The 72,089-nt window shown below is 36.5% G+C and overlaps 3 protein-coding genes and 1 pseudogene across 3 annotated transcripts; 1 reads left to right on the top strand and 3 right to left on the bottom strand.

Annotated features, from left to right (window-relative positions):
• Positions 1-14,506: 14,506 nt before the first annotated feature.
• On the bottom strand, positions 14,507-18,064 carry SNF4 (sucrose nonfermenting-like protein). Its single transcript, XM_079052473.1, has 13 exons — positions 17,343-18,064; positions 17,144-17,231; positions 16,886-17,068; positions 16,605-16,739; positions 16,453-16,512; positions 16,282-16,371; positions 15,987-16,121; positions 15,757-15,901; positions 15,516-15,689; positions 15,365-15,428; positions 15,213-15,282; positions 15,027-15,141; positions 14,507-14,929 (listed from the first exon to the last, which is right to left on the bottom strand). The coding sequence occupies exons 1-13, from the start codon at positions 17,462-17,464 to the stop codon at positions 14,838-14,840; spliced, it is 1,473 nt and encodes a 490-aa protein (XP_078908599.1). The 5' UTR covers positions 17,465-18,064; the 3' UTR covers positions 14,507-14,837.
• A 23,605-nt stretch (positions 18,065-41,669) lies between these two features.
• LOC145112032 (uncharacterized) lies at positions 41,670-42,853 on the bottom strand. The gene is made up of 2 exons (XM_079048245.1): positions 42,829-42,853; positions 41,670-42,070 (listed from the first exon to the last, which is right to left on the bottom strand). Exons 1-2 carry the CDS (start codon positions 42,851-42,853, stop codon positions 41,670-41,672), a joined length of 426 nt encoding a protein of 141 aa, XP_078904371.1.
• Positions 42,854-46,889: 4,036 nt separating this feature from the next.
• Positions 46,890-50,274, top strand: LOC145112031 (uncharacterized; annotated as a pseudogene).
• A 1,256-nt stretch (positions 50,275-51,530) lies between these two features.
• Positions 51,531-57,933, bottom strand: LOC145117008 (sodium/hydrogen exchanger 1-like). Its single transcript, XM_079053310.1, has 15 exons — positions 57,583-57,933; positions 57,183-57,437; positions 56,905-57,023; positions 56,265-56,362; positions 55,612-55,671; positions 55,465-55,511; positions 54,835-55,029; positions 54,676-54,722; positions 54,471-54,537; positions 54,160-54,260; positions 53,963-54,064; positions 53,730-53,868; positions 53,581-53,643; positions 53,379-53,462; positions 51,531-52,133 (listed from the first exon to the last, which is right to left on the bottom strand). Exons 2-15 carry the CDS (start codon positions 57,360-57,362, stop codon positions 51,792-51,794), a joined length of 1,644 nt encoding a protein of 547 aa, XP_078909436.1. The 5' UTR covers positions 57,363-57,437; positions 57,583-57,933; the 3' UTR covers positions 51,531-51,791.
• Positions 57,934-72,089: the final 14,156 nt, after the last annotated feature.

Here is a 72,089-nt window from a genome sequence, read left to right as displayed (position 1 = left end):
ATCTAATATTTATTTTCGACGCTCATTTTTATTCTTAATTAATTAACTCCTAGTAATTAAGTATAAAACACATAAAACACATAGAATTCACATAATTACTTTTCATTTGTTCAAAATGAGTCACAAATGTTAACCTATACTATTATATCAACATTAATGCCTAGCCTAGAAACACGGGCATCACATTATCAGGTTGGGTGTTGGTACTTTGGGGGAACTCACTAAGCTTCGTGCTTACAGTTTTGGTTTATGGTTTCACGTACTTCAGTGGATCGTGGCAAGGTGAAGACGTGACCGTACACATCCTCGCGTTTTGCACTTATGATTTGAGGGAAACACTAATAATGTGAATGTTTTGAAAACTATGTTGAAAGCGATTCTGATTTTTAAATAATGTTTTGGGAACAACGGTTTTTGTAAACAATTCTATAGAAAATGGTTGTTTTGGAAAGTTTAAAATTTTATGAAATTTTATGAAAATGTATGGATGTTACAGCCCTATAGTCCGATTTTGTGATGAAGAATTCATAGACACGCGTTTTGTTAAAAAAAATATAAAACAACATGATGTACATGACACACGTTTTATCATGGCCGCCCTCGGTTTTTTGCGACACTAATTTTAGGACACGTAAAAATGTGTGTGCTAAATCCTTCAAATTTTGGGAGAGATGACATTATTTTTAGGACACACACTTTTGCATATCATAAATCACTGTGTGTCGTGGTCCATGTGTCATTAAAGACATATATTCTAGTAGTGATAGAGTTCTCCTAGCACAAAGCATGCAACATTTAAGCACCCTGTCTAACAAGCAATTATATCATACCCAATCTATACTGGCATTCGCTTTATTTTCCTAGATCAGCCTGGATCACATTCACTCAGCTACTCTAAATCACATGGAGTCTCCACCTGTTCTGACGTGTCGTCTTGTAAATACACAGTCGTATACACTGCAAAACTAAATAATCAATCGAATAAAAGATTTCGCATGAAAACGATTGGACTCAAATAAGAGTTGCACACTAGACTAAAGCAAACATTCTAAGTCTATTTAGTTCCTATTACATACCACCTAAAGCATTCATTTAACAACCTATCATACTAGCACGAAATTTAAATAGCACACATAACAGACATCCAACATAACATGTAAAAAATCCAGGCTATCAAGCACACATACAACCTATGTCATACAAAGCAATAAACCACATCAAACAATTTAATTTTTTTCCTTCAACTTTGGCTGACTGTACACATTGGGTATTCGATCCTTGTTTCTAAACTGTCCCTTTTCTTCGTCTTTTTTTTTTAACTTTTTAAGAAAACTTTTTTCGAGTCGCAAACTTGAGTTCAAACACGCTTATACGTGTCTGATTTACCCAAGTCGTGCTCTGATACCAACTTGTAACATCCCAAAAATTAGAATAAATTTGAACATTTAAAAAAATCATTTATTTAATATAAAATCCCAATCGTTTTCATTACTTAACTAAAAACCATTAAGTTTAATTAAATACATCCATAATAATGACTTCTATTATGTTTCATAAATCAACAATTAAAATGGCGGAAATAAAGTCTATACAAATCCCATGTTTATGAATAATCATCAAGTTGCGTCATGTGTACAGTCAAGCTATGCCCTTCCCCTTTAATAGAACCTGCAAATCCTGAAACAATAGTTTTAAGAGGAAAAGGGTAATAACGAAGCTTAGTGAATTCCAACACAACATCACATCAAGGTAATATATTTTACTCCTACCATACATATACATCTAGAATGCCATCAAGTAATAAGCTAGACATATGTATTAGATAAACAAACATTACCACACAATACATGCAAGTTTAAGAACACATCAATAAACTATCATCTAATAAGGACTTGACATTACTGCCTTCAGTCCATGGACTTGGCGTCTCCGTGTTCGGTCCCCACGGACTCTGCGTCTCTGCCTTCGGTCCTCTGATTCGGCACGATGGCCATCGGTCAGCCTGACTCAGCATGATGGCCTTCATTTAGTTGGCTTGGACTTTTAGCCTTCAACCCAAACACATCATATACAATCAATACAAACTATATCATCCAGTGTTAATCATACATTTCCTAATACTCACACGATCTAAAGAAAGCATGTAAAACATCAATGCCATGCAGTGAGGAACTCACCTAAATTCCCACGTGAGTCACCCCGAATAAGCATCCAAGATCCAAGAATCAAGGTACTTCCTTCTTTCCTATATAAGTTTTTTAAAGTGCTAATAAACATTCCTTAACCCTTGAATCCACTAAGAAATTTCTAAGTTTATTTATAGTTTTTTACACTAAAATTGTAGTCTATTCAACTTTAACATCCCAAAAATCATGACAAAATTTTCATTTTTAAATCATTTAATAATTCATAAATCATTCAAGTCGTTGTTTCCAAAAAGACATAGTCATAAATCAGAGTCTCCCAAAATCATTTATCAACAAAATATCCAAGGATGATGTGCACAATCACGTATTCGCCTTGCCCCGATCATCTGATATACCTGAAACCATGAAATCAAATTGTAACCCAAAGCTTGGTGAATTCCCCCAAAGTACTCTACACAAAAATACAATAACAATTGTAATACATGCATATAGGGTTGTTAGCCCCTGGCCTCAACCCAACCATCCAGGGTTTGTTGGCATATTGCATCAACCCAACCATCCAGAGTTTGTTGGCTTATAACCTCAACTCAACCATCCCGAGTTTATTGGTCTACCACATGAATCAATACCACCTCAACCCACCCACCTTGGGTTTGTTGGCCTCCCGCCTCAACCCAACCACCAACATGTTGACGTATGCAACAAATAAACAAAATCAGCAAGTACATGTAATTATAGAGATCTACCAATATAACAGGTTACTACAACATAGCAACATCCTATATACCAGGATACATAACACGACCGAGTGGGCCAACATTGGTGCCTTCGACCCACGAGTATAGTGAGGAAAACTCACCTCAATCAGCTATCAGGGAAAACACGAACTAAAGTTGTTGATACCGAAACTCCTCGCACTATCAATTCACTAAAAGCCTTAATAAAAAACCAAGGTAAAAACTCAAAACGACAAGTCCTTAGACTAAGACTAATTCCTATAAGGACAAAAGACCATTATGCCTGTCCAAGTTCCCGACACAATCGCAGCCGACGCCGAAACGGTCCAAGACCGCTGATTCTAGGTTTGGAGGTCAGTGCGGTCACACTTGTGGGAAGTACGGGAAGGGTCATTCGGGAGTTTGTCGATCTAGTGGTTTGTGTTGCAAGTGTGGAAAGGAGGGGCACTTTGGGAGGGATTGCCGCCAGTTAGCCCCGGTTCAGGATATGAGGATTTGTTACCACTCCAATCAGATTGGTCATGTGAAGACCAACTGTCTGTTGCTTTCCGCTAAGCCAACGCAGGCTCCCGTACAGCTACATTGAGGATCAACGATGGGAGCCAGGGCAGGGTAGAGCCCCTGAGGGCTCGGGTACACGCCTTCCAGCTCACAGCCGAGAAGGCCAGGACAACACCAGATGTGGTGGCTGGTATGTTTCTATTCCTTATCTTGTTGATTATATTTATTTTATGCTCATATCTGTTATACCTATGTTAGGTACGTTCTTAGTGAACTCCTTACCTACTCTGGTATTGTTTGACTCGGGGGCGAGTCGGTCTTTTGTCTCGCGATCTTTTAGTAGGGAGTTCGGTTTGCCCCTAGGAGAGTTAGAGTGTCCGTTGCGAGTCTCCATCGCCAAAGAACACGGGATTTCTGCTTCTTAAGTCTATCGAGGCTGCGTTCTGGAGATCTTCGGGGTATCCTTCCCGATTGACTTGATTTCGATTCCCATGGGGGATGTTTGCGTTATAGTGGGTATAGACTGGCTGAGTCATTTCGATGCCATGATCGACTGCGAAGGTCAGCATGTGGTAGTTCGAACCCCAAGTGGGGGAGAACTGGTTATCTACGACGAGGGAACCAGGTTGGGTTTCAGGTTCTGTTCAGCCGCCAGGGCTTGACAGTATATTCAACACATGTGTGCAGGTTATCTGGCGTATGTGGTGGATACGCGGGTTGGGGATCAAGTCTCGGTTTCAGAGGTTCCAATCGTCAGAGAATTCGCTGATGTGTTTCTGAAGGAGTTACCCGGAGTGCCTCCTGAGAGGTAGGTCGAGTTCAGGATCGACCTTGTGTCAGGTGCTGCCCCTATTGCTAAGGCGTCGTACCGATTGGCACCACCAGAGATACAGGAGTTGTCATCTCAGCTGCAGGAACTGCTAGGCAAGCAGTTCATCCGTCCGAGCAGTTCTCTGTGGGGAGCGTCGATGCACTTCATCAAGAATAAGGATGGTTCACACCGGATGTGCATTGATTATCAGGAGTTGAACAAACTGACAGTGAAAAACCGTTATCCACTTCCACGAATTGATGATCTATTTGATCAGCTACAAGAAGCATAATCGTACTCCAAGATAAACTTGAGGACCGAGTACCATCAGGTCAGAGTGAGGGAGGAGGATGTGGAGAAGACCGCATTCCGGACTCGTTATGGACATTACGATTTCATGGTGATGTCGTTTGGGCTCACTAACGCGCCGGCTGTATTCATGGACCTGATGAATCGGGTATGCAGACCGATGCTCGATCGCTCGGTTATCGTATTCATAGATGACATTTTGGTGTAGTCCAAGACCAGAGAGCAGCATGAGGAGCATCTCCACGAGATACAGGGAGTTTTAAGGCGAAAAGGGTTTTATGCCAAGTTCTCGAAATGTGAGTTTTGGTTGCGAGTGGTTCAGTTCCTTGGACATATTGTTAACCAGGAGGGGATTTTGGTTGATCCGACCAAGATCGAGGCGGTTATGCAGTGGGAGGTTCCAAAATCCCCCTCGGATATCAGGAGTTTTCTAGGATTGGCAGGGTACTACCAGAGATTCATTCAGGATTTATCCAAGATTGCAGTACCCCTCACTCGTCTAACAAGGAAGGGGGTGGATTTCTGGTGGGGCCCTGAGCAACAGATAGCCTTTGAGACCCTCCAACAATGACTTTGCGAGGCTCCAATCTTGACTCTCCTAGAGGGAGTTGAGGAATTTGTGGTTTTCTGTGATGCATCTATCACAGGAATGGGAGCGGTCCTCATGTAGAGAGGACGAGTGATAGCCTATGCGTCACGGCAGTTGAAGCCGCATGAGACGAGATATCCCACGCACGATCTTGAGTCAGGAGCGATGATGTTCGCCCTCAAGATCTGGAGACATTACCTCTACGGGGTCCGTTGTACCATATACACGGACCACAAGAGCTTGAGGCATATCACGGATCAGCCAAACCTAAACATGAGGTAGCACAGGTGGCTGGACGTAGTAAAGGATTATGACTGCGAGACCATTTACCATCCTGGTAAAGCGAACGTGGTGACAGACGCCCTGCGCCGTAAGTCGGCTGGATCTTCAGTTTCGGCGTCGTATATGAGGATATCAGTGGATTCTCCACTTGTGGGCTTGATCAGGGAAGCTCAGGCTAAGGGTGTACTGCAGGACAGGAAGCTTGAGAGGATTAGAGGTGAGATCACCCGATTTGTGCAAGACAGCCGTGGGTTGTTGACCTGTTGCGGTCGGGTGTGGGTTCCAATGTCTGGTGGGGTCAGACAGATTGTACTAGAGGAGGCTCATAAGTCTCACTTCTCTATTCACCCGGTGGCCACCAAGATGTACCGGGATCTAAGTTTGAGCTACTAGTAGCCATGCATGAAGAGAGAGAGATCGTTTGGTACGTCGAGAGGTGACTGACATGCAGGATGGTCAAGGCCGAGCACCAAGGGCCGCATGGAAAGCTGCAGAGGTTCCCATGTGGAAATGGGAGCAGATCACGATGGACTTTATCACCAAGTTGCCAAAGACGGCGAAGGGATATGATGCTATATGGGTCGTCGTGGATCGATTGACCAAGAGCGCCCAATTCCTGGCCATTCGGGAGAGTTCATCGGCCGAAAAGTTGGCCAATGTATATATCCGCGAGATCGTTGCTCACCATACGGTGCCGGTCTCTATTGTCTCAGACCGTGATGTTCGATTTACCTCCCGTTTCTGGCATAAGTTCCATGAGGAACTGGGCACAAAAGTGCATTTTAGCACCGCTTACCATCCGCAGACAGTCGTCCAGAGCGAGCAGACCATTCAGACCCTCGAGGATATGTTTAGGGCCTACGTCACTAATTTTGGTGGGAGCTGGGACTCCTACCTACCCCTTGCAGAGTTCTCCTACAACAACAGTTTTCACTCCAGCATTGGTGCTCCACTTTTTGAGCTGTTGTATGGACGGAGATGTTGTACCCCTGTCTGTTGGGGCGAGGTTGGTCACATGGTGATGGGTCATACCGAGGTAGTCCTGCAGACTACCGAGATGATACAGTAGATCATGCAGCGGTTGCAGACTGCTCAGAGTCGGCAGAAGAGTGACGCCGCCGATCGGCGATCTGAGTTGGAGTTTCAGGTCGATGACATGGTGTTACTGAATGTCTCACCCTGGAAGGGTGTGATCCGTTTCAGGAATAGGGGAAATTTGGGTCCCCGATACATTGGGCCATTCCAGATTATTGCCAGGGTTGGCAAGGTGGCGTATAGACTGGATCTTCCGGAGGAGCTCAGTCAGATTCACAACACTTTCCACGTCTCACAGTTACGGAAGTGCATATTCGACGAGGATGCAGTAGTGCCATTGTATGACATTTAGGTTGACGAACACCTGGATTATGTTGATCAGTCGGTGGCTGTCTTGGAAAGGAAGATAAAGGTTCTGCGTAACAAGGAGATACCTTTAGTAAAGGTACAGTGGCAACATCGGAGATGATCCGAGTGGACTTGGGAGCCGGAGGCCGAGATGCGGGAGCATTATCCAGATCTGTTTACTGCAGCAGACTTCGAGGACTAAGTCTAGGTCAGGTGGGGGAGAGTTGTAACATCCCGGAATCTGCAGGTATTTCCGAATCCTCCCTTGATTATTATCCTTGTTGTTTTTGTCATTGGGGATGGAAGGGTGGAGCCATGTGTCACACCCCCAAACTTGCATGGCGGAAACGTCTGGGGGTGGATGACTTTCATGTATTATATCATAACATAGAGTATAATAGTGACCAAAGCAAACACAACCATCATAACTATAATTGAAATAGTTACATTGTTGTATGATTTACATGTTTTGAAATCAACTACAATATGATGATAAAATATTTGACTGACGCCTTAGCGTCTCATCCTCAAAAGCTTGTTGTTACCTATTTTAGTGGTTTCCTGATAATACAAGTGGTTTGAAAAAAAGTGTCAACAATTAAGTTGGTGAGTTCATAAGAGTTTGTATGAGAAATTGTAAACCTTTCCTTGTAAAATGATAGTGTTTAGTTCCAGAAAATCCAATATTTTCCTTAAAAACAAAATGTAGTCTTAGAAATCTAAAACCGAAATGTACAAGTATTTCCATACTTAAAATAGTAACATCCAGTTTTATTATTATACAAAACCGTTTGAATGAAAGTTTTCCATAGACTAAATGTGTCGTTGTTTCCCATGGGAGTTTCTGATAACCGTGTTATGACCTAGATGGCCTGCTGCGACATTCTTCAAGCATCATAATGTTAATGACATTTGTCACCCCAAACCTGTCGGTCTAACCGTAGCTAACAACTAGGGTGCGAGATTGTCAATCCCATATAAATCTATACACAAGTGTCACACTCTCTCTATTGGAGATTCTGGTTATAATTCAGGACTTTAGTAGGTACTCTGCTAGGTACGGTGAAGACAAATGTCTCACAAAAATTGATTCAACGAGTTTACGTATTATTGTAATGAAAAACCTTTGTATGTGTAATTATCCCTTTTTCCCGGATGATAAAATAGTATAAATTATTTATATATGTATTTTTATATAATTATACCCTTTGCTCAGCATGTTACAACAATGTTAAAGGTTCATAAACTATACTTATATAGTTTATTATGGTAATTAAATTTTTCGTACCCATATATACATATATTTACACATATAGGGGCTAGTATACTTAGATATTCATAAGTAACAAATATTTTGTATCTAGCACTAATAAATGGGTTTTTAGTATAAAAATGTCCATTTTTTCTAGTTTTTGACATTGGCAATACGAACCTAATGGTTAGCTTTTGATGCCACCATACCATAGGGGCTCTAGCTTACGACTATCAAAAAGAAGGCGATAGGAGTGATAGCATACGAACATAGACTTTGTAACTGACTTCCCCGTATAACCATATCTTCACTGAAAGTCATTAGGGCTGTTTTTGCCCATGCCATGAATGAGAGTGAGTCCAGTCCATCTTCCTTCCCTGGATATGTTGTGTCCTCTACATTCGCTTCGTCCTCCGCCTCTACTGCGCAAAGATTTTGATCCCCCGTTTAGTGAGTCGTGAAAGCACCTACCTTATGTTTAGACATATTGCTTTCAGTGAAAAGCCAAATAGAGAGTTTTGCGTGTGTCTGCTTTAGTAAGAGTAAGGAAAAAGCTTGAAAAGCGTACTTGCTTTAACAACAGAAAGAGGTTCCTTCAGCGGTTCAGCTTTAGGTCTCGGTTCAGGTGCTTTTCATGATTGTGGTGTTTGATTGGGCACGGGCGTTCCTGTCCTTACTTAGAGGTCAAGTTGCCACCTGTCTATCGAAGGGGAATTTCCCAGCCTATCTCGGTATATGTTACCGAAAGAAGGAAAAAGAATCTAATGATTTCCCTAATTCTGTGAGAAAGAAAAACCAGTTTGTTAGAGCTGGGGCAGAGAAGCAATCAACAGAATGGGTCCATGTTGTTCACAAGTGAAGGCACTGAACGGATCAAGATCTCGTAAATTCATTGTCTTTCTTGATTTAAACCAGAAAGAACTTCTTTCGCTATTGAAGCCATGCCTAAGCTGTCAACTTATTAGCATCCCTCTTATGCGTTAGGAATTGTCCGATTAGGGAATAGCGCAGATGGATCAATCACGCGGTTCTGCAGCGTCCTCCAACTCACTGTCTGCGCCCCTTCACTTTCTTTGCTGGACGGGAAGATATGAATCGTGAAGGCCTTCCCACCACGCGAAGTTCAAACCTCGCCGGAGAGGAATTGAAAACCGGAAAAAAGCCCTTCGCAATCGAAAGTGAAAGCGGGAAAAAGATGACGATTCCCCCTAGGGTTTTATTTTCAGGGTGGTAACGTGCTACTACTTAAACTACTTATGTTAATTCTACTTACGCTAAATAAAAAAAAAAAGAAATGTAGCTCCATGTTAGGATTGACAATTGAGAGAAGGGCCCCATTGGAGGATGGGTCCCGAGCGGTTTTGCATTGAGTTTTCTTTTAGTGGGATTGAGGGAACAGACTCATCGCTCTCTTGTCGTGAGTCCTTAAAGGTGGGAGAGAGTAGAGCATACTAGGTAGTTACCGAATGCCCCAAAGCATCTTCCTTTTAGGACCGACGCTAGACTTCCTCTCTTTTCTATAAGATATAAAAGGCGAAATTGATGCTCTTAACTACCCCTTTTTCTTTGAAAAAACGGAACGAATCGTCGATTTCAAACTGAACTAACCCTTTTTTGCCCGCTCAATTTTAGCGTCACAAACGGCGGATAGTGAAGTATAGTTGTGTAAAAACTTATTTTTACCTTTTTGTGATTTTTAGGTCAAACTAACCTTATATGTTTAAAATAATGTATTTTAAATCAAATCTCACAAAAATAATGAAATAGCCTTATTTCATGTAAATAATACTTTTGCACAATTTGAAGAAGAAGTTTGTATAATAACTTAGATTATTAAACAAATTTTACTTGTATCCCCCCCCCCTAAAACTTGGAAAATTTCGAAAAATAAAGGGGTGTGAACTCACCTTATGCGTTTTCTTGACGAGTGGGAGGTTGTTGATGAGGAGTTTCAAGTTAAGAACACTTGAAAAATACTTGAAGATTTGATGGTCCTATGGACATTAATACATGAATATGTGGGTAAGAGTTTTAAGATTAGTATAGAGATATTAGGAGTTGAAGGAAAATGCTTACCAAAAAGATTCAAGAACAATCTTGGAAAAAGTCCTTGCTAGAGAGAGAGTGAGAGTTATTCTTGGAGAGAAATGTGAATTTATGGAAGAAATGGTGAAAATGAAGAATAAACTTGTGAATCGTGGGTTATAAGGAAGAAGTGAAGCAAGTGGATGGGAGGAGTTATGATGGGGACAATGAATTGACCAATGGAGGATAGGAGAAGTGACATAAAGGTGCCTTGAGAAAAGATGGGAGAACCACTTGTGCTAATACTTTATGATTAAGATAATATAATATCTTTATAATCTTAGATATTATTTTATGCAAATGTGTTTTATATATAATAAAGCTTCAAGATGGGCATTAAATATGAGTTTATAGGGTCTAAGATGTGGAAAATATGAGTTTGATGAAAATCCCAACGTCAAATCCCTTAAAATGAAGGAAAGTCCGAAATGATAAAAAATCCAGAGTAAGGTCCGAAGTTGCGAGGGGTCCGGAGTCAATCAGGAGTTTCGTAGTGGGTGTGTGCAAAGTCAGCAGCCTTCCGAGTTGTTTCGGTTCCGAAGTGCACAACCTTCCGAGATGCGAAGGTCTGAGATGCGAGATTGTCCGATGTGGCTAATTATTTCGAAGTTGTGGAATATTCCGGAGTGAGAGGGTTCTGAAGCCAATCAGAAGTTTCGAAGTCAGAAGATGTTCCGGAGTCAGAAGGTTTCGGGCTCAGAAGGTGCTCCAGAGTCAGAAGGTTCCGAAGTGAGAAGTGTTCCGGGGTGAGAAGTGTTATTTTTGTTATCAAGGGAGATTTGTGAGAGATTTGATATATATATATATATATATATATATATATATATATATATATATATATATATATATATATATATATATATATATATATATAGAGAGAGAGAGAGAGAGAGAGATTTGTGAGAGATTTGAGATATAGAGAGAGGTTTGGGAGAGATTTGAGATAAAGATAGTTTATATATATATATATATATATATATATATATATATATATATATATATATATATATATATATATATATATATATATATATATATACTTTGTATTATAATTGCAAGTCGTACATTAGGAAACCTAGCCTTTGTCTTGAAATCTTAATGCTAGTTGTGTTGACTTGGTTGACTTTGTTTGACTTTGCTTGACCAAAATTGACGGTTGTCACACCATGAGATGCCCTAATGGCAAAAGTTGCAACTTTGGATCAGGGGGAGTACGCTAAGCGTACGGAAGGGTACACTGAGCGTACTAGGCGCACCCTAGTACGCTGGGCGTACACTTGTGTACGTTGGGCGTACTCACGTCTATATAAGTATCCTTATGAGTTCATAACCCTCTACCATTCCAGCCTCCATAGTTTTTAGCTGTTTTCTCCAATCCCTAACCTCTCTCTTGAGCGTATGAGCTAAAAGTATGTGTTTTGAGTAGTTGAAGAAGAAGAAGTTGCATCAAAGTGTTGGAGAAGTGAGGCAAGCTTGAAGATCTGAGGTTATCTTGTCCTCTAGAAGCTCCAGGAGGTAAAAAGCCTCTGCCTTTATGCTTATATGATGTAGATCTTGCCTTGATAGCTTTATGACACCTTTCTTGTCCCAAAAAAGTCCCAATATTGTGCATGTTATGTTTTGGACGTGTTAAGCTGTCCTTTCAGACCCTAGGAAGGGTTCTAAGTGATAAAAATGAGGTCCCAATGGCTAGAAGTGTTCCATGCAAGTGGTAGAAAAGGTCTTAATGGATTAAGACATTGCATTAAGGACTTTCTAGACGTTAAAAGTCTTAAAGTTCGAGACTTTATGGTGCTAAGACACATTTGGTCGATGGATCTAGAAATTGGGCTTAAGTGCTTAAGCCATTAAGCACTTATTTGAGTTTTGAGAACAGAGAGGGTACGCCCCGCGTACGCAGTCAACATCCCCGTTTTCCAGTCAACGCGAGGCTCACATACGCCCTCTGATGGGTTTTTGCGAATTGGGCTTCGGATTTGGGCCACCTTTAGGCCGAGTGACTTAGACTCTTATTGGGCTTTCTGAGTAGAAGTGTTTTGGGCCAATTTTGGAAGTGGATATTAGGATGAGGCCCAATTAGAGAGTTGGGCCCAATTTGGAAAATTGGGCCAATTATGGGCCTTGTATATTGGGCTCTTGGATTAAGGAATTGGAGTTGGGCCTTGGCCCAACTTAAGGAAATGATAAAATGAACTATTACCCTATGTTTGGGCCCTTAGCCAAGATTGATATTCCAACTGTTGATTAGTGTTCGTTTATCGTGATAGTTCAGGATTTTCAGTGAGTCAGCAGTCAGAGGTTTTCAGTTCAGTTCGACATTGTGAGGTGAGTTCTTCTCACTATATCAACAAGGTCTAAGGCACCAAGGCCGACCCTTTTTGGATTGTATACTGGTTATAGGATGATGTTATATTTAGTGATTTGTTAGATATGTATCCTGGTATATAGGATGATGTTATGATTAGTGATCTGCTAGATCTGTATGACTGTCTGTACATGCTAGCTAGCGTTTGATATATATGTGTTGATTGTGTTTGTGAGTGGGTTGAGGCGGTCCTGCTTTGTGCTCTAGGCCAACAGACCCAGGGCGGCCCGGATAGACTGAAGGCCTATCAGGGCGTACCAGTCAGACCGAAGTCCCGGAGAACGGTCCAGACAGGATGAAGGCCCGGTAGGGCCGGACCAGACATGTTGAAGGTTCTGAGAGTGGGCCAGATAGACTGAAGGCTCGGCGACGGCGGTCCAGTCATACCGAAGACTCTGTTTGCATACTGTTCGTTATGATATTGTTCTGGTTTGTATGGCGTTGGTATTTTGGGGGAACTCACTAAGCTTCTGGCTTACAGTTGTGGATTTTGTTTCAGGTACATCGGATGATCGTGGGAAGGCGAAGGCTTGATCGTGCACCTTCTCACATTTTATGACTTTGATTTCTTGGATTCTATGATATGAAACTATTTTGAAAACATTTTGTAATAACTAATGGCTTTTGGATGTTTGAAAAAGTTTTAAACTTTTATGAATTTTATGGATGTTACACTTTCTCAGTTCGTTTTCTCTCACAATGAACAACCACCACTGACACCACCATTTTGACCGGAGATCGTATCAACCGGTGGATTGATGGAGGTTTGGTGACACCACCATTTAGGGGTTTCGATGGATCTTCACGAAATCATCGCCACGTACCGGCGATATCCGTTTTTTACACCATAGCTCTGACGGAGGTTTTGTGACACACTGTCCGTCTCTCTCCTTCTCCGGCGGGGTGCCAACGTTTGCAAAAACCCTAGCGTCGTCGCCCTTATAGTTTTTCGAAACCCTCGCTTTTCAAATCCTGTCACCCTATTTCTCTATCTTATTCTCGCTGAATGACGACCAAAGCTATCACCCTAAATCCTCACGACAAACATATGAAAAACGAAGGATGGCAACTACAAAGGGTTTTCGAAGACGAGAGGTTTCTCGTCGGACAACCTTTTTCCTTTTCTTCTGCAAATAAGATATTAAACAATGAGGTTTTGAGGATTTGGAAAGTTGAGTTTTCATATTAGAAAATTGAGTTTTTAGAGTTTTTGTTTAAAGATCTGGATAATTTTAGGGTTTTTGATTTTGCAAATTTGGAAAATGTATTTTTGTTCTCGAGATCTAAAAAAACCAAGTTTGCTGAAATATCTTGTTCTTGAGTAATTTTGTTGTTGTTTGAGTGTTTTGGAAAACTTGAGTTTGCAGAAAAATCGTTTGTTCATGTTTGAGCTTGCAGATCTGAAAAAAATGACTGTTTTGTGGTGTCCGATGGTGGAGGTGATGTCCGACGATGGTGTTGGTATCTAGTGAGGGTGTTCCGATACCTAATTAAATGGAAGAGAATATAAGGTGTTGATAGGGAATGAGTACGTGGGGTAAGTGAGGTGTTTCTTTTTGTCTTGTTTTTTTTTAATTAGAAAAATGTAAAATAATTTAAAAAATTATAAAAGAAAAATATCAAGGCCAAGTCCACCATTATAAAAAGTTTCAAAAATTTTAGACTAGACTCGCAACAAAATAAACTTTTTAGAGCTTTGATACAACTCCAAAACATTTTAAACCAAAATCTCAATTTTTGACAAACCATATCCACAAAATTATACAATTTTGTCTTTTAGAAACCTCCACTTTAAAACATATCAAAAAGTCACTTTAAAAACACTTATCAATAGCCAAACAGTTTTTTAGACTTATTGATTGATTTTTTTAAAGCCAATAAGTTATTTTGTAAAACAGTCCTAATCACCCCCTAAATCTTTTAATTAATTTTTAATTATAAGTTTGAATTATTTTGCTAAAAAGACTTACCGACTGAAATAAGTTTCACAAAAGTAAAATAAAATAAAAACTACAAAAATGAACACATAATAAAAAAGCCACATATTTTAGAACACCAATCTTTCTTTTTATTATTTATACCTAAAATTAACCATTGCAAAACTGTTATAAATACTACAATAATTAAAATACAAACACCATTCAAAAACCACAATTAAAAAAAAAATGTCAAATAAAACTAGTTGCCACGTGGCAAAACAACAAGAGCACATAGGCTTGAGTCGAGTCACATATAAAACACAATCAAGATTTACATGCCTTTGCTCTTTACACTGATACACTTTATCAAAACGCGAGGCCAAATCGCAATCATATGCTTCAAAGAATTGTGAAACAATTACTGTTACTCTTGCTGATACTGATACTGTTGTATCCATTAGCTTAGCAGGAACCTGAATATGTCGCCTAGCGAAATGATTCCTTCTACCCGCTTGCTTCCAGCCTCCACAATCACAACCCGTCTTACCCCTGACCCGAAAAAACTCACAATGTCAATTTTGCCCTCTCATGTATTTTCCTTATAATTTATCCACATAAAAAACTTTATATAATATTTACTATTTACCTGGTTTTGCTAATCTTTCCATGACTTTATGCAGAGAATCTGAGCGTAGACACATGTGGCATCTTTGTGGGGTCCCACCATGAGAAGCATAAGGTTCTTGTCCCAGCTGCAAAGCCTGAGATTACCGAATTTAATTTTAGTTTAATTTTTTATTTTTATAAACAAAATTGAAATATGTTTACTTGCCTGATGAATAGTCATTTCTTCAAGGTTAATATGCGTATAAATTTTATCTTTTGCCAAAGCAGTAATATCACTGTAAAAAAAAATTAATTCGATAAAAACAATTTTAAAGTTTAAACTCAAAAAAAAAAAAAAAGTAAATATTAATGTTTTACCTTCGAGAGTATACATCCAACAACGAGTCATTATCATCAACAATAGGAATTGAGCTAACTTCAGCTGCAAAAAAGAAGATAGAAAATGTATAAAACCTGAACATAGTTAAAATGACGAATATACCCTCAACCCTATAACTAAAACACACACCTTGCACAAACAAATTTAGTGCTGAACTTAGAGAAGAATTCGGTTTCAAAATTGCTAATGGTTGTCTATTTGTTTCTCCAATTTTTGGAACCCATGTTCCTAAAGGAAGTGTACAAATTGGAAGTTGCAATATAGGCAATGAGCTTGTAGAATGTCTAAAGTATCTGCAAACAACTGAATTAGCAAGATGCAATTAGTAACATAACCCAAAAAATAAATAAATAAACAAATAAAATCTTACGTTTTAATATTTCAGAAAGCGAAGCAAGATATAATAGTTGTGGATATGAACCATCATCTGAGAATGAATGAGTTACAGGAACTGTAGCTACACGATTTTGCAGTATCTTCAATGTCACATCTTTTAAGTTTTCATCGGGTCCCACCTGAATTGATTGATATGTACAAATACATAAGGAACAGCTCTTGTTATCACAAACAAGGGTAAAAATGTCCAAAAGAAATACTCACCCGAACTAGTTTTTTAGAAAATATTTTACCCTGATCAATAGTTTGTTTGCTTAGATATAACTTTGCTTCTTTCCAAGCAGATATTGTATGTGTCTCAAGTTCTTCCTCTGTTAGATTGGATCCATGATTACCAAGCTGCAAAAGAATTAAATCAGAAATCAGCCATTTTTTTAATCAAGAATACCATAAATTAAAATTATATATAGTCATCTTGATAAGTTATATTTCTGATTGAAAAAGATCCAATTCCAGACCTCAAAACAAATAAATAGTCTTGGATTCGCCTTCAACTTACCTCTCGCATAATTAAAATAAAATCCAGTGCACTTAAAACACCAACAAACTGACCCTTGCTGAAGTCCCAAAGAGGAGCTGTTGAAATTCCCTGAAAAAAATCGTACATATAAAAGAATAATTATGATGAAAATTCTATATAAAGATTCAAGTATACAAGGGTCATACATACCTGCTCAAAAAGGATATGAAATGCTTGCTTTACAGGCAATTCAACATCTAAGGCAATAACCTGAGAACAAGACAAATAAGAAAAAGAATGTAAAAAAAATAAATCTTCAAAATGATATAAACTTTATAGAATACCAAGATTCTTAATCAGACCTTGCCAGACTCAGGGAGCAGTTCATATGCCATATGTGTAGACAGGAATACAGAAATCCTTTGACGGGATACTGCCAGGTCAGCATCTGATATCCTTGTCAACGGGTCATGTGATGTACAATCTGAAACCCTAACCTGCAATAAAACAATTTCCTTGCTTTAAGATAACAAATCAAAAGACTCCTATAGAAAATAAGTGGAAATAATTATGTGATGAAAGATTTTATAGTTGACAAAGAGAATGATGAAAGGTTTCAGCAACTATTTATGCTATTTCTTACCACTCTCTGAAAGACCTCATTGTCAACATCCATGCTTGAACCAGAAGTTGTATGTGGGGTCAAGACTGAAGGAGTGAAGTCTGGCTCCCTAGCTAAGAGTATGGTATTCACAACACCATAATTACCAGTTACAAAAGGTTGGTGTTCATCATGCCTCCATTCACCATCAACAATGAATTTATACTATGAAGTATGAAGATTAAGTTATTAATCTTGAGAACAAAGAACCCTAAATGTTTCAAGTATGGAAGAGCTAACCTGATGGTAACCAGGTGGTAAGCTGCATATGGTTTGAAACACAGTAGGGCATCCCTCAACGGGGGTCATTGGCCAGTGCTCAGACCACCTTCAGGAAATGCAGATGACACCGATCAAAGAAAGTTTGGGGGTATTCAACTATTCAATGAGGCAATATCACAAACACTTGGTGTGCAAAAAAGTAGGATTGAAATCTTACCCTGTAAAAGAACCGCTTAAGTATACACTTCTTCCCCCGTAAGGCCATACAAACCTCGCTGGTGTAAGAATTGTTCCTGCACCACCACCTTCCCGGCCATAATCCATTCCTGAAGCAGCCATTCTCTTTTCCGCTTGTAATCAAATTAAGCTAAATTTCCGACTTTTACCCCAGGAATGGGAGATTAAAATTAAATACAGATACAAAAAAACTCAGATCGAACAGCTTTCGTAGGACCCTCAGCTCTAAATTACAACAAAAAGTTATGTCTGACCGAAGATGGAAAGATCGGTAGCAAAACTCTATTAGAGCTCAGGCTGGACTTCTCTCCAAGAGCAAATGTTTTACATCAAAAGCCCGAAAGCATTCTCATGCACATAAGAAATTCGAAACCAATAAAAGAATTCGAATGGAATGCAATGAACCCTAATGTGAATCAAATCGAACAAAAATACTGAGGAATTCGATCTCGATAAAAATTCGAAAGCGATGACGATACAACCCTAGAGCGAAAAAGATCGAAGCTTTTTATTTGTGTAAATTCGCAAAACCCTTTTATGTTTTCCAATGAAAAAGCTGAATCTTTTTGTGTATAAACCTTTTCCCCGTCGGATGTATGCGTAGGGTGAAGTAATTTGAAGATTTGGGGAAATTGTATTGAAGTTGCGTTGCGTAGTCACGTACTCAACCGTTCATTGGACAACAACGGACCCAAACCAACAAAGATGGTGAAAATCTCAAAGTGAATACTTTTTGTTAAATTTTATTTAAAGAAATGTCTTTTTTATATGAATAGTAAGATAAGATATTTTAATTGTTAATTAATTTATCCTCGAATTTTATCCATTTTCATTAAGTCACATATATTACAACTAACTTAACCATATAGAAACAACAATAATTTACGAATTTTATAAGTCGCATTGTTTAAAATGGATAAAAGTTAATGTGCGTTGATATTGTAAATAACAAAATAGATTTGTGTGGTTTGTAATGTTTTTTCCAAAATAAATTTATTTTACAAAAATGATCCTTACTAGGACATGCCATAAATAAACTACAAGATAGTGGATAGTGGATAACAGCCGTAAAGATTGATGGCGTGATCTTCAAACTGCTAATGGCTAAATGACTTCAGATTGTATCTCATCAATCCACATTCTGCTAGGAACACTTGTGTTTCAACAATCTCGTCCTAAGTGACACGTAACTGAAGATCTCTTCATTCTATATCCACAAACGACAAACACTTTTGCCATAACTTTCTAACACCAGGAAGTCATTTTAGCTCGAGAAGGAATTGATCTTTGACTTTGGATGTGCCGGAGCGATTTCCAGCATAATAAAACCAAAGACTAAGTAGTTTGAGAAGAGATGCTTTTCACGAAGTCTTGAAGAAGCATTTTCTAAACCCTTCTGTCGAAAACCAATCCAATTTTTGGATTGTTGGTCAATCTGTAACTTATCTTTTCAATGTTGTCAAGAGAGATATCTGGATCGGGAATAAGGGAAATTTGTTTCCATTTGTCATAAAACTCCCCATCAATCCTGCTAAAATCAGCAACTAACCATATTCTCTAATTACCAAGTATGGTTCCTGGAACTTGTTATTAGTGGATCTATTGTTCTCGTACCATTTCCCAAGAGACAATACATCAGCATGGTTCATGAATGGAAAGTTTGTTTGGGTAACATTGCCTTTTTCACCATTAGCTCTCTTGAAGAAGTATTGAACGTGTTGAAAGATCAGACTTTGATTTCATTGAATATGTTGATTTGTTTAGATGACCAAACAACGTTCACTCCTTGATACCATTGGTGTTGGTAATCTATCAACCTTTGTCTTTCTCTACCAAGGAGCTCAGTAATAGGACAATCAAAAGGATGTGTATCAAGTGGTTGTATCCATAGACCATTTGGAGAGTTAGGAATATCCTAATTTTCAATAATATCAGCAAGGGGTTTGAATGAGAACCGAGGAGCATAACTTTCACCAGTGAGAAGGATGATGTCATCCATCCACATTTCGATTCATCAATGACTTAAGGATTCCCTTTATTGAGAATTAAGGAAATTGGTTTATCATCATCTTCTTCGTCTTCATCTTCATCAACTATGATTTTGTCATCCTCATCAATAGACAAATCTTTCAACAAATCTTCTTCAATTGGGCTTGACCCAACTGTTGGATTAGGTGTCTAAGCCCATAACTATAATTGATATATACTTGAATTGATAGCAACATAGTCCTTTTTGGTTGCCCTCAAACCTAGCAATTGGACATGATGACTTTTAGAGAGAGAGAGAGATTAATATATTATGTGATTAATAAGTTAATATAAAAAGTTTATTAATGTATTATGAAAATAATATATTAATTATAAAAGCTATTATATAATTAATAATTGATAAGAAATTAATTGGAACTAATTTTGAGAATAATAAAATTAATTAAAAGTGTAGGGTCTAAAGTGCAGTTGTTCAATAGTTGAACAAAAGGCTCCATAACCTTCTAACCCTAGGGGTGGACGGTTTTGAGGGGATATTCTAGGGTTAGGGATGTCAACAGGACCAAACGGGGGCGGAAATAGATGCCCCCGCCCCGCCCCCGAAATCAACTGTTGTCCCCGCTCCCGCCCCCGGACACCTCTATTGCCCCCGATCCCGCCCCCGTTTATGGGCTTAAAATTGATTTTTTTCTAAAAAATGGTAATTGTGGGTTTTAAAAAAAAACTACTTTTCATAAATTAATTCTCAACAAACATCAAAATTTAAATCACACCAACATCATAGCAAACATCAAGATAGCTAAACTGAAAATTATCACAACAATCTTTCACAGCAACTTAAATACAATAACAATTCAGAAATCAATTTACAGCAAGTTAAATCCAATATCAATTCAGTATAAATCAATTCAGAAATTAACTCACTACAACTAAAATCTAATTTCAATTCAAAAATCATAAAAGAAATCAGAATCGAAATAAGCAAACTATCAATAGAAATCAATCCAGAAATCATAGTCTTAATTTAGAAAAGAAACCATAAAATCGACAATCATACAAATTAGAAAACTGAACTGGAAAAGAAATCATTGTCTCGTTTGAATTGGACCAAATAAGAAATTACCAAAACCGTCACAGAAAAAAGAGTGCTTGATGTCAGAGACAAGAAGAACTATTCACTGGCGCTGGCGGAGGAAGGTATGTCGTCGGCAAGTAGACGGCGACTGGCAGGCGGCGATAGGTGAAGTCGAGCGGTACTATGTCAACGTTCCGTTCGTGGTCTTGTACTCTTGTCGCCGACTCGTTCGATTGCAATAGAGGGGATGTGAGTCAGTGACTCAGAGAGTGTAATTTGTGAACCGTGAAGAGTTAAGACGGAGAAGAAGACGTGATTACTAGAGAGTACAGTCAAGAAATTGGGAATTTTCTATAGAGGGGAAGAGAGAAGTCGACTTGAAGGATGAAGCCGTATGCGTGAAGTAGGATTGCGGAAGGAAAAGGAAAGTAGGAAACCCTAAAACTAGATAATCTATTTTCTATATATATATATATATATATATATATATATATATATATATATATATATATATATATATTATATTAAATATTTTTTATATCAATATACAAACGGGCCCCCGCGGGAGTACGGGACGGAAATGCCTACTCCCGACCCCGATCCCGAAAATAAACGGGGTTTAATCCCGCCCCCGCTCCCGCTCCCGAATTTTTTTTAAAAATTAGTCCCATACGGTATCGGGGTCCCACGGGAACGAGATCCCACAAGGGTTTTTGACATCCCTATCTAGGGTTTCTAAAATATACCATATGGATAAATAAGAAATGAGATAAATACCAGATTTGAAATATTAATTTAATATTCCAATCAGGGTTATCTAGGGTTTTCTTGTACCACTATATAAAGACCCTAAGGCCTCCTAATTTCAGCCACTCCTTCTCCCAAAGGGATAGCCGAAATTCTTACTTTCCCCTTCTCATCTCTCTTAAGCCTCCAACTTGCTAGTTTGAGTGTGAGCTATTAGATGCACGACAATGGTGGTGCTTGTTTCCAAGAGATCTACAAGTGAAGGATTCTTATTATATGCTACAATAACAATAAGGTATGTAAACCTAAACCCTATTACGATTTTCGAAATATACCCATGGTTTCTTCTTTGATGTTCTTAGTTATAGGTTCAATAGTGAAAACATAGATCTTTAGGTTGCATGTAAATTAAGGGTTTTAGTTTATTTGTTTTACTTAAATCATATCAGTGGTATCAGAGCGTTTGGTTTGTTTTTAATTGAATTGCTATAATTGTTGAATTTGATCAATTAGGGTTTATAGAAATTAAACCCTAAAAGCCAAGAATTCCGACTAGGGTTAGGGTTTTTCGTAACCCTAGTCCCTTCCCCTTGATTTCAAAATTTAGGGTTATGGTTTTGAAACCCTAGCCTTCCTCCACAAGTTTTCGAAAATGGCTAGGTTGTTAGGGTTTCCCATCTTACATAATTGTTAATTTAATTTGATTAAAAATGATTATTATAAAATTGGATAACTCTTACACCATAATTTTTCGAAAATTAGAGGGTTAGAATTAAGATTAAATTATTTGATTAATTAGTTAATCCTTATTTGATTTAATTTAATTAATTGTTAAATTAATAGATAAATATTAAATCATTTGGTTTGTTTTTAAATTTAAATTAACTGTTTATTAATTTTCAAAATTTAAATTATAACCTAGTGTTTTGAAAAGTTTTAAAATACACTTTATATATAATATTAAATGTTAATTACTATATGTATAAGATCAAGTCAATCAAGTCGCTAGTATGCCTCATTCACGAAGCCGGTATATAAGGGGAGTATAAGGAAACTGCCTATAAAATGGTAGTTGAATGGATGTCAACTATCACCAACTGCTTCCTTGATTGGTGGAGGGTCGTTAGCAGAACGGACTTGATAGGACAACTAAATCTCATTAAAAGTATAATGTTATTAAAATACTAGAACATTTTATTTAAAATCCCAAATCTAGTTACTTTAAAAAAATGTGAATTAGTATGGTAACCCATGAAATTACACATTACACTTTATAAGTCGTTAGTGAAGCAACAAACTAATAGGGACCAATAAAAAGTTGTAATGGGTATCTCATAAATTATCATTGTTGATGGAGTGTGTGTGGTTTACCCGCGCATCAATTGGGATGATAAATGACAGTGAGGTTACCAAGCACATTTGCATGGTTATTCATATCTTGTTTGTGATCCTCGGTATCCCAGTCACAAATAGAAGAGCATAATCTGAGATTAAACATGTCATTGAATAGTTTCAATGAATCTAAAAAAAGACCTAGGAATTTCACTTAATATCATTTCTTATCTGATGGAATTGGTAAATCGTCATTTACCAACCTTTATAAAATTTACAATTAGGATTCTCCGTTCCTGAATGCTGCTTGCTTTGTGCTTTGTGGGACTCTTAGTGATGTGAATTGACTGCTATGTGAATATGCTAAGTCACATGTGACACATGTTAAATAATCATAGAGTGACGGATTTGACCCTATTGTGCAGCTCTTGTTTGAGTTCAACCGTTATAGGGTTGAGTCTTTTACTCAAAGGATTATCTGATCTCTTTTTCATGTGACTATATTCATGAGGAAGCTAGTTGACATTGGTGGGAGTCCTTCAACATCTGAGGGCTAGGTGAGGTCGGGAACCTAGGAGAGCCTAGGATATGTTTCAACGAGTTTATAGGTGCGGTTTAGTGAGTTTTGTTGCATTGGTTTGAGAATGTGACTTAGAGGATTCGGGATGATCCTTGAGGAAGGTGTGGATAGGTGTGGAAGGTAGTATTGGGCCCGTACTACTAAAAGCACAGGATCCATACTTGAATTAGGGAGAGTCTTGGAGAATCTAAGAAGCTTATGGGAGGAGGATTCTTGGGTATGTTTTGATCTTTGGCATGTTGTATTTAAGTTTGGATATGAGCACTCTGATGGGTTTTGAGCATTATAACACTCCTATGGTGTACATGCAACCCTAGAAACCTTGGATCTATGTTTTACTAAGAATAAGATACATGCAAATTTGCTTTTCCAAGGTTCATAACCTAACTAGCATGGCATGGGGAACTTTGAAACATAATAAACTAGTAGAGTTACATACCTTTTAGTAGTGGTTGATTGCTTTGAGTTTGAGAGCCTAGCACCAATAATGTGAATGCCTCAAATGGAATTCACAAATCACCACAAACCTTGGAAACTTGAGAGAATAGTATAACACTTCTAGAAATCGGCCACCCTTAGTTCTCACACAAAAACTAGTATCATTTCAAGTGCCAAGGAATCATTTATATAGTGTGGTGGATTAGGGTTACATCCGTGTAAACCCTAATACCCATGACTTTTCATTTCCATGAGATCCATGGGTTAAAGCTCCATGGACTTACCATGCAAGCCTAGCCCGTTCTAAATAAGCATTAGCCCACACTATGTAAATACAAGAGTCCATATTTAATTAGTCACACTTTTGATCACCAAATTAATTCTAAATTAATTTTAGATCAATACTAATTAAATAATATGATTTCATATTAATATATTAGAACTTATAATAAATCATAACTTACACTATTCTCAAAAGATTATCCATATAAATTGTTCGGGTGAAGTGCAGCCCAAATGGACCATGCCGGGCCGGGTCAAGTACATCTCAAATATAGTTATGGAATTAGACACCTTATCCAACAGTCTCCCACTTGGATAAGTCTAATAACTATAGTTGCAATTATGACTTCAGGAACCGACCGACAATTGTAGCTCTTAAAACTTTGTTGAACTATGAAGCACCATTTTAGATAAGGGATCATATAATCCTCTGTTCTAGATATCAGCCGGACAAATACATGGAACAATGTCTTACTTATTGTCCAACAGTTTATTTCCCGATTTCCGATTTGTTTGACATAGAACTTAATTGAACACATCAATTTAGTTCTGACCGGGCCCGGTACATAGGTCACAACAAAATCATCGAGGGGCCCAGATATCGCTTCTAATACAAGAAGGAACAGATAAACTTCGACTCATATGCTTGTTCTACTACTTGTTGAATCATACACAAAGGCACGTTTTATAACATCGAGTTACCAATGCGTTTTCGTACAATCAATGCATAACCAACTCATAGGCAACAACTCATATCTCTAGGTTTGAAGATTTATATGATATTACCGTCTCACGATCACTCGATATAAATTCCATGAAGTGATACAAGTGAGCGTGGGTTGAATCCAATACTCAGAACTTATGAGCACTCATGAGTGTTGTAGCAACTCTTTGCTATGTCCAACATCTTAGACATCTACAACCAACTTCATGACAGTCTTGATTCATATCTACTTCCAACATATGACCGACTGTGGAGATTTGAATAATATGAAAAACCATAACATAATTATTCTGGAAGTCAAAACATGCAAAATGAAATGATAGTAAACGATTGACAAAAGATAGCAACACATTACTCATAAATAAACAACAACTTTTATTCATCATCAAATGTCAATTACACTTTACAAATTTCAAAGCTATCTAACTACTAAAACTAATATCATTCTTCAGCCCTATGCGCCTCGCATGTTGGAGATGCTTAACCCTACTCAGTCCCTTCGTGAGGGGATCTGCTGGGTTCTCATCTGATGATACCCTCTTTGCCATGAGGAGTCCTTCTTCTATTCGATGTCTGATGAAGTGATATTTTCTGTCAATGTGTATGGATCTGCCATGATCTCTCGGTTCCTTGGCTAAGGCAACCGCACTATTGTTGTCACATAAAATATCCATAGGCTCCTTTATAGCTGGTACAACTCCAATGTCTCCAATGAAGTTCTTTAGCCATATAGCCTCCTTTGCTGCCTCGCTTGCCGCTATATACTCTGATTCGCAAGTTGAATCAGCCACTGTCTCCTGCTTGGAACTTTTCCAAGAAATTGCTCCTCCGTTTAAGGTAAAGACCCAACCTGACTGAGAGCGGAAATTATCCCTATCAGTCTGGAAGCTAGCATTACTATACCCTACTACTCTCAAGTCATCACTCCCACCGAGTGTAAGGACCCAGTCCTTAGTCCTCCGTAGGTACTTGAGAATGTTCTTTACCGCAGTCCAGTGATCCTTGCCAGGATTCCCCTGATATCTGCTGACCATGCTCAATGAAAATGCCACATCAAGTAATAGCATACATGATCGAGCCTACAGCGGAAGCATACGGAACTCGACTCATCTCTGCTATCTCAGCCTCAGTACTTGGTCTCTGAGTCTTACTCAGTCCGGCGTTACGCTGGATCGGTAACTCATCTTTCTTGGAGTTCTGCATGTTGAACCTTTTCAACACTTTATCCACATAGGTGCTCTGACTAAGTCCAATTAGTCTTTTACTCCTGTCTCTCAAAATCCTTATCCCTAGGATATAGGCGGCTTCACCAAGGTCCTTCATAGCGAAACACTTCCCAAGCCAGGACTTCACTTACTGCAGAGTTGGGATGTCATTTCCTATGAGTAGTATGTCATCCACATACAATACCAAAAAGCTAACTATACTCCCACTAGCCTTGACATATACACAAGACTCATCTTCGCTCCTCGAAAAGCCAAACTCTTTGTCTTTCTCATCGAAACAAAGATTTCATCTGCGAGGTACTTGTTTCAATCCATAGATGGATTTCTCAAGCTTACACACTCTATTAGGGTACTCTGCGCTGACAAAACCCTCTGGCTGACTCATGTAAACATCCTCAGCCGACTTTCCATTAAGGAACGCAGTTTTGACATCCATTTTCCATATTTCATCGTCATGAAATGCAGCAATGGCTAACATAACCCTAATAGACTTAATCTTTGCTACTGGTGAAAAGGTCTCATCATAATCCACTCCTGGAGTTTGAGAAGAGCCCTTTGCAACCAGTCGCGCCTTATAAGTGTGTACATTACCATCTATGTCGGTCTTCTTCTTGAAGATCCATTTGCACCCGACTGTCTTACGACCTGGTACATTGTCAACCAAGTTCCAAACTTGATTGTCAAACATGGACTGTATCTCGCTGTCCATAGCCTCTTTCCATTTAGCAGCCTCAGGGCCTGCCATGGCTTCCGTGTAGTTGTTAGGCTCATCCAGACTTACCAGTGTGCTATCACTGATAAGTGTATCATCTTCTGCAGTAATATAGAAACCATAGTAATGCTCAGGTGCATTCCTAACTCTCGTGAAACACCTCAGAGGTATAGACTCATCTGCTGGATCAACAGGAGTTTCCTCATCAGGTTGATTGCTAGGGTTTGAGGTTCCTTCACCACTTGACTCTTGAATTTCTTCAAGGTCAAATTGCCTTCCACTGTTTCCTTGGCTTATGAATTCTCTCTCGCGAAAGACTCCTCTCCTTCCTACAAAGACCACATTATCATTGGGTCTGTAGAAGAGGTAACCAAATGATTTATGTGGGTAGCCGATGAAAATACACCTCTCACTTCGAGGTTCGAGCTTATCGTGAGTCTCGCGCCTCATGAAAGCCTCGCAACCCCAAATCTTGATGTGGTCCAGATTGAGAACTTTTCCAGTGCACATCTCGTGAGGTGTTTTGGCAACCTTTTTGGTAGGGACTAGATTAAGGATATGGGTGGCTGTCTCTAAGGCATACCCCCAAAATGAGATTGGTAGCGAAGCTCAAATCCTCATGGAACGAACCATATCCAACAAGGTTCGATTGCGCCTCTCAGCTACACCATTCAACTGCGGTGTCCTGGGAGGTGTCAATTGTGAGACAATCCCACATACCTTAAGATAGTCAAGGAACTCTGTACTAATATACTCACCACCTCGATCGGATCGAAGCATCTTAATGTTCCTGTCCAACTGATTCTCAACTTCCTGTTTAAACTCTTTGAATTTTTCAAAGGTTTCTGACTTATGCTTGATTAAGTAGACATATCCATATCTACTAAAATCATCAGTAAAAGTCACATGGAAGCGGTTAGCATCTCTTGTGGCGGTTCTGAAGGGTCCACACACATCTGTGTGTACGAGATCCAACCAACCTTCACCCCTAGCACAAGTACCAGTGAAGGGTGGCTTTGTCATTTTCCCAAGCAAACAAGATTCACAACTATCATCCGACTTTAGGTCAAATGACTCCAATACTCCATTCTTTTGGAGTTGGCCTATGCGTTTCTTGCTTACATGTCCAAGACGACAATGCCATAATGATGCTTTATCCAAGCTAATGGAAGAATCGATACACAATACATTATTTCCCAGGTTATCAACAACCGACACAGTTTCATACACACCATCACAAGGTAATGCTTAAAAATAAAGAACATTATTAAAGAAATCATTAATACCACCACATTCATTATCAAACGAAAAGGTAAAACTTTGTTTGTACAAGCCATGAAAGGAAATAATATTTCTCGCCATTTCAGACGAGTAACAACATTTATTCAAATCTAATGTTAACCCACTACTTAGCAACAAAGAATAAACTCCAATCTTGGTGACAGGTGTAACTTTCCTATTCCCCATGATCAAGTTTGTCTTCCCATGCTCCACATTCTCACTTCTTCTTAGTCCCTGCAAATCAGAACATATGTGAATACCACAAACTGTATCAAGGACCCAAGAATTAGAACAGGGTGAGTTATTAGAAAATATAGTGTAAATACTTGCATGGTTGGGTTTCACTTTCCCATCCTTAACATCTTGCAGGTACTTCGGGCAGTTTCGCTTTCAGTGCGACTTTTCATGGCAATAGAAGAATTCAGCCTCTTTAGGGTTAGCAGCAGGAGTGAAGAAACCTTTCTTGGTTCCACTTGAAGAGGAGCCATCAAGGGACTTTCCCTTGGTACCCTTCGAAGGGCTCTTCCTCTTATTTCCTTTGCCTTGCCCGCTTGCCAAGACAGGGGCCGCGGTAGGAGTAAGAGTAGTAACAACCGACTTACCTTTAAGACCACTTTCTGCGGTCTTCAGAAGTCCTTGAAGTTTGCTGAGTGTAACTTCCTCCTTGTTCATGTGGCATGTCATTCGGAATTGATCATAACACGGAGGTAAGGAGTGCAAAATGATATCAATTGCCAACTCCTATGGGAAGTCCACATTCAGTTTCAGCAAACGGTCCACATACCTTTGCATTTTCTGCATGTGGCCCGTGATGGGTTCACCATCCTTCATCCAGGTTGTTATCATGGAGGAGATGATTTCATACCGCTCTTGACGAGCACTCTGATGGTAGCGGTACATCAAGTCCCGGTGCATCTCAAAAGGGTAATAGTCCTCATAGGACTTTTGGAGCTCGGCTGTCATTGTGGCCAACATGATACATGCCACCTTAGTGGCATCTCTCTCATGTGCCTGGTATTCAACGATCTCCTCAGGATTAGCAGACGACTCATCAAGTTCCTTAAGCTCCTTTTCGAGGACATATTACTTGTCCTCATACCGAGTGACCATCCTGATGTTCCTGATCCAACCATAAAGTTGGATCCATCGAAGATGACTCTCCCACAAAGGTTCGTGAGAGAGAAGGAGCCGGTAGGGTTTGAGCCAGAAGCATCATTGTTGGAAGACATCTGAAAATAATAAAGACAAGTTTAGATTAGATATAAAGATAGTCCTTAATAAGACACCCAAATGTAATATTAAGGCTAGGACCCAACACAATATTTTATAACTTAGAAGAGGGATGCCGTAATCCAAGCTATAAAATATTTGAAGGTAGGTGAATGACGATTCACCAATTTCTACCATGAAAAACGAAATAAATTATTAGGTTTTAATTGGTTTTGAAACTCCTAGATTCTTCGAGATTCATTGAACTTTTCAATGGCATGTTTCAATCTCGAGTGTGCCCTTCAGGTTTTGTGACTGGGATGCCGAGGATCACAAAAAAAGATGTGAAGTAACCATGCAAATTACATGGTACTCTTAATGTTTATCACTCAATCGATGTGCCGGTTAACCACACGCGCTCCACCGACCTATGATAAACCTTAAGCCACCCTTTGCCTACCTTGTTAAGTCCAGGTTAGTGTGCCGGTTAACCACACACGCTCCACTAACGACTTAATCAAAGTGCAAAGTGTAATTTCATGGGTTAGCACCTTATTCACATTTTCCTAAAGTAACTAAGATTGAGAATTTATAAAAAACATTTAGTTACTTTATAATCATCATACTTTTAATGAGGATTAAAGTCATTGTCCTACCTGTTCAGCTAACGACCCTCCACTAGTCAAGGAAGCGATGGGTGAGAGTGGACACCCATTAAGCTGCCATTTTATAGGCAACAACCTTATACCCCCTTATAGACCGACTTCGTGAATGAGGCCTACTAACGGTAAAACGACTTGTTCTTATACATATATATATTATTAACTTATAATAGTATAAAGTATAAGGGTTGAATTTTAACTTTTAAAACTATAAGGGTTGGAACTACAATTTACTAAAAAGTGTGTGAGACTTTACATGTTCCAAAACTTGAGGGCAATTTTTGTAACTTTCAAAACTTTTCATCTTTCATATCTTATGAGTTAATGGTTTATTAAAATGAGAGACTTTTCATTTTATGTAACCTATGTGTTTCTTTAATGGACTTTAAAAGAGTGACTTTTGGTAATCCATAACTTGAGGACAAATTATGGATTCCATTAAAACACATAATGATCAAGAATTAAACTACCAAGCAAGTTGCAAATAATTCCTATGATCTTCTAAACTCATAAGTGTATGAATATTCATATCAACAATTTCAAGAATCATAAATAAACCATACAAGACTTGAAATTTTGATAATAACCATTGAAAATGGATTAGCATAACCATTACACCATCTAAAACAAGTTTTATAAGACCAAAACAGTTTAGGGTAATGTTTCTAGTCCATTTCCAGCAGCAAAACGCGAAAATATGCACTGGGCATTCTACTCGTCGAGTGCATGAACCTACTCGACGAGTAGGATGATTTTAGGCATGGACTCGTCGAGTCCCCCCATGGACTCGGCGAGTTCCTTCAGCAAAATGCATATTTTTCGACTTTTTTCAACAATTTGCATCAAGTATCAAGAAAACAAGCCTAGGCTCTAATACCACTGATGGGTTTTGAGCATTCTAACACTCCTATGGTGTACATGCAACCCTAGAAACCTTGGATCTATGTTTTACTAAGATACATGCAAATTTGATTTTCCAAGGTTCATAACCTAACTAGCATGGCATGGGGAACTTTGGAACATAATAAGCTAGTAGAGTTACATACCTTTTAGTAGTGGTTGATTGCTTGGAGTTTGAGAGCCTAGCACCAATAATGTGAATGCCTCAAATGGAAGTCACAAATCACCACAAACCTTGGAAACTTGAGAGAATAGTAGAACACTTCTAGAAATTGGCCACCCTTAGTTCTCACACAAAAACTAGTATCATTTCAAGTGCCAAGGACTCCTTTATATAGTATGGTGGATTAGGGTTACATCCGTGTAAACCCTAATACCCATGACTTTTCATTTCCATGAGATCCATGGGTTAAAGCTCCATGGACTATCCATGGACTTACCATGCAAGCGTAGCCCATTCTAAATAAGCATTAGCCCACACTATATAAATACAGGAGTCCATATTTAATTAGTCACACTTTTGATCACCAAATTAATTCTAAATTAATTTTAGATCAATACTAATTAAATAATATGATTTCATATTAATATATTAGAACTTATAATATATTAATAAATCATAACTTATACTATTCTCAAAAGATTATCCATATAAATTGTTCAGGTGAAGTGCAACCCAAATGGACCATGCCGAGTCGGGTCAAGTACATCTCAAATATAGTTATGGACTTAGACACCTTATCCAACACACTCATGGAGGTGGTTCTGGTTCTGGTTCTAGTTTAGGTTCCGGATCAAGTGCAGGTGCTGATCCGATTAGCGAGCAGATACGGGAGTTCATCTCATCGGAGATTTCTCGCGGTATTTCGGAGATCTTTGATGAGCGGTTGGGCACGTTCCGTGTTGAGATTATGGCTATCGTTGGAGCTCGCACTCTTTCTTTTCGGGAGTTCTATGCTTGTGGAGCTCCTGCGTTCCATGGGGAGAGGGACCCCATTGTCAGTAGGAGGTGGTTTGCGGGTATGGCTAATGCATTCACGACGAGTTTCTGCCCCGAGGAGGCGAAGTTCATATATGCTTCCTGCCTATTGAAGGACATGGCATGAGATTGGTGGGAATAGGTTGGTAGTGATATGGGTGATGATGTTGTTGATGCTATGTCATGGGATGACTTCTCGACTTGGTTCCAAGCTGAGTTTGCACCGGTGATTGAGGTGCAACATCTGGCGCGAGAGTTTCTGGATCTCCGCCAGACTATTAAGACTGTGGTAGAGATCACTGCCAAGTTCTGAGAGAGGGTTTTATTGGTTCCGAAGTATGCAATAAATGAGGAAATGAAGAAGGTGGGGTATCATGATATGTTGCGGGATGATATCTGGGAGTTTGTGAGTATTTCAGGGTGCGATACCCTAAATGATATGATCTCTAGAGCCTGAGAGTGGGAGATCGATTTGGAGCACCTCAGGAAGAGGGGATCAGATCAGGTTCATATATTGTAGGGTCCCAGGAAGAGACCCAAGACTTCTGATCAGCGTTTGAGAGGCCAGCAGGGCCGGGGTCAGTGCAGAACATGCGGGAAACTGCACGATAGAGTTTGTCGTTCCAGGGGTTTGGGCTGCTACAAGTGTGGCAGGGTTGGTCACATCAGCAGGGATTGTCCTCAGGTTGGGGGGGGGGGGGGGGGCGTTATGTTTTCACTACGATCAGGTGGGCCACAAAAAGGCCGATTGTCCGATGTTCAGGGGAGGAGCAGTGAGTGTGCCTGCTCAGGCTAGTTTGAGGATCACCGATGGTCGAGAGGGTAGGGCAGGGGCCCCAAAAGAGAGGATTCGGGCTTTGCAGTGTCAGACATGGGAGGTCAGGACTCCAACATGTGACATTACGGGTATGTATCTTTTGCTTTCTTTTCAGTTTTTATTAATATTTATGTTGTTGGAATCTTGCATCAGTTTGGGTAAGCATATCTTTGGTTCATTTCTTTGATTATGTTTGGATATATCTTCAAGAAATGTTATATGCCATTTGCATGCCATGAATCATTAAGTGGTTTAGTGAGGGGTTGTTTCTCTTATAGTAGGTTTCGAGTGTTCGGTTGTTATTTTGATTTGTAGTCGAGATCGGTTCAGGGGCATTGTGTGGAAGGTTTATGGTCAGGATTCAGTGGGTTGGTTCTCCAGTATCACCAGGATTCAGTGGTTTTAGCAATTGTGCTTGGATTGGCTTTTAGGGGTGCCGAGGGAAGTGGTCTATTGTTGAGGTTTTGGTTGGAGCATCTGTTCTTTGGACTTCAAGATTTGAGTGTGATATCATTTTTAAGCATCTGGGGTTATCAGTTTTGTTGGGATTTGGGAAGCGTTCATCTGGTCTTCAGGGGTTGTGTGGTCTTTTGGGTTGGCTAGTGATGGATCGCTAGAATTGGTAAGCGCAGGTTGTCAACAGATCGATCATTGGAGAGTAAGAAGGATTGGGAATCCTTCAAAACTCCTGTGTTGTAAGAGCTTAGTCGAGTCAAAGTGGGGGATAATCGTTTAGTTATTCAGGAACAGAAGCAGGTGTGAAACTAGGATGAGTTTCGCATACCCTTTGGGGAGGAAGGCGGCCCAAGTAGCTGTCTGGATTGAGGATTGTGTGAGTTGGGAGTTCGGGAAACTTCCCACATTTGGTTCGCGCCTTCTTGTTGTCAGATAGCAGGCCTTAGTGGACCCAGGTTGGGGTTCCAGTCATGACCCGAGTTCAGCTTGGGTGTTTGGTCGAGTGCATGCTCGACTTTAGATGTGTTCGGATTGATAGATTAGCGGCAAGACCATGGGCGACGGTCATGGCAAAGTTGAAGTGTTGTAAGACTGCGCGGTGGCCCGTAGCATTCACTAGTGGGCAGTTAGTGTGAGAGTGTTGTAAGACTGCGGGGTGGCTCGTAGCATTCACCGATCCCTGTGCAACGGTGAGATGGTGGCAAATCTATGATTGATCACAGATTCTTCAGATGGTTTAGACCAGGGTGGGTCTGTTCGCAAGGCTGTGGGAGGGCCACCGCATGTTGGGAATCAGGAAAGGGTAGGTCGTGGGAGATCGGGTATGATGTAAGACTACAGTTGGTCCTGTAGCGTTCAGTTTAGCATCGAATTTGGTGTGGAGATGGTTCGGGTAATTATTTCCAGTTGAGGTTTTCTTTCGGAAGTCGTGTGGGGCGACTGTGTGAGTGTCTTTTGGCTCAGCAACCGGGAAGGAGTCTGATATTTTAGATAGTTGGCAGATAAGTTGGGACCAGGGAGGTCTCGTCTGCTTTTGGAAAGCAGCTAGGAGGCAACGTGATGTTTCGGGAAGTAGTACTGATTTGGGATTCTTGTGTGCGTGGTAGCTTGTTGATCGGGAAATGCTAAGTCACTTGCAGTGGGATTAAATAATCTCAGAGTAATTGATTTGACCCTGTTGCACAACTCTTGTTTGAGTCTAACCGTTGCAGGGATGGATCTACTCGAAGTATTATCTGAGCTTTCTTTTAAGTATAGACGTTCTGCATCTGGTTATGGTCAGTGAATTTGTTTTGTTGGTAGCATCAAGATGATCAGGGTTGTAAGTGTTATGTTTGGTCTGTTATTTGATGAGGACATGGCATGGAGTTGTTTCTGCATTGGCGGTCTGTCGGGAAGTCAAACCAATGTAGATTCCAGGTTTCAGAAAGGTATAAGTGGTTTCCTTCAAGGGCTAAGGGTTTGTTTTTCTTCGAGATGGAAGTTTTGGTTTGGGTTCAGTTGTCTTGGAAGGTCGTTTTATGTGCAAAATTTTCGGTTGCATTTCTCAGTTGTTTGGTATGATATGAGTGTTAGTAAGGAGCAATTTCGAGGACGAAATCTAATTTAAGTGGGGGAGAGTTGTAACACTCGGTTTCAGATTTGCTTCACTATTCAGGGCTGTGACCCAATCTTCAGTTGTCATGAGGCTTAGGGCCTTGGGGAAGAAAGGTTTTGGTCTTTTCGGATGTGGGTATTATGGTTTAAGTGATCTAGGTGTTCAATTGTGTCTTCGGAGGCCAAGGGTATAATCGTAATTTGATAACTCGGTATTTTATGAAATTTGGGTTTTGTTCGGAAAGTTTTAAGGCTTGGGTGTGTTGTTAGAAGCGTAGGGCATCTCGCCACCTTTCTGTGAATATAAGGCTCGTTGGAAACGGACCTAAGATGAGGAAGTTATGGCAATTTAAAGATATTGGCAGAAATGAACCTTAATGGAAAATGCTTGCATTTCAGTCCCATGCGTGCATGGCTTGAGGCACGTGCCTGGGTGAGTACGCCCAACGTAATGATCAGAGTGCCAAACCCTAATTTTTAGGGTTTGGTCACTATTTAAACACATTTATGAGCTCAAGTCTCTTTCATTTCTAAGCATCCATTGCCTTCTAGCCTCATTTCGGAAACCCTAATCTCATTTTAAGTGTTTAAGAGATCTAAATGTGTATTTTGGTGTGTTTTTGCTCATTTTCAAGAAAAGGGTGCTTGGTGCTAGCTTGTGGTTCAAAGGAAGACTTTCAGATCCAGACTTTAGGCTTCATTTCCAACTCATTTAAGGTATAAAGTTCTTATCTTGACTTCTTCCTATTCTAGTTTGATTTTAGGGCAAGATTAAGGGTTTTTATGGTGTATTAAGTTATTCTTGTGAGTTTCAGCCACTCTAGGAGCTTAGAGTGATAGATCTTGCCTCTTTTAATGTTTCTAGTTCATAAAAATGATTGCTTGATGTTTAAGAATGGTCCATGTATGTTCTAGTTGGATTTGAATGGGTCTTAATGGATTAAGATGGTTGTTGGGTCCCATAGATTCATACAAATGCATAAAGGTGCCGACTTTATGCATTAAGAGCTTTATTTTAAGGTTCCCTGAAGTTTGGGTGCAAAGGGCTTAAGTGGTTAAGTCAGAAAATCAATTTTGGATCAAGCCAGGTTACGCCCCGCGTAACTGGCCGTACGCCCAACATACCGGGTTGACGTTGCGACCAGGGTTCATCGAGTACGCCCAACGTTCGGCGTGGGCTTTAGGTCTGTTGTGTTTTTGGGCCTTGCATCTTTGGGCTGAGTCTGGGCTTATTTCGTGAAGTGGGGTTTTTCATTAAAGTCTAAAGTAATTTATTGGGTTGCATTTTTGGATCTAGGATTGTGGTTTTGGGCCTTAGTGGGCCCAATGGGCTTGAGCCTCGTGGTGTCTTTTGGGCCTTTTGGGCCATCTGAGATCAATTGTTGGACTAAGGGAATTATTGGGCTTAGGATAAGGCCCATATAGGGGTTGGGCCCAATTTAGAAAATTCATCCATTAGTGGGCCTTTATGGAACTTTTGGTTTTGGGCCTTTTTGGTTTTTGGGTTTGGGCCTCAGTTTTAGTTCAAGTTGGGCTAGGGGTAAAATGGTCATTTTACCCCAAGTATGGATTATGGATCATAGTTTGGAACCCAATTGCTAATTGGGTGTTATTTTAGTATTGATAGCTCGGGAAGTCGTCAGGGCAACAACTAGGGATTTCTTTCAGTGAGCTTCATCATTCGAGGTGAGTCTCCTCACTGTTCTATGGGTCGAAGGCACCAATGTCGGCCCATTTAGTTTATGTATGGTAGGAAGACCCGGTGTCGCACCCCCAAACCAGAACGGCGGAAACGTTCGGGGGTGGAGGACGTCATGTACAATATCATATCAATGCATAATAGTAAACAAGCAACAACATCATCCATTTCATTAATAATATAATTTAATACAAGTGTGTTATGTGTATAGTTTGAAAGACCAAAATATGAATCAAAATATAAGACGAGTCTTGAACAAGCTCCGTCTTCTCAAAACCTGGTCCAGTGTACCTGTCTACTGGTGACCTGAGAATATAAGTTATTTTGAAAGAGTAGATCAGCATTTAAGTTGGTGAGTTCATAAGTATTTTAGTGTCGATGTTTGTATAAGTTTGATGAAAGTGTTTGTAAATGTTTGTTGTAAACGTTTGTAAGTGTTTGTTGTAAGTGTTTGTATCTCCTAGAAAATCCTATATTTTCTACTTGAAATGTAGCCTTCTACCAAGACCCGAATGTTCTGTATGTTTGTTTGTTTGTAAAAGTGAGTGTTTTTCCCAAGTATGACTATCATTACCAAAATATAGTTTACATTACCGTTTATGTGAGAAGATCACAATGTGAATGTAATGGGAAAATAACGATGTACTGTAGTATTGTATATAGTAACTACCGTTGTACTAACTACCTTAAACCAATTGTTTAATTAAGGTAAAATGTGATGAGATTATAACCATGCTTGATTGACTAGTAAAACACGATGTTCGAAGACATCGAAATGGTATGTCATTCGTCACCCGTAGAACTGCAGGTCCCACTGTAGCTAGCAGCAAGGTGTAGGATGGTCAATCCCATATAGATCTATACATAAATTCACGCTCTCCCTCCAGGAGACTCTGGTTACACAACGTGACACAACAATATATTGTCATGCCATGAAGTAGTGGCTCACATTAATGTTATAGTATTCTTGTATTCGTATAGTATGTTCTCTCTGTTCTAGTGTATTGTATGTTCTCTTTGTTCTAGTGTATAGTATGTTCCTCCCTGTTTCTCATTATAGTATGTTCTTTCTGTTTCTCGTTATAGTATGTTTGAACTGACTCATGTATGAACTGACTCTTGTATGTTTCATTGTACTAGAAATAGTGAGTAGCAGTCCTCTAAACTATACCTATTATAGTTTACTAGTAATGTTGTTTGAATGACTGAGTATGTTTGTACACCTTTGCTACCCAAAGGTGTTGAACTGATGTAAGAACTTTTATATCTTTACACATATACATAATATATAACTAAGATTCAAACGACACTCGGACAAACAACCGATACCCTAAGTCCACAACCAAACAAGGAACAGGAAATAAAGTGAGTTATCAGTCCTAAGCCCTTTCAACCTTATTTATATAACTATATCTATGTAGATATGATTTTGACAATATATAAGTTTAAAATAGTTTGATAAAGTGTTTAACATATAACAAAGTTTAGCATATAAAAGAGTTTTAACCATTTGAATGGTTATTGATGACTTGATGTCAGTTTTTAAAATGTTTTGAAATAGTTTGTTTGATAACACAGTTTTGCTGTATAAGAAATCCACTTGTTTGATAACACAGTTTTGATGTATAAGAAATCCACTTGTTTGATAGTTATTAATCACATGTGATTGATATAATAACTACAATGTTTCTACTTGTATTCCCCCCCCCCCCCATAAAAGCATTTAAAAGCATTTAAAAGATAAGTTAGGGGTATGAACTCACCTGTAGTGAGTGATTCGAATGTAAGATCAATATAGGATGCTAAGTGTCAAGTGAAGTCTCGAGCACAAACGGATCCTATTAAGCATATAATGACATATATATGTATATAACTAGTGGATATAACAACTAATCATGATAGGGAACCACCTTAGGGACTAGGAAAACACTTGGAATGAAGTGTTACAATCACATATGATTATACTAAAGGGGTTTACGGCCACACAAGTGTGTGTTTACGGCCTAGTGGTGTTTACGACCATGGTGTTTACGGCCATGGGAGTTTACGGCCAAAGATGATTATGGCCAACACAAGAAGAAGCTAGGGTTTACGGCTTATGATGTTCTTGAGAAGGGTTTACGGCCAAAGGAGATGCTATGGCCGTAAAATCTTGATGATCAAGCTAAAATAGTTGATTTCAAGGGTGTATTTCAAGAGCTTCTAATGGGAAACTAGTATATGGAAAGGATACTTACGTTTTTGAAGCTTGAAGGGGTGTTCACGGTCCAAAGAACTAGTGTGTGTTCTTGGTGTTCTTGAAGATCTAACCCAAAAGAGGTGATTTCACGGATGAAATCAAGGGACTTTACTAGATTATGAAATGTATCAACTAATAAATGGAAGAATCACTTACAAATTTGTCGGGAAATAGAAGTGATCTTGATGATACTTGAGAGAGAAATAAGAGTTCTTGAGTTGAAAGTGTAAGAAATGAAGAATAATGAAGGAATATCTAACTTAAAGGAGGAGTTCACGACCAACCAAGAGATTACGGCCATAATCTCTAGTTTACGGCCGTAAACTCCATGTGTTGGAGTTTTCCGGCTTGAATGCTGCACAATGAACTCTCGTAGATACTTCCTAACACTCAATCCTTGAATGTACTAGGATTAGAACACTCAAACAGACCCTAAACAATGCTAAAAGGTAGCATAAACAAGTCTGACTTTGATTGAATTGAATGGATGTACAAGGTAGAAATTTCGGGTTGTCACACCGGGGGTAGCCCTTGACATTTTGTATGAAAGACCAGGAGGCAGCTCCTGGCAAACTGTATGCAAGACCAGAGTCTGAACTCTGGCAGTTAATTAGTTAAGTAATGTAGATTGTATGCTAGTTGTCTTTGTGATGCTTGCATGGAAGACCCGGAGGTGGCTCCTGGCACTTGTCTGTAAGATCTAGGGTTTGGCCCCCGACCTGGCAAGGAAGACCACGAGGCGGGTCGTAGCATAATGACAAGACTATGATTGGCACATAACACTTTTATTGATTGATTAGTTATGTATGATATGTATGACTCGTTTGATATGTTTGGTATGTGGTATTTGGGGAACTCACTGAGCTTTGTGCTTACAGTTTGTGGTTTATGGTTTATATAGCAGGCACTAAATCCATAGCTGCCAATGCTCGTTTGTAAAGCACTAATTCCATAGAGTCACTCATTGGGTACTAAGTCCATAGCTACCAACGTTTATCTAATAGGTACTAAGTCCATAACTACCATCGTTTATCTAACATGCACTAAGTCCATAGTTGCCGATGTTATTTATTAGGCACTAAGTCTATAGCTGCCAATGTTCACTCATATCATCTTTCATCTCTCATCATTCATCTACCCGTGTTTTACCCAACATATTCGTAGATATAAAATACATTACAGTTTAAATTATTTAAAACATGTATAAAATCGTTCATCCAGCATAGATAGCAAGTATACAGGTTATATGCACACATAACACGTAATTTATATAAAATACTTCATGTATATGTGTAAGATGAAAGTAACTATGCACTCACTTGTTAATGTGATGATTCCAAACTCAGGCAGCGCTTTGATTCTAACGATTATAAATTCCTTCGACGAAACCTAGCATTATTATCGCTAAATTTTAGTCTGATATTTATTGCAATTAATTATTAGTCTAGATTCGTCATTAACTCAGAGTCTACTTCCATGATCTATCAAGTAAGGAACAACCAGGTAGGAACATATCGGAGGTAGGGTCCGTTTGGTATACGAAGCATACAGTTTGAAAATCCCACTTTAAACACCTCACTAAATCACAGCCTAGACATCATTCCCGTAAGTAGATCAATCAGTATAACGACTTTGAATCACTGATAAATCTTATTTATAGGTTCATAATAATGATATTATATTTAAATATAAGCTATATTTAAAGTAAGGTAGGCGTATCTCACTTACAACGGGTTTTGCTAAAAACCGGGCTTCACTGAAGCAGAGTTTCTGAGCCGAAAGCTCTTCTTCTCGGAGCCTTCGGGCGCTCCGGGGATTTCCTCTAGTGCCTTGAGGCTACTAGGGCTTTAGGAGGGTTTTTGGGGGTTTAGAGAGTGTATATATATATATATATATATATATATATATATATATATATATATATATATATATATATATATATATATATATATATATATATATATATATATATATATATAGAGAGAGAGAGAGAGAGAGAGAGAGAAGTGGGTTTTGGTGTGAAGAATGAAGGCACTCTCGCATGGTATTTATAGGCTAAAACACAGCTGAACTCATCGAGTTGGGTGCCACATGTCACAATCTGGTGACAAGACTTGGGGAGAAAGCAATGGCTCAGATCGCACCACGTCACCCCTTCGCAACAACACACTCCTGACTTCTAAACCCCGTAACTTTCGCATACGAGCTCCGTTTTCAACGTTATTTATATCCAAACATAGGTATTGACAAGATCTACAACTCTCCTTTTGACTCTGTCGGCTATTTCTCGGCCGATTTTAAATTTAACAATATTAGAAGATTACATTGTTAAATGACCATGTAAAATTCATAACTTCTACATTCAGACTCCATTTTTGTCTGTATTTTTATCGTTGAGATCCTATTAATGAGATCTTCAATTCTCATTTAGGTTGCATTGGCCAAAAATCGATCGATCTAAAATTCGAATTCCGGACTGTGCACTGCTATGCCAAATCTTATAAAAATCATAACTTCCTCATACGAAGTCAGATTTGGGCGTTCTTTTTATGTATATTCTCGGTTTAACGTATACTACAACTTTCATTTAGATCTATAAGGCTAAAAAGTATTTTATCAAAAATTCACTTTTTACGATTCCCGGTGTCGTGCCGGTTTTGCCGTAAAACTTCGACAGGTCATAACTTATTCGTTATAACTCGGATTTCGGTGTTCTTTATATGTACGGAACCCTTGTGACATATACTATAACTTTGTTAAGATTATTTATTCTAAATAATCTTCAATTAAAAATTATTTGTGACATATTCTATTTATTCTAACTCGGATTTCGGCGTTCTTTATATGTACGGAACCCTTGTGACATATACTATAACTTTGTTAAAATTATTTATTTACGCTTATTGTCTCTAAATTGACTAGCATGAATCTGCGGGCGTTACATTTCTTCCCTTATTAGAGTTAGTATTTTGATTCCTTTTATCACTAAATCTGCTATTAAATGCAGAAGACTGAGTTTTGGTGAGATTAGAAGAATATGAGAGAGCCCCATTCTTTTGATGAGATTCCTCTCTAGAAACAATAGAAAACGTGGATTTAACATTTGGTAGAGGATCCATCAAAAGTATGTGACTCTTCACTTGATTAAAAGAGTCATCAAGACCACTTAAAAATTGCATTAACTTCATTAGTTTATAATGATCATTATATTTAGCAGCAACCTCACAGGTGCACTCAGCAAGATTGGTAAGACCATCAAATTCCTTCCAGAGAGTATCAAGTTTGTGAAAGTCTTCAGACAATAAAGATCCATTTTGACAAAGAGAGTTAATAAGTTGATGAAAATTAAAAATAACATACCCATCTACTTATTGTAAGTTTCAAAAAGCTCATCCCAATTTTTTGTAGCAGATTCAGAATATGCATGACCAGAGTAGATAGACTCAGACAAAGAACCAAGAATCCAATAGCAGACAACTGCATTGGCACGTTCCCACTTCAAAGACTGAAGTTCATCATTGGAATCCTTAGTAACTTTACCTTCAACAAACTCTAATTTGTTCCTAGCCTTAAGACTTCTAGTCATAGAACTACGCCAAATACATAAATTTTTGGTCCCAATTAGTTTAAAGTTCACTACTGTAGTAACAATATTATCTGAAGGATGTATGAATAAAGGATCATCGTAGTTCACAGACTCAGTCTTAGAACTACTACCAGGTTCAGGACTAGTGTAGGTCCAGTCATGATGCACAAACAAAGAAACTAACAACAAGCAAGAAAAGAAAATCAACATAAAACACAGACAACTGTGACTCCTATAAGTCCAGATGGTCACCACGATATGTTGGGGCCCAATACAAGAATCACAGAGTCACAAAAAGCAATCAACAGTAAAGTAACTGGTGTACGCAAGACAACCAGAATCTCCCAGAATCTATAGCTAGAACAGAGGTAAAAGGGAACACGAAAGAGCTCACAGAGAAACCGAGTAGAGAAGAAAACAAATCGACTCTCGTTACTCCGTTCCCTACAAGAGTTAACGGTGATGAAATCCGTTCTCAAGAGAGTTATTTCAGAGAACAAGATTGGTCGATCTTAGAAAACGAAGTTCTTTAATCAAGGATCTCCACTCGTAGACAACCAGTCAAACAAGGATCTCCACTTGACGACAAATTTGCAAGAATACACAGGAACTCGTGGTACCAAGATCTTAAAGGATAATAAAACAACAAGGTTTTTTTCTTGATCTAGATGATAATCCAAAGGAAAACCTAGATCGGAAAACAACCAAACCCTAGACGTTCACAGATAGGTTCAACCAACTCGAGATTCCAACAGAGATCTCTAGGATAACATATTGTGAAGATATACAGGAATCGAACAACCAAAAAAGATCAACAAAGGATCTGAAACAAGAAAACATACAAAGGAGAAATTACCTTGAACAGAAATGTCGATGATTGTCAGAAAGCAAGATTGGAGCCTTATTGCTCTGATACCATCTTAAAAAACACACAAACAGTTTTTCCCAACATCATCATCCATTATATCATTTGAAGATAAACAGACATATGGTTCTCAACGTACCTACATAAAACCTCACCACAACAAACCTAATCTACTCTCTATATTGTCACTCAACCTATTCTACAAGTAGAACTAAGAACAATGATGAAATATGAAACCCCAATTCTATACAGGAAGAAGGAACAAGATTGAGAACACTCTGATAGTGTGTTGAGAGAATGACTCGATATCAACTTAAAACGAACCAACTACATCTTTAAGTACCCGGGTTAACGGATCTTCTCAACCCGCGTGTCAACCCGAACACAAAACAGAAGAAAGTACATTGCAACCCACAAGAATCAAACAAAATACCCAAACTACCCAGAAGACAATAATTAACAATATTAACTATAAATAAACTTACCTTTTCAACCCTGCAAGAACAAATAATGTTAAGTTTGTATTCTCAACACATTTTTAACACTCCTCCCTCTCCCACCGCTGATGACGAACTTTGCCGTAGTATTCTGGCGACCAAGCTCCGACAACACCTCCGATTATATATCTTTCTTGGCATTCTTCTTCTTCTTTCTTCCATTCACAACCAATTATAACACCATTAGACAAGCTAGGGTTTTGGCCTAGTGTATAAATAGGTGAGCTAGTTATTAATCACCAGTCCATCGGCTTTATCCTTACTCTTACACTTCAATCCCCTAGACTTTCAAATTTGGCAAAAACAGGCGATAAGGTCAAAAGTTATAACAAATTAAGTTTCTAATTTTACTCCTTTTAGTCCCTCACTATATTTTAACTCTTTTTATGTTAAATAATTATTTATAATTATTTTTATTAACATTTATCTATTTTATTTGTTTATTATAATTATTATTTTCTTAATTATTATTAATTATTAATTAATCCCTTTAAATTTATATAATGCCTTTTATTTATTTAATAAAATTATCCAAGATTAAAAGTTTATCTTTGATTATATAATTATTCATATTAATTATTAATTTTTTTAAAGTGAGACAGATAATCACAAGGTGAGACTAGCTGCAAAGTGCTATCGAAAACAAGATGAAATTGATTATGATGAAGTGTTTGTTCTAATCGTGAGAATGGAAACCACACGACTTCTCATTGCACAAGTTGTGCAATTCAGATGACCTATTCATCAAATGGACGTGAAATCATCATTTTGAAGAGATTTCTTGAGTAATAAGTTTATGTACAACAACTACCTAGATACACAGAAGATAGGAAGGAGGCAATGGTTTTGAAGTTGCATAAAGCTCTATACGGGCTTAAATAAGTACCGCACACGTGGAACACTTGAATTTACTCTTATATAAAGAAAACTAGGTATGTGTGATCCCCTTATGTACATGTTGTGTATATGAAAAAATCTGGAAAAAATATGATTTTTGTAGCACAGTACGTAGATAATCTCATATTCATGGGCACTAACAAATATGAGTTTTGTAGAAGAGTTTAAAAGCTCAATGAATCAAGAGTTCGAAATGACATATTCAGGTTTTGATGAAATACTTTCTTGTTTGAGAAATTAACCGACAAAAATCTAGGATTTTTGTGTCCCAAGAGGCTTACATGAAGGAAATGTTGAACAAGCACAAAATGGATAATTGAAGACCGGGTGCCAACGCCTATGGAACTTGGGACAAATTTGTAAACATTTTAGGGAGGGAGACCAAGTAAACGCAAACAAATTTTGAAGCTTGATTGAAAGTCTATGATACTTGACATGCATAAGGACGCGTATATTTTACAATGTCGGTGTGGTGAGTCGCTTTATGGAAATCTAAAGTTTTCACATTGGAAGGCCATGAAACGTATTTTACGATACATCAAAGGAACTATGTCTGCTGGAACTTTTTGTTAGGTTTTCTATTGGGTTTTTTAGCCCATGAGGAAAGCCCACTTATTTAGCTCATGTATATATATATATATATATATATATATATATATATATATATATATATGTTACATGCCTTAATTTCACTAACACACAAAAATTCTCAGCCACCAAGAGCAATAGAGAGAGCAAAAGAGAGAAAACAAGGGTTTCTTCAATTTCCGTTTTTGTGGATACACCTTCAATGTTCCTTTGTTTCCCGGAGATCCAACGGTCCGTTTTCTTTGATTTTTGGATAACGGATTCCTAACACCGAGGCCTTCATATCCAACGGTTGAATTTTCGAGATCAGCTACAGAGGTTCGGGAATCGTTGCTTTTGTTTGCTGCTGGAAATTAGCAACGTTTTTGGTGATCTTATTCTTTTCTCCTTGTTATTTGATTCCATATGCTTGATGTGATTTAGTTCCAAGTATATGATGATTATTGTATGCCTCTAGTGCATCTAGAGAAGATTTTGTTTTGCTCAAATATTGGTGATAGTGGATTTGAAGCGGCTCTAGTAGTCCCGTGGTTTTACTCTCTTTTCTTGAGAGGTTTCCACGCTAAAATTTCGGTGTCTCGTATTGATTGATTACTTACTGCTTTTGAGTTGATTATATTGGTCATATAACTTTCATTGGGGTTGTTTTTGTTGCAAGTGAAAATTACCCTATTTGTTTTCATCGTAAAAGGTTCATTCAAGACGGGAATAGTTTAGTCAAACGAAGTATTATTCCGCATTGTTATTTACCGTTGTGGCTGCGTTTTTCCCATCACTTTTTACTCCAAATCGTCCACACACAAGGTTGTTGGATACTCAGATAGTGATTAGCATGGTGATGTGGATGATTAAAATATCACTTTCGGTTATGTGTTACTTTTGGAAGATACAACTTTCACTTGGGTATCTAAGGTATTCTTTGGTGGTCTCTTAAAATTTCAATTAAGAGGCACGTTCTTGATTTTTTAGATTCATAACGTTTGATAGCCTCTTAATTTTTGTCTCTTAATTGTTCAATAGTCTTTTATTTTTTAAGAGAAAAAGTTGTATCTGAATTAAAAAAAAGAGAGATGAATGTCCCAAAAAATACCCTAATTTTTAGCAAACATTTCTATATTCTCTAGCCATTTCACATGACCCCCTCCCTTTTCCCTCTCACTATACTCTTAAAAGTTTAGGCCTCTTAAAAAATCAAATCTTAAAAGTTCATATCCTTTCAAACAGTGCTTAAGAAGCAACCACTAGTAGCGCTGTCAACGTCCCGAATACATAGCAACGCCATGGTGTGTGTGTGTGTCATGCAAAGGAATTTGTTACATGAGCTAAAATTTAGGGAAAGTGAACCTATTAAGACCAGAGTTGACAACATATATGCCAATAGACTAGCTAAGAACCCAATACACCATGAGTGGAGCAAGCACATAAACATACGTTTTCACTTCATTTGGGAACAAGTCAAGAATAGGGCAGTACAATTAAATCATGTGGCAAGTAGAGACCAAGCAATAGATATTTTTACAAAGGAATTCCCTACAAAGCAGTTCAAGATGAAAAATAGGAATGATGGATGGAAGAAATTTGAGCATAAGGAAGGAATTTGTTGAAAATAAACTTAACTAATGTTGATTTTTTTGAAAAATTTAACTTGGACAACATCACTAAGTTTTGTCAGTTTTTTGGTATTGATGTAGTTTTATTTTTGTTCCTGTAATATTATATATATATATATATATATATATATATATATTGAAGGTCTTTATGATGTGAAAAGCTTCTCCACTATTTTCAGAACCTAAGAAAGCATTATGTTTCGAGTAAAGGTTAATGATGGAACGTTCAAACATTCTATTCATAATTTTTAAGAAGCCACAAGTTTGCTGGTGATGATTTGAAAACCATGCTTAAAATTCTTACCATATGAAGAGCCGGCCCAATGCAGGTTCATCCGGTGCCCTTGAACAGGGCCCAAAAATTCAGAGGGCCCATTTTTTTTGCATTCTTTAATAGGGTATGTTCATTCGGCCCAAAAAAATTAGGTTATACTCAACTATTATCAGCCGACGAACGCAGGAAGGAAGCAACAAAAGAGGAGCGGGAACTGAATTTTCGGGAAAAAAAAAACTCTTCGGTTTCTTCATTGATAACGCACGCATGGATAATAGGAATCATCATTACTGGAATGGTAACATCAATTTACATTCATTTATCATTCGATTAATCGATTCTATTCCATCAATTTACATTCACTTCTTAGTTCTTCCTTCTTTATCTTCTTCTTCACTGATCAGTTTTTACAAAGATTACCAACAATTTTAGAAGCTTCAAAATAAGAATTCAGAACCATCAAATTTCGAAATTAGAAGGTTCAAAATCAGAATTCTGAACCATCAAAATTCGAAATAAGAAGGTTTATAATCTTACAGCGTGGGGTTTCGAAATCAAAGGTATAATACTAAAATTAAACTTTAGTTTTGTTTTTCATGGGTTTGTTTTTTCTAATTGAGTAATTTGATAATTTCAGATTTCTTATCGGTTCTTCTTTTTTCATTTTCTTTAATTCCAAATTACTAAATCAGGAGGAACAATCAACAATGATATCAGTTTTCAAAAGGAATTGAGGTAAATTCTAATTTCAGATTTCTACTTTTTCTGATTTTTTGTTTATGATAATTTCTAATTTGTAAGAACTAAGAAGTAATTATGATCTCATCATCTCAGATTGCAGATTTTTTGATTTCCTTATAAGCATATTCTTGTTTTTTTATTTGAAGTGTCGAAAATAATATGGTAATTTTTGGATTTCTGATATGATATAATTGCAGATTTTGTGATTTTTTTAGAAGCATATTCTGATTTTTTTTTCTTTGCAGTTTTGATACCTTCTCTTGGTGATTGGAAGTGTGGAAAATCTGAACCAAGAAGGAATCTGTAAATTGGAAGTCATAAATAAGGTCGTTTCTTTCTTTTTTATAACTTATGATGCCTCCTAGAATAAAAAAATATGCATCTGGATATGAAAAACGTAAGAAGAAACAAAAAATTGAAGAAGATAATAAAACTCAAGCAGGATCTATGGATAAGTTTATAACAAAAAAACACAAAACTTTACGGAAAATGAAACACAAAATGTTAATAAAGCTAATCTTGATAATAATGATAATGTTGATGTTGATGTTAATGTTAATGTTAATGATAATGTTGATGTTGATGTTGATGTTGATGTTGATGTTAATGCTAATGTTAATGTTAATGCTAGTGATAATGTTGATGTTAATGATAATCCTAATGTTGATGATAATGTTGATTTTCACACTTTTGATATATTTGATCCAAGAAATTGGGATGCTCTTGAATCTAATATGATAAATATTTTAGTATTGAAAGGTCCTAAAAGAGATTTGTCTATTACAAAAGGTCCTAAAGATAAATATTTAAGAAGATCTTCTGCAACATATTATACTAAAACTTTACTAAATGGGGAAAATGTGATAGAGATTGACTTGTTTATTCTAAAGAAATTGATAAAATCATTTGTTTTTGTTGTAAAATATTTCGAAAAGGGTGTGGGAAGGGTCAATTAGCAAATGAGGGTTTTAGGGATTGGATACATCTTAACACTAGAATTAAAGAGCATGAAACTAGTATGAAACATGCTAAAAATATAAATATTTGGTATGATTTGCGTTTAAGATTACAAAAAAATAAAACTATTGATAATGCGGCTCAAAAACAATTAGAAAAAGAAAAAGTTCATTGGAGACAAGTTTTGTTGAGAATTATTTCTATTGTGAAATTTCTTGCTAAACATAATCTAGTTTTTCGTGGTACTAATGAGAAATTGTATGAAGATAACAATGGAAATTTTTTAGGCTTATTTGAAATGTTGGCTGAATTTGACATGGTTTCTTATGACCATATACAACGTATTACAAATGAAATTGGTATCCATAAACATTATCTTGGGCATAGGATACAAAATGAATTAATACTTTTGCTTTCTTCAGAAATAAAGTTCATGATTATTAAAAAGATAAAAAATGCAAAATATTTTTCTATAATACTTGATTGTACTCCTGATATAAGTCACCAAGAGCAAATGACTATTATTTTAAGATATGTAGATGTCTCGTCAAATGTTGTTTGCATTGAAGAATCTTTTTTAGGGTTTTTAGATGTAAATGATACAACCGACCAAGGACTCTTTGATGTTTTACAAAATGAATTGAATTTGCTTGATCTTGACATTAATAATGTACGTGGACAAGGTTATGATAATGGATCAAATATGAAAGGAAAACATCAAGGAGTGCAAAAAAAGCTTTTAGATATAAATTCAAGGGCTTTTTATACTCCTTGTGGTTGTCATAGTTTGAACTTAACTTTGTGTGATATGGCTAATACTTGTGGTAAAGCTAAAGGTTTTTTGGAACAATACAACGTATCTATACAATTTTTGCAAATTCCACTAAGAGATGACAAATTTTAAAAGATAATGTGAAAGGGTTAACTCCCAAATCGTTGTCATCCAGTCGTTGGGAGAGTCGTGTTGATAGTGTTAAAGCTATAAGATTTCAAATTTTTGATATACAAAAAGCTTTACTTCAAGTAGCCAAAAAGATAACGATCCAAAAATAACAAGTGCAGCTAATCCTTAGCAAAAAATGAACTTGACAACTTTGAGTTTATATTGGCATTAGTAATTTGGTATGAAATGTTAAACACTGTTAATTTAATTAGCAAACAATTGCAATCAAAAGATATGCTTATTGATGTTGCTATGGAAAAAATAAAGGGGTTGATTTCATATTTTAAGGAATATAGAGAAAATGAGTTTTTAAATGTTTTACAAACTGCAAAGGATATTGCCTTAGAAATTGGCATTGATCCAATATTTCCTAAAAAACGTAAACCTAAAATAAAAAAACATTTTGATGAGATTTCAAACGATACTTCTTGTAGTTTTTCACAATCCGCCCAAGAGAAATTTAGGGTTAAATATTTTATTTATATTGTTGATCAAACAATTATTTCTTTAACTACAAGGTTTGAACAATATCAACAATATGATAAAATATTTGGCTTTTTGTTTAATTCAGAAAAATTATTTTCATTAGATGATATAACCTTAAAGTCTTGTTGTATGTCTCTTGAAACATCACTCAAGAAAGATGAACAATCAGATATTGATGGAAATGACTTATATGTTGAATTAAAATTACTTTTACATCTCTTGCCTAAGGAAAAATTGATAGCAATTGATATTCTAAATTTTTTAAAACGTGTTGATTGTTTTCCTATTACGTCTATTGCATATAGAATTATGTTGACTATTCCTGTTACTGTTGCATCTGCAGAACGGAGTTTTTCAAAATTGAAGATTTTGAAGTCCTACTTAAGATCTACAATGACTCAAGAACGACTTAATGGATTGGCTTTGATGACGATTGAACGCAACATGTTGGATAAAGTTACTTATGAAGATGTTATTAAAAAGTTTATTTCAACGAATGTTAGGAGGATGGCTGTTTTCAAGTAGAAGCTAATTTTTTTTTTTTGTATTATTTTGAATGAAATTTTAATTTTATGTATTTGCAATAGAAAATTAAATTATAATTTTTTTTTTGCGTAAATTTTGAGATATTTCAAATTTTAGGGCCTATTTTTTGTTAAATCGCACAGGGTCTCCAATATCTCGGGGCCGGCCCTGAGTCTATAGATAGCAAGCTCAATGAGAAGATAATGTCAGATATTTCTTGGTGGCTTGATGTTCGAAGTTAGTTAAGATATGTGTAGAGTACAATTGACAAGATTAAAGTGAAGATAACCAATGCAAATATCACTTAGAGGGAAAGATTAAGAAAACTGATTTTGCAAGTTATTAAAATTACACAAAAAACATTCTAAGGCGTGGACATTGTTCCGTCACTAGGATCACCAATGACACACTGGTCCACGTTGTTGATCACTCAGCACTTGAAACAATTTCTACCCATATAAAGAGGTCTACTTTAATGGCAAACTCAATTTGATTTGAATTTGTTATATCATGTTAGTTATTTCCTAGTTATCGAATGCTTTGTGTTACAATTTCCACTCTACAAGAAGTCGATAAATTTGTTCTATCATTAATGCAAACATAATTTCAAGCTATATGTTCTTGATTTTTCCCATTAAATTCGATTCTAATTCCGCATTCTTGCTATTTGATTGATGTGGAACTTTTTTAGTTTTTATAACAAGGCTTTTATAAAAAAAAGTTTGGAAATAAATGTTTGAAAAAAAACGTTATGAAAATCGGGTTAAATAAAGTTGGAGGGGGGATAATACCATTTTACCAATATATTGTCTTAGTCTTGTGGTAAGGTACATTGTTTGTGATGACAACGACATGTGTTATCTGTTTCATTTTCCTTTTCAATCAAAATGTTGTTTGTGAAAAAAATAAAAAATAAAAACCGATTGGCCCATACTTAACACGGAAACGGGCTTAAATAAGCCAATAACAAAATTGAACCATTTTTGAAAAAAAAAAAAAAAAATAGGCTTGAAACAAAAACTGGCAAATTCTTACGTCTTTATGATTAATCGTTAAATATAAAATAAGAAGAGATACAAGGCTAAATTGGTAGAAAATATTATGACTTAATAGTGAAGCCTTATTTACATAATTTATTAAAACTTTCCGGATGTAGTTAATCTTCATTAAGCACGACAAGTAAAAAAGAAACAAAACCTTCGCTACATATTGCTTTCAAACGATTTAAAAAAACATTGCACAACGAACAACTTACATAACAAAATACACAAATCAACGATTTGAACGACGAAATTCGATACACACAAAATACACAAATTATAAACCTAACAAAATAATCTACACACTCTCTCTGTCTCACACACAACTCTGTGTGGTTTGTTTCACACCTTCCAACCAAAACTGAACATATATAAATATAAATAAAACAACAAACCGGATCTCGGTTCAAAATAGTCATCCAATCTATCAACAAACAAATAAATACACATACATAATTGATAATTCTACAACTTCCTTTAGTTGGTTTCTTCATCGATTAAATGATGAGTACTCTGTTCGGTTGGTGACCCGGGGACAAATGGCACGAATCCACGCCCACCGAAAACCGGACGCATAAATGCGTTATCGAATTTTCTCCAATAGTGGTGGACTGTGTGTGAAGGGGTTGAAAGTAGCATTCTCAGACTCGAGGGGCGGACCACGTGTGGGCCCAGGTCGATTTCGGAATCTTGCCCGTTTCCTAAAAGCGGGACGATGAAGGATTTTGGGGTGGTGGGTTCGGATGAAATCATACGGGTCATGGATTTGGGTGAGGGGAGTAGGAGTCGGACTAGAGGCTGTGTGATTAGACCGAATACCTATATAGATGAATTAAGACAAGGATACGGATTAGATTATTTATTTATTTATTTATTTTTGACTTAATGGATATGTGAATGACTTAATTTGATGAGTTATATATGCATGCTTCTTTTGACTTTTTGACTTTAGAGGCTCTGTTTGGCACGCATAAGCTAGCTTATTGGCTATTGCAGTGTAGCTTTTTAAAAAGGTATTTGAGATAGCTTATTGATAAGCTTGAGATAGCTTATTGATAAGCTCATAGGGCTTTTTAGTTTTTACACAAGTTCTCCAAATATGCCCTATTATGTTCTTTTTTTTTTTTTTTTAATTATATATCTAAATGTCCTTTTACGTCATTTTAGATTTGTCATCTAGTTTTTACCCAACGCTATTAGAGCGTCTCCAATTGGAGAACATGATTTTTTTGCTAATTTTTATTGACCGCTCAATATATATCGAGTGGTCAATATAATTTAATAGGTTGAACACTTAACCCCTTTATCTTTAATAATATTTCATTTTATCTCCTTGATTTAGTGTTATTATTTATTAAAGCAATGTATTGCATTATAATTAATTATTTAAATATTAATGTTAAAAGATAGTATTTATTAAAATATATTAAACATCTAGCGATAATATTTATTAAAATGTTTTGTACTAAAATACGACGTTTTAAAAAATGATTAGTTAGACGAGGGGGTTTTATAGAACATTTTAGATAGATGAAGATGAATTAGTTAAATTAACAATAATGGAGAACTTATTTAATTAGAAGTGAATATTAATTGGTTGATGAGGTGGAAATGTTTTTAACCTATATAGTATAGGTTTATCATTGCTTTAATAAATAATAACACCAACGTTGATGCAGAAAAAGCATGAAGTCAAGAAAAGAGGCTCTCATTAAATCCTAACTTTTTACAAAATTTCTCTTGTAATGTTTTCTTTAATCTGAGCTGTCACTTTCTCAATAATTTTGTAAACATCATTTATTACAATGATTAGGATTTTTGCATGTACAGTTAGAAAAGCATATATTATTATATTGTTTATTTTTTACTTAATGCACTTAATAGAACAATGCTATATAATATATAGGTGTTTCTTTTTGATTTAATAGAGAAAGTCATTAGTACATTACAGTATCAACTATAGCAGTGAAAATTATGTTTTTTTTGGATGGCATTATGGTAATTAGGTAGATTTTTCAAAGTAGAGAGTTGTAATATGAAGAAATGGAAGTAGTGATATCTTACCATTGTACTGAAAAGGACAACAGTGATAGTACTTGTGATCATGATTGCATTCCCCCTCAATGTTGTGTGCCCTAACTTGGTGAACTGCATATAAATTAAAAACTCATTTTTTATTCTAGACTAAAGGGTAAAATGGTCATTTACTCAAATACTGTATTATTTAAAAATATTGATAAACAAAGGATGAAGTTAAGTCACCAACCTGATTATAAGCAAGGGCCATAGATACAGCACCTCTCATAAGACCAGCCCACCATATTAAAACCTATAAAAAACACAAAAATTAATAAAAGAAAAAAAATAGTAAAAAGGATTAAAATTCATGAATACCAGAATAGAGTAAGAACATACTTGCTGCCTAAAATCTATTCTCTCATGTCGAGCCTTCTTTGTTAAATTGGATAAAAATGATAAGGGGAATACAAAGGCTGCTCTTCCAACTAAAACCAATCCCAATAAAATTGCACTCACTTCAACCGAAGTCCCAGGGCTAAAAAGGTAAAAAAAAACAACAACCATAAGAATGGTGATTGAACATAAATCATACATGAGAAGGGCATTTACGTCTTTTGCACAAATTATACCTGTCTTTTACAAACTTCCACTTTTCAATATCTAAAGCATCCATTCCGACATAAAGAAAGATAAATAACTCAGCAACAAATGACAATGTTGCAAAGGTATGCCTGCAAAGAAAAGGGTAAGTAGATAGAAATTAACTTGTTGAGTTTTCCAACAAAAGCCTAAAAAAAAAAAAAAAAAAGAATGTAAATAAACTTACTTGGTAGTAACTCGAGATTTCTCTGTGACATTATGCCAAGTGTAATGAGACATCACAATTCCACAGAAGAAAACAGTGAGAATGCCACTCAAATAGAATAACTGCCATACAGAAATAATTGATATTAGCTAAATATGCATATTGGACTATATCACAAGTTACAATTTTTTTCCATCCAAAAAGACGTAAATGCCCTCTTCATCTTCATCATAAAAAATAGCCCTACCAAGGTTTGTCTAGTCCGGTGTAACAAAAGCAGTATAAATATAGAGAAAAGAAGATTCCAATATGAATAAAAAAGAAAACTTCACCTCAGCTAGCATGTATGAAAGATAAGCCATGAGTATCATTATAGCAACTTCTCTATCAGTTGAATGCCTAGAATCCAGAAGGGTAAAGAAGTAATTAGTGTCACGAATGTCAATCCCGGAAAGTAAAGAAGGCAAAAAATTGAGAAAAACACGAAATGTTATTTATTTTTTCATCCAGATATAAAAAAAAAAAAACTCTGCGTACCTTCCAAAATATAGCTTCTTTATAATATAAGCACTTAGTAGCCCAGCCTGTTGGAGTCAAAATAAAACATCACATGGTTGTAGTTGTATCTTCTTTAAAAACACTTTATACAGTAACAATAACAATAACAATAACAATAACAGTAATTTGAAGCCTTACTCCAGCTCCTAGAAGTGTGCTTGTGATGAATAAATAAAAGAAATTTCCAATCAGTTGAAATGCAACAGCAGTTGTGATCTGAGAGAGATCAAAGTTTTGAACTGCATTGAAGATGACAACTGATGTGGCATCATTCACCACACCTTCACCAAACACCAGACTATATAATAAAGGTGTCTGATCCTGATTCAACACCTGCATTGTTTAATGAGATACATTAGCACCAAAAAAGGTTATAAGCAAGTATGTGCCAGCTCAAGCACATTCATCAAGCGCCTGATAACATACAATCAGGTGCTTTGATAACTACCGTACTATCAGGTGCCTGATAATGTACTATCATGTACTATTAGGCGCATGATAACGTACTATCAATGTACTATCATGCGCCTGATAACGTACTATTAGACGCCTAATAGTACGTTATCACACGCCTGATAACATACTATCAGGCGTTTTGATAACATAGCAGGCGCCTGATAACATATTATCAAGCTCCTTGACGACGTAATATCAGGCGCCTTGCTAGCATAATATTTTATTAGTCACATTGTGTCTGATAAATGATAATGTTCATTATCAGGCACATTGTGTTTGTGAGTAGAGCAAAGCAAAAGGAAAGGTTGATACCTGCAAAGTGCAAACGGAATCGGTGGCTGAAAATATTGCACCAATTGCTGGGAAGAAATTTGAAGGTTTAGATAACAAGAAGATATTCAACGAATTTAAAAAAAAAAAAAAAAACTTTTTAGAAGGAAGAGAAAGAACAAGGGATACCAAGAAAGTCTCCCAGCTCAAGGGTACCAACATCCATCCTTTGGAAAATATTTATAGCACCTGTCCAAATCATGAAGCTGATAAGTATTAAATTTAAAGAAATAAACAACAAATTGTGAATCAAGTTATTAGTTTTTAACACTATATAACGCATTCAGCTTCAATATTCTTGCACACTGTATCAACATTGAAATTTAGCAGTTTATTTTTACTATTATAGGGATGGATATTCAATGATGATAATTCTTCAAATAATATGATCACACAAAAAACAAAATATTCAAAGTATGCCAACATAACAAAGTCATAGATATCATCAATTTCCAGATTTTTTATTTATTGCATAATAATAGAATTGGTCATGTGTAGTACATATTCCATTTTGTCATTATTAATGTTGCAATTATCTATTATATTACATAAAAGAAACATCAAGTAAAAAGTCAAAGCGTGCATTTATTTTCAAACAAAACACTTTCTTGATTATTAAAAAGACAAAAGCAAAAGTAGGTGTCTCATCTTGTGAATAAATACCTTAATAGACAACACAGTATTAACAAATAGTACAATATACTAAAATTTGATAACTTGGAACAATTTTATGAACACAAATAAAAATGTTAAACAAAATCTGATATATATTTAGTGCATACCAAATGATATGATGGTGAAAGATATCACAGTGCCAACAGCACCAAATAGCACAATGGTCATGAAATTGCGAAAAAATTGTTTCTTCTTAACCTGAAACCTGTTCATTTTATTAAAAAAGAAAAAGAAAAATTAACATTAGCTGGAATGAGAAGATCTAATAATGTACCCTATCATACAAATGTTACTAATATTAGTCACTGAATCCCCAAAAAGAGTATTTTAAGATTGAAGAAAATAGCATAGCTCATGATAGTGAGCAAAATTTGGTCAATAGAATTAATTTAGTGCACCTGAAATATGACAAGAATCCAATGAACTGAATCACCCCAAATTGAGTTAATTAATTACACTATAACTGCTTAAAGTAAATGTTTTTTTTACTATATCAAGTTTATAACTAGAAAATGATCAATGTTCCCTTAGCTGTTGCAATCAACTAAAAAGAGATGTTGCTTCCTAAAATGCTAGTTGTTTCCATCAGCTTTTAGAAGCTATATATATAGTAAAAATTATATACCCTTAGTTTTAAAAATAAAAACCCTAGTAGAAAATTTTGTAAGTAATGAAGTCAATGTTAGATTTTTTCCACCATAACATCTATAGAATAATGGAATCAACTGAAAACAAATTAAAACATACCCAGCATTGAAGATGATAGGTGGAAGAAGATAAATGAAGAAAAGATCTTCACTGAAGACTAGAAGATGTGAATTCGTTCCTCCACTGCTTAACAAAATAACAACTCCAGTGCAAATACCCTGCAATCAAATTACAGATATAGAAGAAAAACATTAGATTTGAAGTCGCTCCCATGTTCCTCACTAATCAAAAATCGATTTTGTTAATTTTAGGGGAAGATAACCGATGTAGAGATAATTCAGCAAAAAATTGGATTAGTAGCGTAGAATCATACTTACAATGACAAGGGCAGTGATAGATTCGTTCATCCATCGATTCTCCTCCAAAAGATGACCGATTACGATACAAGCACAAAGAAGAGCAACAAACAAGTTCATAGAGACAATGGAAGAGTACTCAGAGGTAGCAAGTCTATTGCTACCCAATTTCCCAAGCAATAACGCGAAATCAAACCCCATTCTGGCCAACTGATTTGGCCCCTCGAACGAACAAACTTCAGCAGACTTTTTATCTTCCAAAACAATCCGAGATCACTGCAACGAACAATTATAAAACGACTTTAGTTACAGATTGCATCATCGAATCCAAATTTTAGCACACCAATCAAGTTGGTATCTTAGATAGAACAAAAAGGGGTCACACAGACACACATAAATAGCTATATGGAGCTAAAATTACCGAATATAGTTGCGTAAATCGATGAAATTGAGCTAATGGGCAGGCAGGTAATCTTGATCTCAAAATTGAAGTTCAGATTTGAATTCCAGCACACCAAAACTAGAATTTTATGCTTGAGGGTGAGAGATGCGTGCGTGGATTCCCTTCGAGAGAGTTCAAAATTAAACACGGGTGAAAAGGTTAAAGTTGAATTGAAGCGAAAGATTGGAAAGTAATGGAAAGCACGTAAAGACACGCCGAGCATTCAACTGTATTTATATACGGTTCTGGATCAAAGAGACGATTGGATATTTTGAAGAACGCTTCTTTATTTAGCCAGATGGCAACAAACAAATTTATTTTTTTAAGATGTGTTCGAGAAAATTAGAAAAAAAAAATATATATATATTAGCGCAAATTATATTATGAGTAAGTTACAGTCCATGTAATTTGCTTATTCTTATTCTGACAAACACTTAAATGCTTATTGCTTATTGTTTATTCCCATCACAATAAGCTAATCCAAACACATTTTAAAAAAATGTTTATTCCCACCACAATAAGCAAATAAACAATAAACTAATAAGCTAAAAATTATTTATCCAAACACCCCTTAGTCCGACCTTTAAAATATTGTTAAGTTGTATCTTTGTGGTTCCATTTTGGTCATTAATCCATATAAATTAACTATATTACCCAATATATTTTATTTTATTTTATTTACTTTAGTATCTAAATATTTAAGATTAATTATTTTAATATTGTTTGGACCCACACCCCCTACTCACCCAATCCCACCCAGCTTGAAGATACATCCCTACCCTATATCGTCTTTATACCCCTCTCGTTCTCCTTCGCCATTCTTGCTAAGGTATGCAAAAATTAATCGATTCAATTCAAACTAACACTTTAATCGAAACATAGATGTACATGGGATGTCCAACTGTAATTATATTAGATCAGTTCCAATATTTTTGTATCAAAATGGATCGGCCAATTATTGAAAAAAATCCAGATCCAATCGAAAATTGAATCAATCCAAACAAATTGGATATCTAATTAACATCCTATTATCATCAAAATAGTTATCTAATTAATTCTAACTATCGTCCATTTGAATCCATCCAATTATTATCAATCCCACTATCATCCAATTGATAAATCCAATAATATTATCCAATCTCAGACTCCTTAGTCCAATTAAGTATCAAAAATATCAAAAAACTGGATAAATTTTGGATAGACATTAGATGAAAATTGGATAACCAAAAGTAAATATTCAATGTAAAACTAATCCAATCTAATATCTAATTAGATCAGTGCAATTTATTAAGCACATTCGATTGGATTGGATCAACTGTCAATATAAAACATCAATTGATAATTAGATTGGATCAATTCTATATAAACACAAGATATTCAATGATAAGCACCCTTAATTCCTCATCAGTGTACCCTCCTTACCTATTCCTTTTCTTCTTATTGCACATCCTCCTCCTTCTTCTTGGTTTCTTACTTCGATTTCCCCTTCTTTCTCTATGTTGGCATTCCCTTCTTCATCTCCAGGATGTAATCTGTCACACCCCCGGCTGATGACAGAAACATCAAGGTGCATGACGTAGTGATGGATCACACTTAACACATACAATGAAAAGTACAAAACTCATAATACAAATTACATTCTTCTATTAACTTATAATATTGATTACATTGTTTGTGATCAAAAGATACATCAAAACATTACAAGTGAATCTAAACATAACACTAAAGATTTACAGTTGCCTTAACATATATGCCATGATAAAAACAAGGAACAATGATTGATAACAAGGATTTCCATATTATTCGGTGTGTGTGCACTTCCAGCTCATAGGTATCTGAGAATACATGCGTTTTAAAATACGTCAACAATAATGTTGGTGAGTTCCATAGGTTTTGACTCTCCATACTTTTATAACCAAAAGTATATTTATATAATTATGACTGGTTGACCAGCTTATATAAAAATTGTACTTTTTATAACCAAAAAGTATAAAATTAGAGAGCACGTGCTTGTAACCCCGTACAAGTGTGTGTGATGTGTATAAGTTCTACATGACTTAAGTGAATTCATGCTTGTAACCCCGTACAAGTGTGTGTTGTTTATAATCATTTACTTATAAAAAAAAATATAAGTTTATTAACAAAAAAAAGTTCATGTGATTCGTATATTTATAAGTATTTGTTTTACCTATAATATACTGATACTTATCTATCGTTCTAAGTATGTGTTCATGCTACATATAGTCCTATTTCAACTCATATGAGTTCTTTTAGAGTGTACTCCGGGGTTATTATGAGCCTATAACTACTATGGGGCTATTATGAGCCTATAACCGAGCTAAATGACTAGACCAAGCCTCTGTATGACACTACAATGGGGCGTGTCGAGAACATCACCAACGTTTCATCGACGTTGTGAAAGAGATAGATAACGAACAGTTATCGCCCATTATGACTCATCAGATGGAGGTTGTAGCTAGCAACCGTAGGCGGGGGTGTCAACCCGTATAGATCTATACACAACTTTCCTCGCTCCATTAAGATTAACGATTATAGCATAGAGGGCTTCAGTAAGTTTTTGTTCTTAGTTGATGAAGAGACACTCATATAATAATCTCGAGTTTAAACAGTTCTAAAAGTGTGTGATTTCGTGTCCTAAACCTTAAGTTATAAAGTTTACTAGACTTATAGTCCATCCGTTGTATTAAAAACTATAATAAGTTTTCTAACGTAATTTGGGCAGCGTAACGGCCGTATTTTAACCAAAATCAAGTTTTACCCAATGTAAAACCAACATTACCAATATTTATACATATCTAAAATAGAAGTAACTATATCATTTTAAGCGAATAAATGACAATAACAACTATTTTAACGTTTAAATTTATAAACTATAAAATAAACATTTATTGTTATAGTTTATAATTATAATAAAACTATATATATGTCATTATTTAAAATATCAAATATATAAATCGAGCATATATTGTTCTCTCTCTCTCTCTCTCTCTCTATATATATATATATATATATATATATATATATATATATATATATATATATATATATATAACAAAAACATTAGATTATATAAACCTTTAAACTAACGATTTAGCATTTATATACAAATACTGACAAGTGATGCACGTATTCTCCCCAAAAACATTAAAAGCTTAAAAGGGTCTATATAACTCACTTTTGAAGCGTGTGGAGTTATCGTTGTCGAGATCGGGAAACATGTCACAATTTCAGACTTTTTGATCGGCAAACTTTTTGAGCAAAACGACATCACAGGGTTGTAGATCGGGTTGAGGCGAGTCAAAAAAACTTCTTTTTACAGTTGTCGGAGGTCGTCAGAGTTATGTCGGAGCTCCGCCAGAATAGTGGTCGGCGGCGGTGGTCCTCCACCCAATTGTTGATACATGTCCCCATCCAATTCTTAACAAGTGTCACCACCTAGGCGGTGACACATCTCTCCTCCTCGAACTGCGTGCCAAATCCTAAGAAAACGATTATGTTCCAACTTTCCGAATATGCCTTTTAAATGTCCCGAACGTGGTAACTCCAAATATGTGATCAAAATTCCTAAAAGAAAGACGACACTAGGTAAAAAACATGTTCGAAGCTTTAATTTAATTATATTTATAGTTTTCTTATTATGACTAATTTCGTAAAACGGTTATAACTTCGTGCTAAAAATATTCCGATAACGGAATCAGATAATAGGGTATAGTCTGAGCTAAAAAAACGTGCTCAGAAATACTTAACGAGACGCGTAGCTATCCCAACGAATCAATTTGGTGTTCGTTTCCGGGGAAATCAATTATATAACTGATTTGCTTCTTTAAAAAGGGCATATCTTTCACGTGTGATCTCGTTTTTCGACGTTCTTTATATCCACGGAATCCTGTTAACATGTTTTATCACACATTAATCTTATTTTTAATGTCTTAATCAATACTTATATAATGTGAATATGGTTATGTTCGTTAGCGATCAACATTCATTGAAGACAAAAGGGTATTATGTATGCAATTCGAAGTATAAAAACTTTATTTGCATTAAAAAGTATGGAATTGTGTACATTAGGTACTATTACAAATGGGTTCGCGGTGGTTTGACCGACGAACGTTGACCTAATTTCGCTAGTTGTCACATAATCGCCAATCACCATCATCAAAATGTTCTCTTTCTCTCTAACCCTAATAGTTACACATACACATACATACCTACATACATACACACACACCCCATCTCTTTCACTTTCACCCTCTTCAACAAATCAATGTCAAAATAGATGATCATTTCCATACGACGAGAAAACAAAATCCCCGTCAAAAAAAGAACCAATTTATATAATTTCTCACATTTGGATTATCGACAAATTCAATATTATCTTCTTTCTGTATTTTGAGTATGTTCATGATCGAATTAGTTGGTTAAGACATTATGTGTTGGAAAACAATAATTTTTTGCTAAAAAGTTCAAAAAATATACACCCAACAACCATACTCCAATTGAGGTATCGTAGTTATCATATCAAAGGATGAGTTTGTGGTTATGAACTCATCCTTATCGTTGTTAATTTTGATGCTCTAAAATGGTTTTATTGTTGTATCTTGTTTAATTAAATTGTTGATTCATAAACATAACATCATATAGTGAACACATTAGGTTTCTTATTATATCTTGTTGAGTCATAAATAGAGCATCACCAATGAATTTATTGTTGTATCTTATTTAAACAAAAGGCTTTGTCATTATCTTGTTTATTTAATAGGTAGCTATGTAAATAGCTTATAACATAGTTGAAACATCCCCTCGTATGAGCTATTTTAAATATTCTTTCAAAAACAAAGAATCCATACAATTATGTAAACATCATTTTAAGAAAACAATTTATGGAATACATGTCTCAAATATTCAATTTCTTAACATTTAAAATTGATCAAAATGTCAAGACATACAAGGGTGTAACACTAATAATCAATAGACGGTAGTTTAAAGTAAACAACATCTCATACATAAATAAACTTAAACTGCCTTCTAAATGTCTAATTGCCATATAAGTAGATTTGACCCTAGCGAATATGGTGGCTAATTTGTTAATATCTTAAATGCATTCCTTTAGACCCGATAAAAAGCATGCACATGACAAAGTCCATTTTAGGGTTGCTCCTAATAGCTAAAATAACTAGAAAAAGATTTATGAGAGTGAGATAAATAGTTTATTAATGTATCATAGCTTGATAAATTAATTAGAAACTTGTTAAAATTAAATTAGAATTATATTGAATTAATTTGGAATTAATTAGAATTAATTAGGAAATTATTTAAAGGTACATGGATTGAATATTAATTGTTCAATAGTTGAGCAACATGAATGTTCTGGAACCCTAGAGGATTGGAAGAATTTAAGGGATAAATCCCTTTAGGATTTTCGTCTATAGTTGTTGATAAGGCAAAGATTTGAATTAGGATTAAGTTTGATTATTTAATTAATTCAAATATGCTTTCTTTGCAAGTTTGCTCAGATATAAATAGAACCTCTTGACCTTCATTGATTTTGTTCCTAGCTTCCTTGCACTCTGAGATTTAGAGTTTTGCAAAGCCTATTCTCCTCTCTCCTAATTTTCTGGTGTTTAGTCTTTTGGGTGTGATCATTTAGAGACATTCTCTTTTGGGTGCTAAAACCTTCCAGAAGCTTCAAGCTTTTGGAGATCTACAAGGATTCAATAAGCAAATTCAATTTTGCTTAAAGGTTATTAATCCTATCTCTCTTTGTAGTATTATTTAGTAGTTTTAAAAGTAGGTTGCTATAACTAGTAAAACCTAGATCCTATGTTGCATGTACACTTAGAGTTATTTTAATTGCTTCCGTTGCCAAATATTAGTGTATAGATGCATAAAAAACCTATCACATTATTATCGGGTTTTAAGAGGCGCACCATCTTTTATAATCATCGGTTGCATTCAGTTTAGAAACGTCTGAATATACAATTATTAGACACGACCTATAAAATTGTCGTTGAATGAGTGTCCTTTTTCACTCACCAGTTCTTTGCATGGTTAATTATCGTTAGTCGAAAGGGTTTTATAAGACGCTGTCTCATTAAAAATATAACATATAATGTACTAAAACAAAATTTTCGTCTTAGTTATATTAGGAAATGTGAATAGTTGCTAACCCATGAAAAATGCACATTATTCCTTATTGTCTATTTATAGAGCATGTGTGGTTAATCGACACATAAGTTTGAGACGTAAGAAGAAGATGATGTGACACTTGTGGTTATGGTTTGTTGGCGGAGTGTGTGTGGTTTACCAACACATCAATTAGAGAACTATAACATAATCAAGGGGTCACACGTTTTTGCATGGTTAGTTCACCATCTTATTTATGAGACCTCGGTAACCCAGACACAAATAGAGGATGTGCAAATCCGAGATTAACATGCCATTAAATAGTTTTAATGAATCTCAAAAAGATCTGGGAATTTCATAGAGATTGTGTCAGGTCACACCATATGATATGATGATTCAAACTATTTTTACATGTTGTCCACCAGTGCCAGCGGCAGCACCAACGCCAACGTCATCACCATTAGAGCATCAGTGACAACGTGTCCCCCTTTTGTATAATATTCGGTTAACTATTGTAATTATATAATATATATCTGATTCGTAATCTTAGTGATTAGGATTAGACTATACATAAATTAGATTACATCCCTTAAATATTAGGGTTAAACCCTAATTGTGCTTTGTGCACCGCTTTGTGTGATCGTTCTCTTTGTGAGAACTTTTCTTAGTGAAAAACCATCTTTGTGATAATCCTTTGTTCTTCATTATAACTTGTTTGTATCCGATCTACGAACCTTCAAGTGGTATCATAGCGGGTTTTCTGATACATTCAAGTTATCATGTCTTCTCCATATAACTCCAAATCCTCTGCAGTAAACAAGATCCCTCCTTTCTTTGAAAACGGTCCAGATGTTCCCATGTATCAACCTATGGTTAAGAATATGGCCACCGGTCCAAAGAAACAAAACCCAAAAGTCAAAGGTTTTATGGCTCGTATCGACGAAGTCCTATCTAAGGAATACGATAGTAGTTTTGGCACGTTTGACGTTGATCCTGTTCAAGATGCAAGGGAGTCAAAGATGAAAAATTGGAACCCCTGCTCTACGTGTCAGGGTCAGGAGCATATCTGGTACTTAGACAGTGGATGCTCTAGACATATGACAGGTCCTAAGTCTCTCTTGAATAACTATGTGAATAAAGATGGTCCTAAGGTTACATTTAGAGATAGCAGCGAAGGAACTGTCAAAGGCCTTGTCACAATAAAGTGCAAACGATTGAGCTGAAGGATGTGTCTTATGTCAAAGGTCTTCAAAACAATCTCATTTCAATTAGCCAACTGTGTGATGCTGGTTACAAAGTCCATTTTGATTGTGATAGAGGAAAAGTCATTGACTCAAAGAACTCAATCGTGCTCACTGATTTAAGGAAAAATGGCATTTACATGCTTTAATTTGACAATACTGCTACATGCTTTCTTTACTTTGCTCCTCCGCTTTCTAGAACTACTAAACTTAATTTTTATGATTTTTTTGCTGCTTTAAATACAAAAGAAAAAAAACTGCTTTTTTTCTTTAGAAAATAAGATTTCTAACCTGTCATACCAAATGAGTATACATTGTATGTTTTTATCTAATGTTTACTTTGTGTTTTCTTCTCTCTTGACCTCTTAGTCACAGATCATCTATCTTTTTTCTTGACGTTGATCATTATTGCTCATCATTCGAAGAAAAGATTAGCTCGTCCAACTTTCCCTTCCCGTTAATGCAAGATCTTCTTATTGAAGTTGGCTGTGCATCTTATATTCAACACCAACATCCTTCATCTTGAAGCTGATGGTTAGGTTGTGCGATACGGAGCGTATTACAATCGACTCAAGATAAATAAGAATTGTGTCTGAACTTGTTTTTCTGGACACTCTTCTTGCCTCTTCCTGCAACCTATTTTTGTTGCAATGGGATAAAGTGAAGCTAGGTAGCATGGCACGACTAATTTCCATAGACACTCTTACTGTCTCACCTCTTCCCATTTGAGATCCAAAGAACACATTGTGAAGACATGGTCCTCATCTCTTCTATCATGATTCACAAAGAATGGAACCTTCGAGTATCGTCTTTTTGACTCTCATAACTTGAAGGTTACAAACATTGGAACCTTATATCTCATTGGTTACAAAGACAACGTTGCTGAACCTCTTATGTTCTTGGTGAATATGAAGCTTGGAGTCCATCTACAATACTTCAATGTATAAAGGTATTCTTCTCTTCTTGTGTCGTGATTTGTTTTGACATATTTGATCTTGTTTCTATTCCCTTTTATAGCAAATGTTGAGGGACAAATATCATGGAGAAAAGAAATTCATTAATTACCTTTCAAATCAAAAGATTTGCTGCATCTGGTCTTTATTACTTCTCCTGAAAAAGTTGCAAAATTTCTCTTTTGACTCATTCTTCTTTGACTGTTTCATTTGTTCTTATCCGCTTTCCAATTTTTTCCTGTACCATGTTTCTCGAATTGATGGTGAATTTTAATTCTAGTTTGCAACTTTACTCTATGATACAAGGACTACACCATATCTTCCTCATAAATGATGTTAGGATGGGTTGGCCCATCCTCAAAATTCTAAAAAAAAGAGGGAACATAATCACTTTCTTTCAGTGACATATCTAATCAGACTGAATAGGATTTTCAGAGTTGTCGTGATCATTTAACGAGTTATACATTGTCTATGATTCACGCTGATTTCACCTCAGTGTGATTGAGATATCATATTTATTTCCCACAAGTCTTCCCAATAGAACTTAACGATTCACTGTGTTATACCTCACACTGATGAACGTTTGAAACTCTGTACCGCTGGTTAGACTATGTACCGTAGGCTATCACACGCACCAACCTATTCTTGCCCTAATTTCTTCTTTAAACTTTTATGATTCAACGTATGATACCAGACACTGATGAGAACTTGACAAATCTGTGTCGATGAGTATATCATGTACCGTGATGTATTACCCGCACCTATCCTCTTTCACCCTAAAATTATTCTATCAAAGAAGTTAATGAGTCACTGTAATAACCATACACTGATAAAACTTCGAATCTCTATGCCGATGGGTACATTTAAACACCAAAGTGTATTACACGTATCATTCCTCTCTTGTCCCTGTTTTTCTAATAAAAGAAGTTCATGATCCAGCGTAACAAACCATACGCTGATGAGAGTTCGCAATACTATGTCCATGAACGATAGTATAATCACATGCTATCAGGAGACATCACCACATCACCTATCATTCTGTTGCATCTTATAACACGTTGTTCATTCTCACTAATAGTGTATCTCGCTGACATCTTGGTTCACTGATTATAACGGTAACTTTTAGATAATGATCAGAACGTGTAATGTCGTCTTGGAATACGAGATTTTTATGGTACCTATTTCTCAGATAATGATTATGTGAAAATATGGAGGCTTTTTGAATATAAATAAGAGACTTCTCTCTCTTAGGTCACTTTTACAACTTCCCCAATCATTCGAAGCAAGTCCTCTCAGGAAAATCCTCATGATCATCCTTTCCATTGCTTCAAAGTTCTGCTACCGAGCTCAAGCTTCCCTCTGATATCAACATGGTTCGAGTTCTATACGTTTTTGTTCCGACTGCAAATGTCATCAAAGCTCCCAACACTCCTAAGGCTCCCATTTTCATTTAAGCAACCAATGTCGCCTTCTCAAACGTCATCCCAACTCAACATTAAGACTCATGCATCGAGGATTTTGTTCAGTTCATAAAAAGTTGCCCTCTTCGCTATGCCTTTTGTGATGTTTCAGAGCACTTCTACCCAAAACAAGTATGTGAGTTTTATTACTCTTGCACTGTCTATGTTAATGCTCAAACTATCTCCAGAACTGTTAGAGATGGTCATTCTAGGGTTTTTATCTCTGCGGCCTCTATTCTCCAAGCTTTACGTCTTCCTCAATTGGATCATTATTTTGAAGCCCCTTCTGAAGTAAAATATAGATCTATTTGTCCACTCCTGCGGTATGAATTCTCCCTTCAGGGTAAACATAACCCATATAAATATACCCTTTGTCAATGTTTCCATGATGGCTGGAAATATTTGACAGGAGCCATTGGCAAGTGTCTTGGACACAAGACTGGTAGCTTGGACCAGTTGAACTTGTTTGATCAACTCATTACTTATGTCATGGGTTGTAACAAGAATTTGGATTTTTCTCAACTCTTCTTTGATCAACTGGTTGAGTGCATCAATGGAAACAAAAGGCCAACATATGTACCATATCCTCACTGGCTCGTATTACTTTTGGCTCGCGCTGGTATGGGTTACAATATCAATCATGGAGAGTCTATACCATTCCTGCTTCTCTCGTCAAAAACCATCAATGCTAGCCCCATTGAAGGATATCCTCATTTGACTCGGCGTATGGAGAATTGGATTCAGAATCCATATGAAATTGAAGAGCTACAAGCTGCTCACATGGAAGACCCTGAAAGTGATAACATGGATGAAGATGAAGAGGAATTCAATAATTCCTCTACAAACTCTGATGATGCTATGAAGAAGAATCCAATGTAGAATCCTCTGACAACAAGACTGACACTTACATGGTTGAAACTTCAGCTCAAGGACTGGTTAGCATCTCACCTCCAAGATTAAACAGGCACATTCGCTTTGCTTCGACCTATCCATCATCATAAACTCCTTTTGTCGAACTTATCATACAACATGTATCAACTACTCCACTTCAAAATGAAACCAATGATCCGTTGATTCATGCTGCTGATGTTTCCAATTTAGCATCTACTACTCCACAAGATGTAAATACCCTTCTGCTGCCAACTCCCCTTCAAGATGCTACTACCTTCCAAGGGGAGTCATGTTCTGACTTCCAAATAATGATACTCTCTTAACTCTCTCTATTGGTTCAACCCACACAATCTCTCGGAGAAAGACTAACCAAAGTTGAAAGCGATGTGGCTCACATTAAGCACATTATTGCCCTGATAGAAGATGATGAAATAGCTGAAGTTTCTTCCCCTAGCTCACCACACGATGATCAACCTCCTCCACCACCACCATCACCTCCGTCTGGTAATAATCCTCCACCACCTACATTCCAAACTCCTCCTCCATAAAACCCTCCTCCTCGTACCCCCTCCCTACCACTTAACACTCCTCCTAGCACCGATGATGCCAAAAAGGGGGAGAATGTCCAAGACATGGCACTGGCTGTCATTTCTTCTAGTCAATTCGAGACTGATAATGATGAATATGAAGGCTTCCTCGACATGGGCTTCATGGAACAAGCTGTTATTCCTTTTAATGTCATCTATCTTGATGCATTCTCTAAGGGGGAGATTCCCTAGGGCACACATAGTGATGATGAGTCTGATGATGATTAGATCACACAAGAAAAAGAATGGCTTATTCGTCAAGGGAGCTAATGATGTTGAAGCTGGTAGTTCCGCAACTCCTCCTCCTGTAAAAAAAACAAGCTGACAGTTAATTTGGAAGAACCGGCCGAGGAATGGAGACTACCAATAGAGGAATTCAGGGGAATCTTGCTGGAGCATAATGCTTCAGTACCCGAAGAAAGAGGTGAACGTCGCTCCACCAAATTTTCTAAGATGTATGCCTCAGCTGATGAGGGTCTTAATGTTCAACGGACAAACCTTCAACGCTTCAACAACATCATTGCCCAGCGAAAAAGAGTTTCCAAGCTGCATGATCGAATTGACAGAAAGACGTTTGGAGACATTCTTGCTTGAAGGTCTAAGCCTAATCCCATCATCAAGGTCAAGTGCACCAAACCCAAGGATGAATCGATGAAGGTTCATTTGATTAGGAAGAAGATTAAGTATGAATATACTGAGATTGTATTTGCTCGAGAATTAGTCAAATATGGCTACAAAGAGTGGATCCAGATGCAGGAGATAGTTACCAAACATAAGGGTATTCATGCTCAGGAAGTGAAATTGGCACTGTAACAACTAATCAGCAAAGTCAAGAAGCTGAACTTAGTGCTTTCTGCTAGTTCATCTCAGCCTTCCACTTCTGATAAAGCTCGTAAGCCCAAAATGTCCAAATTTACAAAGTACCTTCTTCCTTTTGGCACTGTCTACATTAATAACAAATTACCAGTGGGTGTTGAGCCAATTCAACACATATTCATTTGGGAGCCTGAACATGGCATCTTCTACCTTGACAATCAAAATCAAATGTGTTTTCAACACACTGAAGATATTCCCTCTACTCCCACTAAGCACTTGTTTTATTTTTTTCTGGGGTGCATACGTCATAAGGAATTTGAACAAGGTTATCATGAGCTGATATCTCTAGAACTCAACAAACGTTTAAAAGACCTTCAAATTGAAGCATTCAGGTGGACAAAGCTATAAATTTTAAAAGAAGACGACTAGTTTTCTGACGATACACCTGATGACACTTTTGACGATTAGTTTTGACATCATCAGATAGAGGGAGATTGTAAGGCCCCACCTTATGATCTGATGAGTCAAACTACTTTTACACGTTGTCCACCAGCGCCAACGGCAACACCAGCGCCAACGCCAACACCATTAGAGCATCAGCGACAATGTGTCCCCCTTTTGTATAATAGTCGGTTAACTATTGTAATTATATAATATATATCTGATCCGTAATCTTAGTGATTAGGATCAGACTATACATAGATTAGATTACATCCCTTAAATAAAGGGATTTCCGTTATTGTAATTGTATATAATCTTTCATTAGGGTTAAACCCTAATTGTGCTTTGTGCACTACTTTGTGCAATCGTTCTCTTTGTGAAAACTTTTCTTAGTGAAAAACCATCTTTATGATAATCCTTTGTTCTTTATAATAAGTTGTTTGTATCCAATCTATGAACCTTTAGATTGAAATTGATAAATATTTTTATCTACCTAATATAAATTTGTGATTTGATTATACTGTCCCTCTTCATAAAACAAATATAAATAATGGATCCCAACCTTAAAATAAATTGGGTAATTATTTAAGGACCGAATCAACTAACTAAACTATCTTTTTTAATTTAGATGTTTGTTCTTGATGGAACTCTCTCCCACATCCTCACGCACCTTTAAATTCAAACTTCTACCTACTCTCTGTTCTCCAAAGGGAGAAACTCACTGGTGGGGCTTACTACCTCGATTGAATATGTAATTGTAATGCCCGAGTTTTTGCGTTAAGCATTTTGTAGAATGATCTTAAGTTACATTAGTTAATAATGTAAACTTTCTGATAAATAAATAAATAAGAGTTCTTCATACATGATATGTGTTTATATAATTGTTATTTGTATATAAATAATATTTGAGTTACTATAAATAATATTTGAATTACTTTTATAATAGAATAGAATTATATATATATATATATATATATATATATATATATATATATATATATAATTTGTAGTAATCATAAATTCGAACATGTGGATATAAAGAACGTCGAGGACAAAACTCGTATAAAGAAGTTACACCTTATAACACATTGCCTCAGTATTGGTTATAAAAAAACACAATGAAAAAAATAATATTTTTAGCCAAAGTAATGTAAAGGAAAGTTATAGTATACGCGAATACGAACCCGTGAGCATAAAGACCGCCAAAATATGACGTCATATGAAGAAGTTATGATTTTCATAGATACAACGCATCAATCTTGTTTATAAAGTATAAAATGAAAATAGATTGCGAATTAGCTATTAATATATAAAGGAAAGTTGTAGTACACGTAGTTACGAAACCGTGGATATAAAGAACGTAAAAAACATAGCTCGTATACAGAAGTTACAATTATCCGAAGAAAATGAGAATTTACCTGATAGTTGGAGAGCCCTCAACCCCAACTACCACGGAGTGACGTGGTAGCACCAGAAGTTGCCACATGGCAATTGGAGGAGCCACCCCCTATTGACATCCGAGTGACATGTCACAACCGGAGGTCGCCACGTAGGCTGTGGCGCAGTTTTCAAGATTTTTGAGTTCTATAAATAGCAAGCATCTTCTCATTAGTTATTTTCTAATTTCGATCAAATTCTCTCTCAATACTCGAGATTTTCTGTCCCTCGTGATTTTATTTCTTTGTTATTTTCTAATCACTTAGCAAAGCGTTAGAGCATTGGAGAATCTGTTAAAAAAGATTCAACGCCGAAGTCATGCTCGTGGAATTCCAAGTTTTCGCTAGACGATCCTATAAGGTGAGTCACACTTAATATACTTGTTAAGTGTAACTTATACTTGTGCTCATTGTCATTGTTATGAACATATAAATAAGATTTATCAGTAATAGCAATTATAATACTGATGGATCTACTTACGGGCATGATGTCTTGGCAAGATCTTAGTAAGGTGTT

This window comes from Lactuca virosa, chromosome 5, assembly GCF_052849685.1.
Source record: "Lactuca virosa cultivar CGN04683 chromosome 5, Lactuca_virosa_CGN04683_v6, whole genome shotgun sequence".
Lineage (NCBI taxonomy): Eukaryota > Viridiplantae > Streptophyta > Magnoliopsida > Asterales > Asteraceae > Lactuca > Lactuca virosa.
This window is presented reverse-complemented; position numbering and strand designations above follow the sequence as displayed.

What these genes read in the sequence shown, in the direction of transcription:
- SNF4 (XM_079052473.1), bottom strand. Translation starts at nt 17,464, where the DNA reads ATGGCTGCTTCAGGAATGGATTATGGCCGGGAAGGTGGTGGTGCAGGA. An exon ending in GCTTTCTGAAATATTAAAAC is followed by an intron (nt 15,690 to 15,756) that starts GTAAGATTTTAT and finishes TTGCTAATTCAG; the next exon opens with TTGTTTGCAGATACTTTAGA. An exon ending in GGAAAGATTAGCAAAACCAG is followed by an intron (nt 14,930 to 15,026) that starts GTAAATAGTAAA and finishes TTTTCGGGTCAG; the next exon opens with GGGTAAGACGGGTTGTGATT.
- LOC145112032 (XM_079048245.1), bottom strand. Translation starts at nt 42,853, where the DNA reads ATGGATGATGATGTTGGGAAAAACT. An exon ending in TGATGATGTTGGGAAAAACT is followed by an intron (nt 42,071 to 42,828) that starts GTTTGTGTGTTT and finishes GCTTGTTGTTAG; the next exon opens with TTTCTTTGTTTGTGCATCAT.
- LOC145117008 (XM_079053310.1), bottom strand. Translation starts at nt 57,362, where the DNA reads ATGGGGTTTGATTTCGCGTTATTGCTTGGGAAATTGGGTAGCAATAGA. An exon ending in TGGAAGTTTGTAAAAGACAG is followed by an intron (nt 53,869 to 53,962) that starts GTATAATTTGTG and finishes TTACCTTTTTAG; the next exon opens with CCCTGGGACTTCGGTTGAAG. An exon ending in TGGCCCTTGCTTATAATCAG is followed by an intron (nt 53,463 to 53,580) that starts GTTGGTGACTTA and finishes ATTTATATGCAG; the next exon opens with TTCACCAAGTTAGGGCACAC.